The 60,429-nt window shown below is 43.1% G+C and overlaps 1 protein-coding gene across 2 annotated transcripts; it reads left to right on the top strand.

The window, feature by feature from the left end:
- The first annotated feature begins 12,318 nt into the window (after window positions 1-12,318).
- Window positions 12,319-58,351, top strand: LOC142365616 (ubiquilin-1-like). 2 transcript variants are annotated; one of them, XM_075446573.1, is made up of 11 exons: window positions 12,319-12,579; window positions 34,950-35,101; window positions 38,598-38,713; window positions 46,518-46,780; window positions 47,576-47,734; window positions 48,379-48,619; window positions 49,137-49,279; window positions 50,301-50,384; window positions 54,511-54,626; window positions 54,975-55,143; window positions 56,954-58,351. In XM_075446573.1, exons 1-11 carry the CDS (start codon window positions 12,421-12,423, stop codon window positions 57,104-57,106), a joined length of 1,755 nt encoding a protein of 584 aa, XP_075302688.1. In that variant the 5' UTR covers window positions 12,319-12,420; the 3' UTR covers window positions 57,107-58,351. The 2 variants fall into 2 exon arrangements, with proteins under 2 accessions (XP_075302688.1, XP_075302687.1); XM_075446572.1 differs by having other exon boundaries at window positions 56,951-58,350.
- The last annotated feature ends 2,078 nt before the right edge of the window (window positions 58,352-60,429 follow it).

The following is a 60,429-nucleotide window of genomic DNA, read 5'->3' as shown; positions in this document are numbered from 1 at the left end:
CAAAATGTAGGAAAGTTGTTTTAACACCCGCTTGCTCAGCCCTGCCGTTATCCCTGCCCCATGCTTGGGCGCCAATTTAATGTTCTGGTTTGGCTGCGGCCGGCAACAAAAGCGCCACGCGGCTGCCCCTCCCCCCGCTGGGGTGCAGAGGAGAATGGAAAGGAGACAGGCAGCAACTGGTGGGTCGGGATAAGGGCAGTTTGACAGAACAGCAAACAAAGGGAACAGGAACAACAACGATACAGATAAGGGGAATACACAGAACAAACCACACGACCCAGAGAGCCATTCTCCCGGACCGCACCGCCGCTGAGCCCTCCCGAGCCGCGAGAGAGTTCCTGCCGCGCCGCTCCCCCCCACCGGAACCCAGCATGATGGCACATGGTATGGAATACCCTGCTCTGTTTGGCCAGGTGGGGTCAGCCTGCCCCGGCTGTGCCCCTTCCTGGATTCCGGTGAAAATAAACCCTGTCCTGGCCAAACCCAGGACAGCCTCTGTATGGAAATGGTATGATTTATTTCGTGAGGCGCAAGCTCAGTGGTGGCCAGTTACCAGGGAGGAATGCAAAACATGTATATCCTCTTGTGAACAGTGTCATGTCCGTTTGAGCATACACCCCATGGAAAACAACCCCTTGCACTTGAGAGAAGGAAACGGTTTATGGGAGGCCTGGCATGTTGATTATTATTCCTTTGTTCTAACCCGAGAAGCGAGTTTGTTTCTGTTCTTATTTTCCAGGAAGGAGCAACCAGCCCGGATACACTCTCCCAGAGGAAGTAAAACGGACACAGATTGCGACTTAATCAGAATGCGCACGTTATTGTTGGTCATACTAGTTCGGGTATGCATCTATAGAAGCCATGGAAAACCACTTCCTCCACCTCCCACTGATCCCTATGATCCCTTTAAGGACAATGAGTTTGTATTGTTAGCCAAGGCTCTAAGTCGAACTTTTAATCTGAGTCACTGTTGGGTCTGTGGTGGACCCCTGGGGTTATCGAACTGGCCATGGACGTCTACACCCCTCACCCCAGCCGAGATTGTGAGCAATTACAGTGAGACCACAAATTGTACTTGGGGTGATAGTGGAACATGGCCAATTCAGTTTCCGGCTGTCGGGCAATATTGTTTAAACCGTGTCCAGGAGGGAGGGATCCATGTTGGGGAAAGCAAGTGCAAATGGACACTCACCCGTAAGTTAGTTGATAAAGCCACATATGGATGTGGCTTGATGAAGCCGGGCACAGTCGGGGATTTAAGGGATACTGGTCAAGCAAAAATGAAACCTTCCTCCAACGGTCCAATTATTACCCCTATAGTCAAGTGTGTGAGTGGAAAAATGATTCTGGCACCTGGTACTGCACTGGCCGCATAAACAACAACCCCACTGAGTTTTTTAGCCCTTTTGGCAACAAGGACACAACTCATTTTCAGTCTCCAAGGGAGACAGCTGGACCATTTGCTTATGGCACTAAGGCAAAAAGGGGTCATTATTGGATCTGCGGACATACTGCCTACAAACGTTTACCGGCAGAATGGTCAGGGACTTGTTACGTAGGGATTATCTGGCCCATGTTTTTCCTCCTCCCAGAGACAGGTGGACCTCGTTTGGGGATAAGACTATATGATGATCTGGGGGATAGAAGGACTGCCCGTAAAACACGATCTATTGAGGTTAACCTGGGTGGAACGCAAAAATGGGGGAGTGATGAGTGGCCTCCTGAGAGAATAATTCAGCATTACGGACCTGCCACCTGGAACCCCAATGAACCAATATCAGGGGCAAGGGAACCAATTTATAATCTAAATCGGATAATTCGATTGCAAGCGGCTCTAGAAATCATCACTAATAAAACTGCAGATGCCTTAGACCTTTCAACTCGACAGTCTCAATAGATGCGCACAGCAATCCTTCAACATCGCATGGTCCTGGATTACCTGTTAGCTGAAGGGGGGGGGTGTGTGGGAAACTAAATATTTCTAACTGTTGCTTGGAGATCGATGACGTGGGCGAAGTGGTCCTCCAATTGACCAAAGATATTAGGAGAATCGCTCACGTTCCAGCACAAACATGGAATGGTTGGACTGGTGATTTGTGGTCCTGGTTGCCAGGGACACGATGGGTAAAACAACTACTACTATTTTTGTTATGCGCGGTTGCTGCTTTAATGTTTTTACCATGTATTATTCCCTGTTTTGTTCAGTTAATCCGACATGTGATATCCAATATGCAATTCATACCCATCACGTCACCTGACGGCGTAAGACAGATCCATGTCATTCGTCAACCAAAACCGACCACTGTACCCATCATTTAGACCCTATAGAATTCACAGACTGTCAAAGGGAAGAATTGCATACCTATATCCATGTCACACCCACCCTGATGTTCTATGTTATCATGAAAAGACTACCTCATACTTACCTGATTCCTCAAACTTTTGTTCAGTAAGACATTGTTAAACTTAGCAGTGTTAGAAGAGACAGTGTTTACATTGTGTAATGTTTCAACCTGCCTACGATTGTGCATTTCTGTGCCATACCCCTTTTTTGGTCCTTCCTTCCCCTGCCGTGTCACCCATCCCCTCCATCCTGGTTTCTACCCCTATTTCTCTCTCTCTCTCTCTCTCTCTCTTTCTCTCTTTCTCTTTCTCTCTCTCTCTCATTTCTCGTTCCCTCTCGTTCTCTATCTCTAGACCACCACCACCTCCCACACCACCACAAAGGCAGCAATGTCGAGCCACGGGGTGGTGTAGAAGACCGCTACAAACTAGTTTTGTCTCGACATTGCCATTGTCATCTCTTGCTGGCCTCTGGAAAGAAACCGCCACAACAACCTGCAGGAAAGTGCTTGCGCACAGAGCAGCGCGTGGGCGGGCAAGAACAGACTTGTCTAAGCGGGCAGCACGCATGGCAGGAACTGCATGTGTGCGGACATGCTCTGCGCATGTGCAAATGCCCTTATAAAAGGGCAGCACATGCTCCTCGCCGCCCTCTTGCTCTCCTCCTCGCCGCCTCGCTGCTGGGCTCCGCCCTCGCCGGGGCCTCCACGCCTGCACAGAGACTGAGCCGACCGGACATCGCTGGACATCGTCGAATCCGTGGTGGTAGTAACTGATCCTCTCCCCCCGCACTTCTTTTCCTCGCCCCCTGGGGTTTTTCCGACTTTACTCTTTTTTTTTTTTTCTGTCTCGTCTTCTTCCCCCCCCCGCTGCCGTCCCTGCCAGACCTCCGATTCCCGGTTCACCGAAAATAAAGTTTACAAGGTTGCACGGCATATGACTGCATTTGCGTCTTAATCTCGTCTCCTGGGATCGCATCGAAACCTCCCTGATATCGGATTGGGACAGGTCATCCCCAAGTGGATATCTGCTCCACCATGGACATCCATGGGCTGCAGGGGGATAGCCTGCCTCACCATGGTCTTCATCACAGGCTGCCTGGATCACCTCCTCCCCCTCCTTCTTCCCTGACCTTGGTGTCTGCAGAGTTGTCTCTCACGTACTGTCACTCCTCTCTCTTCCGGCTGCTGTTATGCAGCAGTTTTTACCCCTTCTTAAATATGTTATCATAGAGGCATTACCACTGTCGCTGATTGGCTCAGCCTTAGCCAGCTGTGGGTCCCTCTTGGAGCCGGCTGGCATTGGCTCTATCAGACATGGGGGAAGCTTCTAGCAGCTTCTCACAGAAGCCACCCCTGCAGCCCCCCTGCTACCAAAACCTTGCCACGCAAACCCACAACATAACAGTAGACTAGTTAGTGTTAGAAGACATTAGGGACAACATAATTTCATATATTACTAGGGTGGGAAGTGGTGGGGGACTCAAATACTCTTAATGTGACTTTTTTTTTCTTTCTTGTTTTCCTTTGTAAATAGAGGGGTTTGGGGGTTGTAGTAAGCATGCACTTCTTGGGCAACTGAGTTCCTCTGTTCCCTGGGTATTAGCAAGGCACTGCTTGCCTTTCTTCATGGTACTGGCTTTTATTAAAATGAGCAAATGTTGAAAGAACGTGTTATGCTCATTTTTACACATTTATAACTCTTTCGTCTGTGTCCATAGAGCAGAGATTCCAAATTTTATGGAAGAAATTGATAGAGGCTGTAAAAGAAAGAAAATATTTTATTTTTTCTAAGAGTTTTTTAAAGGATATTTTAATCTAAATTTTACAATACTTATTAAATGCATTATTTCTGAAGAATCTGGATAGAGGAAAAAAATGAAAGTACAATGTTAGTATCTGAAGAAGAGGCAACTGGAAGGCATTCAAGTATACAGTAAGATATGTGCTAAAAAAGCCTAAATAGAATTTAAAAAAATAATGCATGTGCCAAAGATGTTGCCTTCCACTTTAACTGAAGCACATGCATATGGTATGCTGCTTTTAATTACATAGTCTGAAAGATCTGGAAAAAGATGCAAATATAGGGTTTGACCTAACATATAGTGTTTCATCTTTTCTTCTAATGCTTTAGTTTGTCTCTTTTTTTTAATGTGACTTTGAGATGAGAGATAATGCTGAAGAACTCTAGTATATTTCTCCCCACTTTTCACAATGCCTTGCTTTAATAGCAAGATGTACAAGATTTGAGCAACTTACTGTTGTCGCTTCTTTTTTTCTTATTCATTTTCAGATAATCTTCCTAAAAAACATGAGGTAACTCTCATTTTTTTTAAATTAAACTAGTTAGAATAACTCTGTTTAGAAAGTAGCTGTTGGTTTTTTACCTGGCAGCCAGCAACTAAGCACTAGATAGCTGCTCACTCACCCCTTCTCCCCCCCCAGCAGGATGGGGAAGAGAAATGGAAAAAAGGTAAAACTTGTGGATTGAGATAAAGACAGTTTAATAAGACAACAAAGGAAATACTAATACTAACATTAATAATAATAGTAATAACGAACATGCAAAACAAACTATACACAATACAATTTTCTCACCTCTCGATGACTGATTCACGGCCATTTCCTGAGCAGTGATCACTGAACCCAGAACATGCGGATTTCACGAATTTTGCAAAACTCCCAAAAAAGACCGAACTCACGGACCAGAGAGGATTTGAACTCACGGGAAAGAGAAAAACTCCTTGCCCCCCAGCCAACCCCTTTTAAAAACTGAGCATGATGTCTATGGTATGGAACATCTCCATTGTCCAGCTTGGGCTGGCTGCCTGGCTATGCTCCCTCCCAGCTCCTGCACACTTGCTCATTAGCTGAATATGGGGAACTGGAAAAAGTCCTTGATTTCCTAGCAACAATTAAAAACATCAGTGTTATCAACATTCTTCTCATACTAAATCCAAAACACAGCAGCTACTGGGAGGAAAATTAACTCTGTCCCAACCGAAACCAAGACAGTAGCTATTTCTGCAAAAGGTGTGGTCAGTCTCTGTAGCATCAATCATATATATACCAAAACTGACCGTTATGCATTTGGAAAATTTGTACAGACAGATGCAGATTTACTGGAGTTGTATGTCTGCAGTTCTAGTATCTGAGAACTTAGCAAAAGTTAACTCTAAGAAAGCCTTTAAGACTATTTGAAAGCTAAAGAAGTAAATTTTGCAATTTGCAGTCACAGTGTTCTCATGACACACAACATCAAAATATCTGGGTTTTGTGCTTTTCTGTGACAAGCTATATATATATATACTTTTATTTTTTCAGTATTAACTTATGTGTAAAGAGAAATAAGTTATATTTGTTTTTTAATTTTTGACAGGAACTGAACTCATCTCAGACTTGATTACATGATGGAGGGTTTTTCAGTAGGCTGGAAGATGATGTTCACAAAATATTTGAAAGAGAAAAAAGGAGAGACCAGCTCGCCAATTACAGTGGAATGGATAACTACATCTCATGAACGCAACCAGACATGTATGATGGGAGTCACTTTGAAGTGAAAAAGTTGCCTAATGAAACTTCTTTAATGATTAGAAGACAGCACCTGATTAGAAGATAACATGAATCAAAAGCATGATAATCTTAAAAGAACATTTTTTAAAAAATGTTTGTATTCTTTTACTGGAAGAAGTATTTAAATCAGTATTTATTTGTGGTTTTTTTTTTAAACAGAAAACGCTTGTGATTGATTGATTGATTGATTGAAATATTTTTTGCTCCATAGAACACGCCGATACTTTTTTTTGTAGCAAAGAAGTTTCCTTTCCCAAGAATAAAATTCACATGACTGAGTTATTAAGAAATGATACTTGCCTGTTTACTTAGACTTCATGACCTTTTTTGCCATGTATTCTTTCACATATTCTATATCTTATTTCTGTATGTAGTCAAGTCTTTGTAGGAGATTCAGAGCAAATTCTGTTGAAACGTGAGTGATAAGATCAGTGTCTTGCTGATTGTGCATATGCTGTTTTGTTCAACTTTTCTGCGAATGCATCTCATGTTAGGGAATTTCACTTAACTTTCATATAAATAGTATGATGCTTAAACTTCTGAGGACTTAGAGTGCAGTTATTTGGTTCCATGAGAATAAGGATTTATACTTGTGCATGGCTTATTTAACACACTTTTGTATTTTTCTTTTGTTGGCGTGGGTTATGGAAACGTTGTAACGATGTGACCCCAATATGAGTATGATCGTTCACCTTTATTAGTCAGCAAAAACAAGGTTTATATAGCAAAACCATTACAGCATCTGATTAGTCAAACCCCCAATCCATATATAGGCAAAACTACTGCAACTCGTTGTGATTGGTGCAGAGCTGCATCTTGAAGTGAAAACAGTGCTGTGGCAGGAAACGACAGCGTGGCAGGAAGGAAGTGACAGTGTGGCAGGAAACGGTGATGTTCCCCCTGCTCCAGTGTCCCGAGCTTGTCGCTCTACCTTCCCAGCAGGGTTCCGTGTCCGCCACTCCCAAGGCTCACCTCTGGATCGGAACCTGGGTTGCTCAACACACCAAGCTATGTCCCCTCTCGTCCAGCCAGGACTCCACATTCTTTGACTGTGACATTTTGCATAGGTTACAAGGAGATCCTATAGTTTATAATGGAAACTTTTCAGGTAGACCTGTAGTCTTTGGCAAGCAATTTTGTTTCAAGCTGTAACATGCTATTTGTGTTGGAATACTATAAATTCATGAAAGCTGACTCATTAAGCCATAATTACTCTTTCTGAAACAACAAAATCTTTTCTGATTACATCAAGTTCTTTGGCTAGCATTACATGGTGTTCTGTACTTAATCTAGTCTTTTTTTCTCTTGTCACTTTGTTGTCCCTTAATCCGGGAATAGGTTCGTGCCTGGTGCGCCAGAGCCAATGAGCACAGAGTTGAGATCCACTTTCTAACCTTTAATGCAGTTCTGTACAAAAAGGGGTGCTAGGCGATAATGTGCAAAAACTAGCACACCTCTTCAGAGAAGTTGTAGACTTTTATACAGGTTACAACAAAGAAGAAGTTGCATAATACTTGCTCATTGGTCAACTTTTAGTTGCATAACTGGTGTACTCCTGCGCATGTTCTGATTAGTGATTAGTTCATTATACAAAGGTGGTCCTACATCAACATGTAAGGTCTCCTCCCAGGGGTGTGATTTTTACCATGCTAATTAGTCTTAGGCTACCTTTGGGCAACCTTGTCTCTTTTTCCCACATCCCCCTGGTCACCTCTGATGATATTAGCTCATTCTTGTCATTCCTGTGTTATCTTGACATGATTTTCTCACCTTGAGGAGCACAACTTTACTACAAGTGAGCGAGCTCCTTTTTAAGATTGTCTTGCAGCAGTTCCCAAATATACGTTCTTGTTCAGTCCCTTACAGAAAAGCTGAGTGTTTATACCACTAATTTAAACTAAAATAAATCTACTGTTACTATCATTCATTCACATCTCTGTTCAGACTTACAACTTCAGTCTTTATGCCTTCCTCTGCTCTCCATAATTTTGCTAGTGTTTAGTATTTTTCTCTGTTAATAGAAAATTTTGAATAAGAAAAATAAATGTTTTGCAACTAATTGTAATAACAAATTAACAGAATAAAAGAATTGACAAAAAAAATGGTCTTTGTTTCATGCTTCATAATTACTACAGAATCATTCCCTCTCTTGCTCATTTTGCTCCCCCCTGTCTAATATGATGTTATCTTTACACATCTTTCTTTTTTGAAAATTCAGTCTCATCTACCTTGCAGGGTTCGCCATTACTGCTTTTATTATTCTCTCCTATAATCCTCCCAGGCTGTCCAGGATAACCCTTCTTATGCTACCGCTTTTCTTGTGGTGTTATCTTTAATAACATCAGATTTGCCTTCTTTACTGGAATACTGCTTTGAAATACTAGGAAGCCCTTTAAAAAAAAAACAACCAAAAGTGTGTGAGTGGGTTCAAAACAAAAAACAAGCAAAAAAAAAAAAAAAAGGCAAGCAACAAACCAATGTGGGTTTTATTCCCAGATGTTATCTCAGTTGTGTATCCTATAAGTGCCTTGACTATTAATTTATATATTGGTATCTGGTGTTCAGATGGGTTTGTGTCCCGTATAAATATACTTGTATAATTTTACAAAAGTATGCAGCTTAAACAAATCCTGAGTCTTTTTGTTGTTTATTTATACTACTTTAATATGGAAAATAACTACAGATATAAAGTGTCATGTCTAGTATATTAGCTAAACATTTTTTTTAATTCTCTCATAGGGTGGGAAAAAAGGAAAAAGGCATTCAGAATCTGACCAGTGCAGGTGATCTCCTCTGTCACCAAATTCAAAGCAAATAAAAAAAAACCCAACCAAACAAACCCCCCCCTGCTCAACTATGCAGTTTTTTGAAGAGAAATTAACAATTACTGGTTTGACTAACATTCTGAATAATTGATTTGTTGCACTTTCTGCTAAAGAAAAAATAGAAAACTAGTATTCTAGCAAAGCTTAAACTTTAATTGAAATGTGATAATTAGTTTTTCATCATTCCATAAAACTTACTCTTCCATTTGTATGTTTGAATTCTTGCTTTCTTAAAATTTCTCAATTAAGAATACTTCATTTGATGACTATCAAAATACAAATGCATTAGTATGCAAATGGTGAAAGTTTCACCAAATCAAAACCAAAAATGAGGCAGCTCATGTAAAGCCATCTCCCCATGGCTAAATCTGAATCTAATTAATGTCAACAGTCATTATTTCCTCTCCCTGTATAGCACATCTGTATCCTTTTATTTCCATTGTGTGTGTATATACATGAGTTTCAATTGCAAGATGCAGAATCTAGCACATGCAACTACAATGTAAAAAGAGCTTTTGTATCTTTTTGCTCTGAAAAATGCCCAGTCTTGCCTCAGAGCATGCTCAGTAGTAAACAGATAATCTTGTGCTAAGAGACAAAATTAAAACTTTTTTTTTTTGCCCCATGAGTACTGTCAGTGAATGTGATATATGGCTATGAAAATGCAGAATTGTTTGTGCAGCACTGAATTTAGTACTAAATCCTGGGATCTTACTTATATTGGGATAGTTGATGGAGTACTACAAATAGGAGCTGCCTGACTTAAATTGGGTTAGCAAAACCCTATTAGGTACCTGGGCAGTCAGAAGAGAACACAGAAGTTGGAAGGAAAGAACCAGAGAAAAGAATAAGGAGGAAACAAAGCAATATGGCTGTAGTTCTAAAAACAGAAAATTAGAAAAAAGAAAAAAAACCAACTTTTTTTTTATGCAGTGAAGCACTGAGGAATTTCCAAAGCAAGATATGTATGAAGATTGCACTTCATTGGGAGATAGGAAAGGAAAGCAGGAAAAAAGTCTTTATCAATTGATTTCTTGATATCATGAATCTGTTAAAATTTTATTTATCAGTGACTTCTGAAAATTAATAGCATGAAGGTGCTAACAGTGGAATAAAACTTCAAGAAAATAGAAATTGTAGCTAATAGTCCAAAATTATTTAAATTTTACAATAATACTGGAAGTCTTGCTGTAGCTTCACTGACTTATTTGTCCTAGATTGTTGTGGTTTTGTGGTTGTGTGTGTGTGTTTGTTTGTGTGGTGGTGGTGGTTGTTCTGACCAGCTCTTCAAAATTCACTTCCAAATACCACATCCTGGGGATTGACGACACTTTGGAATTGGTGTAAACTGCACTGATACTACTTTTCAGAACTATGTACTCTGTGACCAAATAGTAACTGCAGCATCTCGTCCTAATAGATAAAACATTACTAGGTGGATCAAAGTAAACTGTCTTTTTAATAGTCTAATTCACATTAAAAAACTCCAATTCTTTTTTTGGTTGCTTGTTTTTCATTATCTGCTGTTCCTTAAGAAATATTTCTTTTCCCCAAACAAGGCTTGTAATTTTATGATATACCTTATTTCAATATATTCATATTTGTGAGCAATTTTGAATTGGGAAATCCAGGATATAGCTTTTCCTGAAATCCAATCACTGTTTCAAGTCATCACTAAATTATTAAATTATATTTAGAGATAAGAATTCAAAGCTGTATTACTTCAGATGTCTCAAAGCCAAAAGCCAACAGATTGGCTTCCACTATTCTTTAAATTCGTCTTCCTGTAAATTTTAGATTACCCTTCTGTCCCTCCTTGACATAGATTTCCTCCCCCTCCCCGACCATCAGTAAAAGGTGTCTGTATGTCATCGTCCCCCCCAGCACTGTGGAACAGTATTTTTTGTTGTCTTATTGAGTTTGACATAAATGAAAATTAGCTTGTATAATGCTTGTTGATTAGCAGCAGAAGGAATTATATCAAAAGGAGAAAGAAGCTGTATTCTAAAAGTGCATGTTCATCTCCTCATAAAAAGCTTATTCTGTTTTTAAGTGCTAAAGAAATAGACACACTTCTGCTTCGGGCAATACTGAATACAGTTCTCATTGTTCAACAATTGATCTCAGTCCTCCTATCCCACTTCACCACTTGATATATTTGAAAATATGTTTCATTTGATATGAAAATTTGTAAATCTCCACTAAGTTAAAGAAGGTAGCATTTGTGCTATTTCAGTACTCCAAGTAATAATATCATACAGCAGTGTAAAGTTATACAGTCAGCATAAGCTAGCATATAAACTAAGAGCCATGGACGAGGAACACCTCCTTGTCCTTTGATCTGTTTCCTGCTTGAAATCACTATTTGATTACAGTGCAAAATGTTATTTCATAATGGCCCTCATTCTGCCAGTCAATAGGACAATATATCATTAGCATGTGTCAAAGTGCTCTGCTGGATCAGAATTCAACACTTTGTAGGGTCAAGTTCTAATGTGTGGAAAAGGAAACAGCATGACCAAGGAAAGGCTCAGTGGTTAAATACGCCTGAAATAATTTTTACTGTAACAAATTGAAGCTCTAGGACAGACAAAACTTGGGATAGGCTTTAGCCAGTTTTTGCTATTCCAGTTTTAAAACTTTTTAACATGTTTTTAATTGGTTTAGTAAAAATTTACTGAACCAATTTAAACAGTTTCTGAGAAATTATCCCAATAGTAGACCAAGTCAACAAATCACTTGATTAATCAGACTATTGTAGGAAAAGGTAATTCCAGGATAACTTAAGGATAAGGAAGAAAGGACATTTGACTCTAGAATTTGAAGCCATATGTATATTTAATACTAAAACAGGGATAGGAATCTAGAATTTCCTGTCTGATGGATAGGAAAATCACTAATGTTTTGGGAAAGGACCTAATTTGGTGATACTAAATTTGAGTATGGATTAAGGGGGGGTGGTATGGGGGGTGCATGGGGTGGGTGAGTGTCTTTTTTTGTCCAAGTTTGAGGAAAATCTGATTTCCAGCTATGGAATGCTTCCATAGTAATTCTATTTTTAAAGTAGTAAAAGGTTATTTGAGATATAAAGTTTTACCCTTAAGCTGATGCTAAACAAGTAACCTAGAAGCAAAAGGTATTTTTATGATCTCTCTTTACATAGGTTCAGAAGCTGTATATAATTTTTCTCCCTCTCATTTTAACATGAAAGTCATACAGGTCATGGTATAGCTTTGTTACTTCATACAATATCATTGTGCAGTATATTATATGCAAGTAATAGTGTAATAATATGTAAGACATCAACACTTTAATATTGTAAAACTCATAATAACATTTTTAATGTATTTACTTGGAACTTCAGAGTAATGAAGTCACCTGACTACATCGGAAAACAAATTTAAAACTTCCATATGGCAGTTTAAGGAATTATTTGTCACTGTCTCTTTTTAAGATTTAAAATCTTCAAACTACTGCCCCTAGCGCGCAAGCGCGCTGAAGGCAAATCCACACCCGAGGAGACAGCTCCCCCTTTCCAGTAACTTCCCCGGTTCGGGACGTCATCAGTGTGCGCCTGTGGGTGAGCCGAGTTGTTTCTGTCCGCCGCTTTGGGAGCGAGGTTGCGGCGCGGAAGACTCGCCTGGAACCGTGTGGTTGGAGCGAGTCAGGCCTCGTCCGCCATGTCGGAGAGCGCGGAGAGTTCCGCGGGGGCCCACAGTTCCTCTGAGTCCTCCGCTCAGGGCTTCACTGCTGCCGAGCCGCGGATCATCAAAATCACAGTGAAGACTCCCAAAGAGAAGGAAGAGTTCGCTGTGCCCGAGACCAGCAGTATCCAGCAGGTGAGAGGTTGGGGGTAGTGGGTGGGGAGCGCAGACGGGGGAAGATCCCTGGCCTGTGGTTTCTGCCTCCCACACTGGAGGATAAGGGCCCTTCGTGATGACAAAGCAGCTTCTGCTTATCCGAGCTGTTCTCGGCACTGTTGGGCGAGTATCGGGGCTGGTTCGGCCTTGTGGAGGGCCGCTGCTAACTGTGGCTATCGGGAGTGATGAAGAAACCTTCTGTGTCGTCTCCTCTACGGCTCCTCCCTGTTGCGATGCTTAGAGCCGGCCCGGGAGGTAGCTCGTTTCGTAATTCTGAGTTGCCCTGCCGAGCTGACTCAGCCTGACAGTAGGAGGCTCGCTGGCTAACTAGTGCAACTGTAGAAAACATATGCAGTCACCTACGTGGCAGTGATATAGTGCCAATAATTATCTTGATCTAAAATTGGCTTTAGAAACAGCAAGTAGACTATGGCAAAGATCTCTTAATTTTAGAAAAGCCACATCTTTAGATTGTATAAAACTTCTACTATAAATAAAGCACAGCTTCTGTTGTGCTTCAGTGTACTAGTGTCTGATAACTCTGAATTGTTAGGGTCTTTCTTCTAAGTTTTTATGAAAGTTAGTATCTCATTGTGCCTTTGGTTCAAGAGAAACAGTGGTACTTACTGAATCATTGACACTATTTCCTGCAGCACTTAAGTTTTTTGGAGGCCTTCCATGTGAATATTTACCAGGATTTAATTTGTTTAGATTAGGAGGCTACAAATCATAGGAAAGGTGTGGTCAAAGCATAAGGCAGATATCTATAAAGCTAGTCTCTCCTACTTGTGAAGGATGTAGATATTGTTGTGCTAAAATACTTGAAAAGGTGAAGTTCCCTGAAGGAGATTCAGAGCTTACTTCATTTTTCTATAAAATTTTTCTGAAATTCAGTGTATGCAAATTGATATCATTATTTTTTTGTGCAGTTGGTAACTGCAAGCCTCACCGAAAAAACGGTTACATATGTAAGAGTTTAAATCATTAGTTGCTGATGAGTCAGAAGACACATGGTTTTCAGAGGGGAAATGCAAAAAGTCAGTTAAAAAACTCTGAGTGTTCTAGCCAGGGTGCTGGCTCTATACATTTTACAGAGTCTTGCGTCACCTAATTGTAAAACTGTTTGTAGTTGCGTTTTGTTTTTTATAAAACATTCTGGTTCTAATTTAAGGCTCACATTTCTCCTGAAAAGCAGTTTGATTGCAATAATATTGGCAACTTCAGGAATTATAAAAAACTCATTTAAGATGTGAATTTGTAATATATCAAACTTCAGCAACATGATTTGAAATGTGAGTCCCAATGGGAGTATCAGGTTTTTCTACTAGATGGTTGTCTTAAAAACTGAAATAGTTATACAGGCTAACAAAACCATAAATTTTTTCTGAAAGCAATCATAAATTTTTAAGTGATTAATAGAACATATTGCTTTAAAATGTCTTAATTGTCTATAGATATCTTAAACTTTAAATATTGTCCTTTGAGCTGATATTAACAGATCTGCAGTTGAATCTTCCTGTGAACTAAGAATCTTCCTGTGAAGTAAGACTGCTGCTGCCCCTGTGGGTCTGCTATTTGCTTTGATTCCTGGACAAAGTTACAGCTAGAACAAAAAATATGCAGGACTGTAGTGTGACTAGTATTGGCTGTTTTTCTTAAACTGTCAAAATAAGTTGTTGTTAATAATAAGCATTATATAGCATAATAACAATATGTTAGCATAATAACAATAGATGTGATATTTCTAGAGCCAGCCCTGAAAATAGGTTAGCCTCAAATAAACAAATTGAGCATCTGTTCAAATGCATATGGGATCAGCAAGTGCGTTGTTCTGTTGGTACAGGCAAGCTGGCAATGTCTGCCAATATTTGGGGGGAAGGTCTAAACTTGTACAACTGAATAGCTTTTATTTTGCTGTGTGTTCCTGTAGTTAATATTGTGACTTGTTTTTGTTTACAGTCACTTCAGAATACAGCCAAAACAAAACCCTAAGAGTTTTAGACAAATATTTTGGGTTATTTGGGCTAAATTTAGGGCTACACAAAGTGTAATTTATGTTGCTCCATTGATGTAAGTCAGGTTTGCAACCCTTCAAAGTTGAGGAAGGTTTTCCTGTGTTGGAAGACTTCAGTTACATAGTTTGTTAATGCTGATCCTGCGTTGTGCCTCTAAGAATAGGAAGTATGTAGGTTAGAATGGAAAATAACCTTCAAGTACCAAACTGCTCTGGGAGGTCAGTTGATTGTAGGTGTTGGCCATCTGTCTTTATTTTCCATGAATTTTATTTGATTATGCTGAGCATGGCTTGGCTCAATATTAGAACAAGGACCAAATATTTGCTTTCTTGACTTGGTATGATATTGAACTTGCAGACCCATACACTGCTCTGTACAAGGACTTCTTTTCATGGTATATAAAGATAAATACCTATAAGCCTGCTGATTTGAAATGCCCAGTACACAGGAGACTTTAGCTCAGTTAGCTCTGTCTGTCATTTTTTTCCTTTGTTTTATTTTGTGGGTTCTGTGGGCTTGACTTAACAGTGTGTTTTGGTAAAACTCATAAACATAGAGAGTGAGCAGTCATGTTACAGACTACTTATGCATTACTGTCTCTTCTTAGTGAATGACTTGAATTCTTTGAGTGATGAGGTGTTGGAACCGGTACCATTAAAAGCAGTTTTACTTTCTGCATTTAGTCTCTTTACCCTGTAGGCATTCTTGGAATGCCAACATAACAACATTGGCAAAGTTCAAGATGTAATTGTAATTGATTCAGAGTTACTATCCACCAGAATGTATGCAGACTTTAAGATATCAAATTATGCATTTTGTGAACACTGTAACTCTTAGAGAATAACATAGATTGCTTCATATTTTTAATTATTAGGCGAACAGTTTGGATGTAGCAAATGTGTGCTATTAATTTTGAAGTCCTGCAGCTCTTGCAGAGAATTACTGTCAATCCTGTGATTATCTGAAAATTTCAGGGTAATGTCTGTTTCAAAGTTAGTGAAATCAAGTTTATTTAGTTCATATAACCATAGAAACCAGTTTATTTTTTTCTCTATTTAATGTCAACCTTTCTTCAGTGAGGAATATAGTTTTCAGTAGTAATAGATGATTATTATCAGTGTGTAATATATTTTAAAACTAATTATATACCTGAAAATTGTGCTCTCTGTACTACACTGAATTATAAACTCACCTACTGAACTATATGTGAAAATGTATACATTGTGTTGGGACTCTGTTCATTGACAAGTGGAGATCTGGTTAGAGTTGTATTCTCTGTTTAAAATTTGAATAAATATTATTGTTGAAACTTTAAATCCAGTGTTTCAGATTTGTGCCTGGTTTTCACAATCACAAGTTAGCCATGTTTGGCATATAAAGATTACATGTACTTGTTAAGGGGAGCATTGGACAATTTGACAGTGGAACATCTTTCCTAACTTCTGTATGCTTTTAATATTTCTTATAATACTTTATTTCATAAGGAGGGCTTAATTTCAGTTCTTTTAACATAACCAGGGATTTTTGAAGGGTATGACCAAAAGAGGTTGGAACTAATATAGTCCAATCTGTTCATCTTTCTCAGAAGATTCTCAGATTACGATTTAGCTTTCTGTTGACACTAAAGGAACTTGAGTGCATGAATTGTTTAGCACCAAAGTTAAAGCACTGGGTTTTTTTCACCATCTTATGTCTCAGTGCACTAAAGCACATCATTGTTACTTCTGTGTGACTGTTTATGGAGTCAACCTTGTAATATGCTATGATTGTTCACATTTCTTTGAAATAAAGAAACCCTGTTTGATTAACTATTCAGCACTTAAGTAATTTGATTTTTCTCAGAGTTGGGAAACTATTAAAAGTGATTTAGAACAATGGTAATTTGCTGTTTGATAGCATAGAAATCTTTAGAAGAAAGTATATTGACTTCCCTGACGGTTGACTTAACAAATCTAAAAAACACCTTCTCCCCACCCCTCCCTTCTTCCTGGGCTCAACTTCACTCCCGATTTTCTCTTCCTACTCCCCACCCGAGCAGCACAGGGGGACAGGGAATGGGGGTTGCGGTCAGTTCATCACACTTTGTCTCTGCCTTTCTTTTGTCCTCCTGTTCTTCCCCTGCTCCAGCATGGGGTGCCACCCATGGGAGACTGTCCTCCATGAACTTCTCCAATGTGGGCTGCAGTTCTTCACAAACTGCTCCAGCATGGGCCCTTTCCATGGGGCACAGTCCTTCAGGAACAGACTGCTTCAGTGTGGGTATCCCGTGGGGCCATAGGTCCTGCCAGAAAACCAGCTCCAGCGCGGGCTCTCTACAGGGTCACAGCCTCCTTTGGGCATCCCCCTGCTCCAGCATGGGGTCCTCCCCGGGCTGCAGATGGATATCTGCTCCACCGTGGCTTTCCATGGGCTGCAGGGACACAGCCTGCCTCACCATGGTCTTTTCCATGGGTTGCAGGGGAATCATTGCTCTGGTGCCTGGAGCACCTCCTCCCTCTCCTTCTTCCCTGACCTTGGTGTCTGCAGAGTTGTTTCTCTCACATAGTCTCACTCCTCTCTCTTCCGGCTGCTGTTGTGCAGCAGTTTTTACCCCTTCTTAAATATGTTATCACAGAGGCACTACCAACATCTCTGATTGGCTCAGCCTTAGCCAGCGGTGGGTCCGTCTTGGAGCCAGCTGGCACTGGCTCTATCAGACATGGGGGAAGCTTCTGCCACCTTCTCAGAGAAGTCACCCCTAAAGCCTCCCCCCACTACCAAAAGTTTGCCATACAAACCCAGTACAGTAGGTTATCAAATCACAGCTCTACTGCAAAAATCGCTATTTACACATAATCCTTTTTATATCCCTTTGCAGTCTAAGTGAGTTGTTCCACGTCAGGCTTGCTCTGTTTCCATCTGTAGGTTGTGAAGTGCTTTTACAGAGAAAGTAACTGTTGCTAATCCCTCTTCCTAAGTCAAAGTATAGAGGACTGGTTTGCTGAAAGTTATCTGGAAGGAATAGAACTGGCTAGAACATGAGTTCTCTTTCCACTCGATAGCACTACCTCAGTTTTCTTTTCTGGACTACTAGCTTTGTAAAGTCATCAAGAACTGAAATTTGTTTCTTAAAATATTTTTTTTTATAGGATTGGTTTGATTGTGGAGATTTGAGGAAACAATTTGGTTGTGTAACTAGCATGCATAATTGGCAAGGGCTGACTTCTAGGCACAGGAAGATTGTAACTCTCTGACAAGTCATGAAAGACTGAATGAAAAGGCTTCTATAGAAGCCTTATTTGGGTGAGCTTTCCAGCTATGCTTTATCTGCTGTAAACCATAGGCAGTGTCAAAAGTTCTATCCTGTGTTCAAAACAGAGTTTGGTTTGGGACGAGTCAGCAATTTTGTTGTTTGTTGTTTTTTTTTATTGTCATCTAGAGAATATTTTCAAAACAATCACAGTTTTAGGAGCCTGTTTTACATTGTTTTTCAGTGGGAGTTGGATGTTTAATTCCTTGAGGCCTCTTTTGGACTGTTAATGTAATTTATTTTTTTTTAATATATCATATTAAACCAAGGTTGAGAGGAATTGGGAAAGTATGTCTCATTTTTGTTTTCTTTCACAGCACTTTGTAATGTGAATGGGCATTAATGCTGCTACAGTTGCTGTTTTTGATGGCATACTTTGAGTCAGCAAAAAGCTTTTGAATCATTATATAGTGGTAACATATCAAAAGATGATAGTTTGAGTTTTTCTACTTTACCTAGGATAACTTTTTTTAATGGGACCTTCCTGGGCCAACTTATCAGATGTTAATAAGTTAACTAACTGGAAGGCATGTCCTATGAGGAGAGGCTAAGTTTGTCTAGTTTGGAGAAAAGGAGGCTGAGGGGCGACCTCATTGCTCTCTACAGCTTCCTGATGAGGGGAAGTGGAGAGGGAGGTGCTGAGCTCTTCTCCCTGGGATCCAGCGACAGGATGCATGGAAATGGTTCAAAGCTGCATCAGAGGAGGTTCAGACTTGACATTAGGAAGCTTTTCTTTACCGAGGGGGTGGTCAAACACTGGAACAGGCTTCCTAGAGAGGTGGTTGATGCCCCATGCCTGTCAGTGTTTAAGAGGCATTTGGACAATGCCCTTAATAATATGCTTGAACTTCTGGTCTGCCCTGAAGTGGTCAGGCACTTGGACTGGATGATTGTTTTAGGTCCCTTCCAACTGAATGATTCTATTCTAATGTTTAAAATATGGATCTAATCTGTGAAGTGACTGTGCAGAAGTGTCTCCTTTTTAGTCAGCTGTTCTACTTCATGTGTATACAAAGACATTGTCTTTGTTCAGTGACAAAATGTTTACTAGAATTAGCTCAGCTATGAGTGCAAGTTGGATTCTCTTTGCTTCCCCCCCAAACTGTGCATCAACAGACTACATCACCTACGCATGTCAAAAACCTTCAGAGGCAATCAAGTTGAGCAGGTGTAATAAGTTCTAACTTGACTTGTGGAACTTGTTCTCTTCTGTTACTGTAGAACAAAAGAGCGGAGTTCTATTGTTAAGAGTACTGGGTTTTAACATCATGTGAATTTAAGGATATTTGGTATGGAAATCATTGAGTGTGTAAACAAGAAGTGGTAGAGTGCTGCTAAAAACATTCTCAGGGTAAAAAAACCTATACTGTTCCTGTCCTTAAAAACAAAAGAAACAAACACACGCACCCCCCCTAAAAAAAAAAAAAAAGGAGGGGGGAGTTCTTTATAGAAAGAAGTTAACTTAAGGTGAAATGGTAATACAGGCAAGGCACTTCAAGACTAGCTTCAGATCTGCTCTAATTCATGTCAAATTGACAAGTTTTTATGCTTTTAGGAGGCTGTGACCCTGGATTAATCCACTTTAGTTAAGGCTTTAACAAATTGACTAAAACCATTGCTTGTAGTATCTACATATTAATAAAAAGGGAAGAGTTAGTACAGTAGGAGAATTAGATGGAAATGTTCATCATTTGCAACCAGCTGGCAAGACCTTGAACTTTACCTGCTTCTGGTTTCCTGAAGTGCCAAACTATTATAAAGCATTATCTCTGTTTTACTGATAGTGTTATATAGTTCAGTTGTACAAATTGAAGATTTAACTACTCCAAAGATTCTTTTCTTACAACTGCCTTAATATGTATGAATTCTCATTGTTGTCTACTTTCCCTTCTTCCATTTGCTGTCAATTGCATATGTTTAATTTGAGACACTGAGATGATGCGTACTGGATTGACACTTAAAGTTCTGTTTAGGGTAAAGAAAATTGAGCTAGTTGTCTTCACTACTCACATCTAACAGTTTCCAGAGTTTATGCTGTTTTCATTACCGTGGCACTGGGGCACCTCATTCCCTGAACTCTTTGTTGCCAGTAAGAGTGGTGGAGTCCTATGACAGCTACACAGGTAAGACCTATGGGAATAAGAATACAATTGCTTGTTATTACTCTTGTCCTTTCACTGTTTGAATTTAAAGAAACTTTTTTTTTTTTTTTTTGCTGTTTGCTATGGGGGAATGGCCTTGCAGTTTAGTTACGGTTAACAGTGAGAGGTGAAGAATAACGAAGAGAAATCTTTGCCCACAGAGGATGGTAAAAAGTCCTCTCTTCCACCCTCCCCAACTATATTTTGCAATACAACCAGTAGTGATTTGTGTCAAACTTAGCCTAGGGCTAATCTTTCAGTATTGGCAGAGGTTGGGTGATGCTGAAGACTGAATTGTATTAATCTTTTGATATTTTCTTTTTTCAGAAGCAATATATTAGATACTGTCAATTTAAGACAAAAAACCCCACACTTGTATTGAAAATGGTTTTCAGAATTCTTTTGGACAGATACATAAATGGTTCTCTAACCTCTGCCTCAGCAAAAAGTAAGGTGTACTGTAGATGTGCTAATCTGTTATTGATGGTATCTTTGTTAACAGTGATCAGGTGACTCATTTGCAGAATATCTTAGATGGTAACCTGGGTTTTGTACGGTCTTCTGTTGTGGATGAAACATCAAACAGAAGGGCTGGTTCTGTTCATACCTTCTCATTCAGAAGTCTCGGGGTTGTATTGAATGCAAGTGATGCTGATGAAGAGACCTGACACTTTTTTTGCAGCTCTGTTGGGCTCTTAATGTAGATATGCTTCAGTTAGAAAAAAGTGTGGCTCGATATTCATAATAGTCATCTTATGCTGGCTGGAAAGAGATCCCTTGCACATGTGGATCATCCACATTCATTATTGTAGGAGTTCTTTTGTGGTCCTGGTACACAGGCCATTATATTCATTTCTTACTGTAGTGCTGTTTTTACAGATCATCTAATTACCATGGCTGCATGTTAGTAGAGAAAGGGAAGTGTATATGGTTTGATACCTGCATACTGGCAATATTAGATACCGTGTGGTTAAGATCTATAAGTGTCTTGTTTCCTTAACCGCATGGATTAATAGCTGCTTCTAAAAATGTGTAGCAAGGTTTAGGATAAAGTAAACAATGTTGATTATACTGCTGCATCAGCATTCTGAAGACAACTAAGTTGTGGAATTCACTGTAACAACCTATTGTGGAAAATGTGATAGTAAATGAGTTTGGGTAAACATCATTACTCTCTGGTCTGGCACAGTATGGTAGTTCTTTATTCTTATGCATTTACTTTGTACCAAATTATGAGGATTTCTGCTGGTTTTATGTTGCAATGGAACGTATATTTGTACTGGTTTTGGCTGGGATAGAGTTAAATTTCTTCACAGTAGCTTGATGTGACTATGTTTTATATTTGTGATGAAAACAGTGTTGATAACAGGGATGTTTTAGCTATTGCTGATCAGTGCTTACATAGTGTCAAGGCCTTTTCTGCTTCTTCACCAGAAGTTGGGACAGCTGACCTCAACTGACTAAAGGGATATTCCATACCATATGACATCATACTCAGCAATAAAAGCTGTGGGAAGGAAGGGGGGAGGGTGGATATTTGGAGTTATGGTGTTTGTCTTCCTAAGTAACTGTTATGCATGATGGAGCCCTGCTTTCCTGGAGATGGCTAAACACATGCCTGTTGATGGGAAGTACTGAATTAATTCTTTGTTTTGCTTTGCTTGCGTGCACAGCTTTTGCTTTACCTGTTAAACTGTCTGTATCTGAACCCATGAGTTGTCTCACTTATACCCTTCTGATTCTTCCATCCCACTGTGGGGGAGTGAGTGAGCGGCTGTGTGGGGCTTAACTGCTGGCTGGGATTAAACCATGACAATATTCTTAAGAATAATTAACCAGAAAAATGCAGAGTGGGAAGCAACTGCCTACATAATTCCTCTGCAGAAAAGGGTCTAGAGGTTATAGCTGTTAAATAAGTCAGCACTGTTAAACTGTTATTTTCCCTGTATAGATTTTCTAACTTATAAATGGGATTATAGATTGCAAGATGTGGAATTTATCCTTTTGTTCTAAGTATGGATAAGAATTAATATGGAATATTGTGGCCAGTTTTGAGCTCTACACTTAAAGAAAGATATGGTTGGATTTGAACCTCCAGAGTGGTGGAAATTATTAGATTAGGAAACACAGTGCTCAAGGAAAGATTAGCTGTACTGCAACCCTTTATTCTGAGAAAAACAATCTATTTGCTGTGTCCATGGTGGACAGGACAATGAAGAATAGGATAGTGAAGCACTGAAATTTCTTAGAAGAAAGCTATGGAGTCTCTATCACTGCGGACCTCTGAGAACAGGATGGATAAACATGTCTGTATTGAGTTTGCATGGCAAGCTTTTGGTAGCAGGGGGGCTGCAGGGGTGGCTTCTCTGAGAAGGTGGCAGAAGCTTCCCCCATGTCTGATAGAGCCAGTGCCAGCTGGCTCCCAGACGGACCCACCGCTGGCTAAGGCTGAACCAATCAGAGATGTTGGTAGTGCCTCTGTGATAACATATTTAAGAAGGGGTAAAAACTGCTGCACAACAGCAGCCGGAAGAGAGAGGAGTGAGACTATGTGAGAGAAACAACTCTGCAGACACCAAGGTCAGGGAAGAAGGAGAGGGAGGAGGTGCTCCAGGCACCAGAGCAATGATTCCCCTGCAACCCATGGAAAAGACCATGGTGAGGCAGGCTGTGTCCCTGCAGCCCATGGAAAGCCACGGTGGAGCAGATATCCATCTGCAGCCCGGGGAGGACCCCATGCTGGAGCAGGGGGATGCCCAAAGGAGGCTGTGACCCTGTAGAGAGCCCGCGCTGGAGCTGGTTTTCTGGCAGGACCTATGGCCCCACGGGATACCCACACTGAAGCAGTCTGTTCCTGAAGGACTGTGCCCCATGGAAAGGGCCCATGCTGGAGCAGTTTGTGAAGAACTGCAGCCCACATTGGAGAAGTTCATGGAGGACAGTCTCCCATGGGTGGTACCCCATGCTGGAGCAGGGGAAGAACAGGAGGACAAAAGAAAGGCAGAGACAAAGTGTGATGAACTGACCGCAACCCCCATTCCCTGTCCCCCTGTGCTGCTCGGGTGGGGAGTAGGAAGAGAAAATCGGGAGTGAAGTTGAGCCCAGGAAGAAGGGAGGGGTGGGGAGAAGGTGTTTTTTAGCTTTGTTCTTATTTCTCATTATCCTACTGTGATTTGATTGGCAATAAATTAATTTCCTTAAGTCGAGTCTTTTTTGGCCTGTGATGGTAATTTGTTGAGTGATCTCCCTGTCCTTATCTTGATCCATGAGCCTTTCATCATATTTTCTGTCTTTCCCTGTCCAGCTGAGGAGGGGGAGTGATAGAGCAGTTTGGTGGGCACCTGGCAGCCAGCCAAGGTCAACCCACTGCAATGTCTGAATAATTTAGGTAAGTAATTCACTTCAGGCAGGAACGGATTAAATTACTTCGTAGAAAGCTTGCAAGTCTAAATATTACAGAATCACAGAATCACAGAATAGTAGGGGTTGGAAGGGACCTCTGTGGGTCATCTAGTCCAACCCCCTTGCCGAAGCAGGGTCACCTACAGCAGGCTGCACAGAACCTTGTCCAGGTGGGTTTTCAATATCTCCAGAGAAGGAGACTCCACAACCTCCCTGGGCAGCCTGTTCCAGTACTCCGTCACCCTCAGAGGGAAGAAGTTCTTCCTCATGTTCAGATGGAACTTCCTGTGCTTCAGTTTGTGCCCATTGCCCCTTGTCCTGTCACTGGGTACCACTGAAAACAGTCTGGCCCCATCCTCCTGACATCCACCCTTGAGATATTTATAAACATTTATTAGGTCCCCTCTCAGCCTTCTCTTCTTCAGGCTGAACAAGCCCAGCTCCCTCAGCCTCTCCTCGTAGGAGAGATGCTCCAGTCCCCTCACCATCCTCGTAGCCCTCTGCTGGACTCTCTCCAGTAGCTCCTCATCTTTCTTGAACTGGGGAGCCCAGAAGTGGACAGAGTACTCCAGATGAGGCCTCACTAGGGCAGTGTAGAGGGGGAGGAGAACCTTCCTCGACCTACTGGCCACACTCCTCCTAATGCACCCCAGGATCCCATTGGCCTTCTTGGCAACCAGGGCACACTGCTGGCTCATGGTTAACCTGTCATCCACCAGGACACCCAGGTCCCTCTCTGCAGAGCTGCTCATCAGCAGATCTGATACTGGTGCATGGGGTTGTTCCTCCCCAGGTGCAGGACCCTGCACTTGCCCTTGTTGAATTTCATCAGGTTCCTCTCTGCCCAACTCTCCAGCCTGTCCAGGTCTCACTGAATGGTAGCACAGCCTTCTGGTGTATCGACCACTCCTCCCAGTTTTCTGTCATCAGCAAACTTGCTGAGGGTACATTCTAACTCTTCCTCCAGGTCATTGATGAAGTTAAACAAGACTGGGCCCAGTACTGAGCCCTGGGGGACAGCACTAGTTACAGGCCTCCAACTAGACTCAGTGCCGCTGATGACAACTCTCTGAGTTCTGCCATTCAGCCAGTTCTCAATCCACTTCACCGACCACTCATCCAGCCCACACTTCCTGAGCTTCCCTAGGAGGATGTTATGGGAGACAGTGTCAAATGCCTTGCTGAAGTCTAGGTAGACAACATCCACGGCTCTCCCCTCATCTACCCAGCCAGTCATGCCATCATAGAAATCTATCAGATTGGTCAAGCATGATTTCCCCTTGGTGAATCCATGCTGACTACTCCTGATAATCTTTTTTTCCTTCACTTGCTTGTTGATGGCCTCCAGAATGAGCTGCTCCATCACCTTTCCCGGGATGGAGGTGAGGCTGACCGGCCTGTAGTTCCCTGGGTCCTCCTTCTTGCCCTTTTGGAAGATTGGAGTGACACTGGCTTTTCTCCAGTCCTCGGGCACCTCTCCTATCCTCCAGGACCTCTCAAAGATGATGGAGAGTGGCTCAGCAATGACATCTGCCAGCTCCCTCAGCACTCGTGGGTGCATTCCATTGGGGCCCATGGATTTGTGGGTGTCCAGATTGCTTAAGTGATCTCTGACGCAGTCTTCCTCGACCAAGGGAAGGTCATCCTTTCTGCACGCTTCCTCGCTTACCTCCAGGGCCTGGGATTCCTGAGGGTCGGCCTTGGCACTGGAGACTGAAGCAAAGAAGGCATTCAGTAACTCTGCCTTCTCTGCATCCTCCGTCACCAGGACACCCACCTCATTCAGCAGTGGCCCCACATTATCCCTAGTCTTCTGTTTGCTGCTGATGTAGTTGAAGAAGCCCTTCTTGTTGTCTTTGACATCCCTTGCCAGCTTCAATTCCAGGTGGCCCTTAGCCTTCCTCGTTGCATCCCTGCATGCTCTGACCACATTCCTGTACTCTTCCCAAGTGGCCTGTCCCTCTTTCTACATTCCATAGACCTTTCTCTTCCATCTGATCTCTGCTAGAAGCTCTTTACTCATCCGTGTGGGTCTGCTGACTCCTTTGCTATACTTCTTGCTCAGGGGGATGCACCGATCCTGAGCATGGAGGAAGTGATGTTTAAACAGTGACCAGCACTCTTAGACCCCCCTACCTTCTAGAGACCTGACCCATGGGATTCCTCCAAGTAGCTCCTTGAAGAGGCCAAAGTTAGCTCTCTTGAAGTCCAAGGTTTTGATCCTACTTATCGCCCTGCTTCCTCTACGCAGGATCCTGAATTCAACCATTTCATGGTCATCTTCGCATCCTCAATCAGTCCCTCTTTGTGAGTACAAGGTCCAGTAGAGCGCCTTTCCTTGTTGGTTTCTCCACCACTTGCATTAGAAAGTTATCATCAATGCTCTGCAGGAACCTCCAGGACTGCATGTGCCTGGCTGTATGGTCTTCCCAGCTGATGTCAGGGTGGTTGAAATCCCCCATGAGAACCAGGGCCTGTGACTATGAGGCTGCTTGCAGCTGCCTGTAGAAGGCCTCATCAACTTCCTCCTTCTGGTCAGGTGGCCTGTAGTACACACCCACATCAGTGTCACCCATATGAGGCTGTCCCTTAATTCTAACCCATAAGCTCTCAACTCATTCTTCATCCTCTCCCAGGCAAAGCGCAATACATTGCAGTTGCTCCCTCACATACAGAGAAACTCCACCACCTCTCCTTGTTGGCCTGTCTTTCCTAAAGAGTGTGTAGCCATCCATGACAGCATTCCAATCATGCAAGCTGTCCCACCATGTTTCTGTGATGGCGACCAAGTCATAGCTGTCCTGCTGTATAATGGCTTCCAGCTCCTCCTGTTTATTGCCCATGTTACGTGCATTGGTATAGACACACTTGAGCTGGGCTGTCAATCTCACCCCTGACCCTGGCATGCCACGCCTGGGCTCATCTCTAGTGAGCCAAGTGATGTCCCCTTCCCCCTTCGAACCTAGTTTAAAGCCCTCTCATTGAGCCCCACCAGTTTGTGGGCAAGAATCCTTTTTCCCCTTTGAGACAGCTGGACTCAATCTTTTGCCAGCAGGCCTGGTGCTGTGTACACCTCCCCATGATCAAAGAAATCAAAATTCCGCTGACTGCACCAGTCTCTGACTCACCTGTTAACCAGGTGAGTTTTCCTGCCCCTTTCAGTGCTGTTCCCTGCCACTGATGGGATGGAGGAAAACACCACCTGCACCCCTGATCCTTCAACCAGTCGCCCCAGTGCCCTGAAGTCCCTTTTGATGGCCTTGGGACTTGTCTCTGCTATCTCGTCCCTGCCAACCTGCATTACCAAGAGGGGGTAATAATCAGAGCGCTGCACCAGACCAGGGAGCTTCCTAGCAACATCCCTAACCCAGGCCCCAGGGAGGCAGCAGACTTCCCTGTGGGATGGGTCTGGTCAGCATATCGGGCCCTCTGTTCCCCTCAGAAGGGAATCGCCTATGACAGTTACCCTCCTTTTTTTCTTAACAGGGGCAGTGATAATACGTGGGGCTCACCAACTCATCCTAGGCAACTCCCTGGATGGACCTTCACCCACATCCTCATTTGCCTGGCCCTCACAGTAAAGAAATTTTTCCTAATATCTAGTCTAAACCTTCCTTGACGCAACCTGAGGCCATTGCCTCTCGTCATATCGCTAGTTACTTGGAAGAAGAGACCAACACCCACCTCACTACAACCTCCTTTCAGGTAATTGTAGAGAGCAATAAGGTCCCCCTACAGCCTCTTCTCCAGACTAAACAGCCCCAGCTCCCTCAGCCGCTCCTCATAAGACTTGTTCTCTCATTGCCCTTTTGTGGACACGCTCCAGCACCTCAATGTCTTTCTTGTAGTGAGGGGCCCAAAAGAGAACACAGTACTTGAGGTGCGGTATCACGAGGACCGAGTACAGGGGCACGATCACCTCCCTGCTCCTGCTGGCCCCACTATTCCTGATACAAGCCAGGATGCCGTTGGCCTTTTGGCCACCTGGGCACACTGCTGTCTTATGTTCAACCAGCTGTTGACCAACACCCCAAGGTCCTTTTCTGCTGGGCAGCTTTCCAGCCACTCCTCCCCAAGCCTGTAACATTGCATGGGGTTGTTGTGACCAAAGTGCAGGACCCGGCATTTGGCCTTGTTGAACCTCATACAGTTGGCCTTGGCCCATCGATCCAACCTGTCCAGATCACAGAATCACAGAATGGTAGGGGTTGGAAGGGACCTCTGTGGGTCATCTAGTCCAACCCTCCTGCCGAAACAGGGTCACTTACAGCAGGCTGCACAGGACGTTGTCCAGGCGGGTCTTGAATATCTCCAGAGAAGGAGACTCCACAACCTCCCTGGGCAGCCTGTTCCAGTGCTCTGTCACCCTCAGAGGGAAGAAGTTCTTCCTCATGTTCAGACGGAACTTCCTGTGCTTCAGTTTGTGCCCATTGCCCCTTGTCCTGTCACTGGGCACCACTGAAAACAGTCTGGCCCCATCCTCCTGACACCCACCCTTGAGATATTTGTAAGTATATATTAGGTCCCCTCGCAGCCTTCTCTTCTTCAGGCTGAACAAGCCCAGCTCCCTCAGCCTTTCCTCGTAGGAGAGATGCTCCAGTCCCCTCACCATCCTCGTAGCCCTCTGCTGGACTCTCTCCAGTAGCTCTTCATCTTTCTTGAAGTGGGGAGCCCAGAAGTGGACAGAGTACTCCAGATGAGGCCTCACCAGGGCAGTGTGGAGGGGAAGGAGAACCTTCCTCGACCTACTGGCCACACTCCTCCTAATGCACCCCAGGATCCCATAAGCTTTTATGGCAGCCAGGGCACACTGCTGGCTCATGGTCAACCTGTCATCCACCAGGACACCCAGGTCCCTCTCCGCAGAGCTGCTCTCCAGCAGGTCCACCCCAAGCCTGTACTGGTGCATGGGGTTGTTCCTCCCCAGGTGCAGGACCCTGCATTTGCCCTTGTTGAACCTCATCAGGTTCCTCTCTGCCCAACTCTCCAGCCTATCCAGGTCACGCTGAATGGCAGCACAGCCTTCTGACGTATCGACCACTCCTCCCAGTTTGGTGTCATCAGCAAACTTGCTGAGGGTACATTCTAACTCTTCCTCCAGGTCATTGATGAAGTTAAACAAGACTGGGCCCAGTACTGAGCCCTGGGGGACAGCACTAGTTACAGGCCTCCAACTAGACTCAGTGCCGCTGATGACAACTCTCTGAGTTCTGCCATTCAGCCAGTTCTCAGTCCACCTCACTGACCACTCATCCAGCCCACACTTCCTGAGCTTCCCTAGGAGGATGTTATGGGAGACAGTGTCAAATGCCTTGCTGAAGTCTAGGTAGACAACATCCACGGCTCTCCCCTCATCTACCCAGCCAGTCATGCCATCGTAGAAATCTATCAGATTGGTCAGGCGTGATTTCCCCTTGGTGAATCCGTGCTGACTACTCCTGATAACCTTCTTATCCTTCACTTGCTTGTTGATGGCCTCCAGAATAAGCTGCTCCATCACTTTTCCCGGGATGGAGGTGAGGCTGACCGGCCTGTAGTTCCCTGGGTCCTCCTTCTTGCCCTTTTGGAAGATTGGAGTGACAATGGCCTTTCTCCAGTCCTCGGGCACCTCTCCTGTCCTCCAGGACCTCTCAAAGATGATGGAGAGTGGCTCAGCAATGACATCCGCCAGCTCCCTCAGCACTCGTGGGTGCATTCCATCGGGGCCCATGGATTTGTGGACATCCAGATTGCTTAAGTGATCCCTCACACAGTCCTCCTCGACCAAGGGAAAGTCGTCCTCTCTGTAGGCTTCTTCTCTTACTTCCGGGGCCCGGGAATCCTGAGGGCCTGCCTTGGCACTGGAGACTGAAGCAAAGAAGGCATTCAGTAGCTCTGCCTTCTCTGCATCCTCCGTCACCAGGACACACACCTCATTCAGCAGTGGCCCCACATTATCCCTAGCCTTCCTTTTGCTGCTGATGATGTAGTTGAAGAAGCCCTTCTTGTTGTTTTTGACATCCCTTGCCAGCTTCAATTCCAGGTGGGCTTTGGCCTTCCTCGTCGCATCCTTGCACGCTCTAAATCCCTCTGCAGAGCCTTCCTACCCTCCAGAAGATGGACACTCCCACCCAACTTGGTGTCATCTGCAAACTTGCTGGGGGACCACTCAATCCCCTCATCCAGATCATTGATAAAGATGTTAAACAGGACCGGACCCAAAACTGAGCCCTGGGGAACACCAGTTGTGACTGGCCGCCAGCTGCATTTAACTTCATGCACCACCACTCTCTGTGCTCGACCATTCAGCCAGTTCTTTACCCAGCGAAGAGTACACTCATCCAAACCATGGCTAGCTAGATTCTCCAGGATGCTGTGGGGAACAGTGTCAAAGACCTTACTAAAGTCCAGGTAGACAACATCCACAGCCTTTCCCTCATCCACTAGGCGGGTCACCTGGTCATACTCCGAAGTCTTTGCCTTCTGGCCAGTCCATGATTACTTCCAGGATTTCTGGGAGACTGCGGTTTCCCATTCGGGCCTGCTGTATGATCAGCGCGACCCACTTACTCCACGTAGCATCGGTGGCATGACGCGTAGAGGGGACCCTCTCTTTGAACATCCAGCCCAGCACCAGCAATCGTGGTGCTAGGAGGAGCTGTGCTTCAGTGCCGACCACTTCTGAAGCAGCTCGAACGCCTTCATATGCTGCCAGAATCTCTTTTTCAGTGTGAATACAGCAGGACTTGGATCCTCTGTATCCCTGACTCCAAAACCCCAGGGGTCGACCTCGAGTCTCCCCTGGTGCTTTCTGCCAGAGACTCCAGGTTGGGCCATTCTCCCTGGCTGCAGTGTAGAGCATGTTTTTAACATCTTGCCCTGACCGGACTGGACCAAGGGCTACGGCATGAACTATCTCCCGTTTAATTTGTTCAAATGCCTGTCGTTGCTCAGGGCCCCATTCAAAATCATTCTTCTTCTGGGTCACTTGACAGAGGGGGCTCTCAATCTGGCTGTAATTTGGGATGTGCATCCTCCAAAAAGCCACAACACCCAGGAAGGCCTGTGCTTCCTTTTTGCTTGTTGGTGGAGACATAGCTGCTGTTTTGTTGATGCCATCCATTGGGATTTGACGGCGCCCATCCTGCCATTTTATTCCCAAAAACTGGATCTCTTGTGCAGGTCCCTTGACCTTATTTTGCTAATGGCGAAACTGGCTTTCAGAAGGATCTGAACTATTTTCTCCCCTTTCTCAAAAACTTCCTCCGCTGTGTCACCCCACAAAATGATGTCATCGATGTACTGCAGATGTTCTGGAGCTTCACCCTTTTCCAGGGCAGTCTGGATTAGGCCATGGCAAATGGTGGGACTGTGTTTCCACCCCTGGGGCAGTCGATTCCAGGTGTACTGGATGCCCCTCCAGGTGAAAGCAAACTGTGGCCTGCACTCTGCTGCCAAAGGGATGGAGAAGAATGCATTAGAGATGTCACTTGGCTGCCTTGGACTCCAGCTGATATTGAAGTTCTAGCATGTCTGGCACGGCAGCACTCAGCGGTGGTGTGACTTCATTCAGGCCACGGTAGTCTATTGTCAGTCTCCACTCTCCAGTAGATTTTCTCACTGGCCATATGGGACTATTAAAGGGTGAGCGAGTTTTGCTGATCACTCCTTGACTCTCCAGCTGGTGGATCAGCTGATGAATGCGGATAAGGGACTCGGTTGGTGCAGTATTGCCGCCGGTGCACCGTTGTGGTCGTGATTGGCACCTGTTGTTCTTTCACCCTCAGCAACCCCACAACGGAAGGATCCTCCGAGAGACGAGGCAAAGTAGACATCTGTTTAATTTCTTCCATCTCCAAAGCAGCTATGCCAAAAGGCCACCGATACCCCTTTAGGTCCTTGAAATACCCTCTCCTGAGATAGTCTACACCAAGGATGCATGGATCCTTGGGGCCAGTCACAATTGGGTGCTTCTGCCACTCCTGCTCAGTGAAGCTCACTTCAGCCTCCAATACACTCAGCTCTTGGGACCCTCCTGTCACTCTAGAAATACAAATGGACTCTGACATTTTGTAATATGATGGCATTGCAGTACACTGTGCACCAGTGTCCACTAGAGCTTTATACTCTTGTGGATCTGACATGCCAGGCCACCAAATCTACATCGTCCAATAAACGCGGTTGTCCCTTTCCTCCACCTGGCTGGAGGCAGAGCCCCTCTAATCCTGGTCAGAGAATTTGCTGCTCACCTGCTGTAAGAATGACTTGGAGGTCCCTTGCAGAGGATAGGAATCAAGATCAAACTGTCTACCTGGTCTGGAGAGCTGGCTGCTGGAAACTGGAGCGGCGTTTTTCCTAACAAAATCCCCTTTTGTGATCTTTTTTCCTTGCTTCTCACGCATTCGTGCCTCTAGGGTTGAGGAAGGTTTTCCATCCCCCTTCCTCATGTCTTTTCCATGGTCACTCATGTAAAACCACAGGGTGCCCCGTGGTGTGTAGCCTCTGTATCCTCTCTCTTGAGCAGAGAAATGCTTGCCCCTAACAGCTGAGATACTGGCCTGTACAAGTGGGTGTAGGACATATTCTCTTTGGTTTGATGGATTTCCGGGGACAATTTCTCCATGGCTAAAAAAAGGGAGGAAGAGAGACTTCCTTCATACTGCCGGAGTCAGCCAGCCACCTCATCCACTGTTGGTGCCTCTTCACCCTTCCAGTCTATTATTGCCAGTGAGTTGGCATATGAGGATGGTGCGCTCCATACAAACTTCCTCCACATGGGTGGTGTGCACTGGACTTCATCTGGGTCTGTGGGTAACTGCGCATTGTCTGGGTCGTATTAAACCAGCTCCCGCATGGCTAGTTCCCTCAGGTACTGGATACCCCTTTCCATATTGGTCCACTTGCCAGAATTACACACAACAGCCTCACTGAAGGGGTACCCTTCCCTCACACCTGAAAGAAGTCGCCTCCAGAGGCTGAGGGCTTGTGCCTTTTTTCCAATGGCCTTTTCAATGCCCCCTTCCCTGGCCAGGGATCCCATCTGCTTGGCTTCCTTGCCCTCTAATTCCAAGCTGCTGGCCCCATTATCCCAGCATCAGAGCAGCCAGGTGACAATGTGCTCGCCTGGGTGGCGGCTGAAATCTTTCCGCATATCTCACCGCTTGCTCAGGGACAGGGACCGGGTGATGATCTCTGTCTCTGCCTCCTTCTCCTGCTCTTGTGATGGCCCTGGCTCATTGTCATGCCTCACGGCACGACATGATTTCTTCGTGTATTTCTTTTTCTCTATAGGGGCCATTGATACCGGCACGAGTTGGTTTTTGGGCTCAGCTGTGGTCCCTACCGCTGAGGCTGGAGCAGTCGCTGTGCCCGCCAGGGAAGCTGGGGCAGCCCCAGTGGTTGCGGCGGTGGCATCTCTATTGCCGTTGGGGGGGGGGGGCTGGGACTGCCTCCTGGGCTGGTGCGGCTGCAGAGCCGGCTGGGGGGGCAGCGCCAGTCTCGGCGCCTGTCGCTTCGTTTCCCCCCCCTTCCCCTTTAGAGCACTGAATCATATTGAACATGGCTCGGTAGGCGTGGGCCAGACCCCAGCACGTTGCAGTGATTCGTGTCTCCCTGGAATTCCCAGGGTGGCAGCACACTTTTTGCAGATATTTTACTAGTTTGTCCAGATTCTGTACTTGTTCAGGGGTGAGTTTCAAAAACACCGGGGGTGCCCACTGTCCTAGATACTTGCCCATGCTATCCCACACATCCAGCCACTCCTCATAGCTATCCAGCCCTGGCACAGATTTCTGGGCCACGTTTTTAACTAGTTGTTTAACCCTAAACAAGACCTGAAACCCATTCAGGAGGCATAACAATAGGAGCGTGCTGGCCTGAGCATCCCACGGGTACTCGAAATTCTCAAAAGCTGTTAGGACTAGCCTGAAGGAGAGAGGGGAGGTGAAAGAGTGGGGGAAAGCATCCCCTCCGGTTTTCCCCACACAGTGGGTTCGATTATTAATAAATTCTGAGAGATAGCACCCGAGGTATGGAAATGACCGCAGTGCCGCATGCAAATACAAGCCTAACTTCATGCCCAGTGATGTTATCATGTCATAAGTCGATATCATACAGCACAGCAAAATCGTCATCCTGATCCTTTTCCCAGAGGTGATGAACATCACCGCAGTGAACACATACAGCAGGTACGGGTTTACATACCAGAGCCACTTGATCAAAGTCAGCAACATTTTGACTGGCGACTATTTAACTAATACAATAAATTCTAAGAAAGTTGTTTTAACATACTCTGCTCAGCCCTGCCGTTATATCTGCCCCACATTTGGGCACCAAATTAAATCTTGCAGTTTGGCCATGGATGGCAACAAAGGGCCACGCGGCCGCTCTGCCGCCCCTCCCCCCGCTGGGGTGGGGAGGAGAATGGAACGAAAAAGGCAAAAACTCCTGGGTCAGGATAAGGGCAGTTTAACAGAACAGCAAACAAAGGGAACAGGAACAACAACAATACTGATAAGGAGAATATACAAAACAAAACAGTGAAATGCACAGAACAACTCTCACCACCCAATGCCCTGTGTGAGCCGCGACTGCCTTCCCCCCGGCCAGCTCCCCCCACCAGAACCCAGCATGGCGGCACATGGTATGGAATACCCTGCTCTGTTTGGCCAGGTTGGGTCAGCCCGCCCGGCTGTGTCCCCTCCTGGCTTCTGGTGAAAATGAACCCTGTCCTGGCCGAACCCAGGGCAGTGAACTAATTGCTTTTTCTGCGAGAGTACTTTTCTATAGAATGATGAATCTCAGTCACAAGTCAGTCAAAGCATAACATGATTGTTATTGGTTAAGAAGACAGGAAGAAATACAATTGCTTTTCAAGGTGCAGTTGTTTTAATGAAGGTATGATTTCACGGTCAGCTGAGATCTTTGACTCTTCACCATGCCCTGGGCTGGAAGCACATTTCATGTAGCTGTCATGAGTTGAATGAGAGAGCAGAGGCACCGATGAAATAATTTTTGACTGTATGGAAAGATTGCTGTTTTTGACATTTGAAAAGTAGCAGTAATGTGTCCAAGAAGAAAGGATACTGCTCCTTTCAGTGCCTGCACAAATGCGGACTGAAGTAACATAACATGTTGTTGCACCCTCAGCATGTTAGCAACAGATGATTTCAGTGGCATGTATACTACTATATATTTATTGCATCATGGGTACATGTCTGACTGAAATGACAATATAGTCTTTAAGTGGAAGCCAATTTTGTTATTGCCAACTATATACTTAGTGATCTAGATATGAAACACTTCAATGGTACAGAAAAAGAATGACTTGATTTCCCATCTTCCTTTGGATAAAAAGAAAGTTGAGATAACTTAGTGAAGTGTTTCTAGGTTGTATAAAGCAAAACATATTGTGCAAGTGGATTAATATAATAAATGTGAGCAAAATAATTCTTCCTTAAATTATTAACAAAATAATAATTCAGTATTCAATTACATAACTATATAATATTAACTTCTGTTTAGTTCAAGGAAGAAATCTCTAAGCATTTCAAGTCCCACACTGATCAGCTTGTATTGATATTTGCTGGAAAAATTTTAAAAGATCAAGATACTTTGATTCAGCATGGGATTCATGATGGACTCACTGTTCACCTGGTCATCAAAACGCAAAACAGGTAACCTGACTGATGAGCAATCTTCTTTTTACCTCTAAGCAGTAAAAATATTCTTCCTAGTGTGATAGCTTTCTGTTGGACAAAACTAGGTTTGACTAAAATGCATTCAAAAGCAGTATAAATACTCCTGCTATTGAACAAGAGAAGCAACCCAAATTCTGTAAGGTTGTGTCCCTAGATATCATACATATGCCTTTTGAAAGTTAATGTTATCTTCTAAACTGAGCCATTACTATTAAATCACTTGAATCAGCTCCTTAGTTACAGTTGGTGTAGAATAACAGTCTGAAGACAATCTGAACAGTCCTAGATCTGTTTCACTGTATGGTAACACTCATGCTTGTGAGCATATGAATTGGGCAAGCAGCCTTTAGTGCTTGTGCTACTTTATGATGGCATTAACTTTGTGTAACTACATTGTTACCATGCTCTTATAGTCTTAAAGAATATTGAAATTCTGATATTAGTCTTGTGATGAAATAAGACTTTAACTTAATTTGACGTTCAGTGGCACATCCTACTAAAGGTGTGGTATGGAATAAATCCTGTATTATAGATCTTGCTAGCCTTCTCTTCTTTAAGCCCCGGACATGGAGTTAGTACTATTTGAGGGGGTAGGAGTACATCAGCATCCCTAAAGCAAGGTAAGGACTGAGGAAGCAATTCATTGGCAGGCATTCCAGGGATAGGATGAAAAGGTGGGAATGGTTGCAGTGATGCCCATCCATTTTCTTAATGTTAGAAACTACTGTTCTGAATAAGTGCTGAGATTATAGATGTCTGAGAATCACAGACTGGTTGAGGTTGGAAGGGACTTCTGGAGGTCATCTGGTCCAACACCCCTGCTCCAGCAGGGCCACCTAGAGCCAGTTGCCCAGGACCATGTCCAGACAGCTTTTGAACATCTCCAAGGAGGGAGACTCCACAACCTCCCTGGGCAACCTGTTCCAGAGCTCAGTCACCCTCATAGTAAAAAAGTCTTTCCTTATGATCACACAAGAACCTCCTGTGTTTCAATTTGCGCCAGTTGCCTCTGGTCCTGTCACTGGGCACCGCTGACAAGAGCCTGGCTCCATCTTCTTTGCACCCTCCCTTCAGGTATTTATATACATTGATGAGATCTCCCGTGACCCTTCTCTTCTTCAGGCTAAACAGTCCCAGTTGTCTCAGCCTTTCCTCATAGGAGAGATGTTCCAGTCCTTTCTTCATCTTTGTGGCCCTTCGTTGGAGTCCTTCCAGTATGTCCATGTCTTACTTGTACTAGGCACGCCGGAACTGGACACAGGACTCCAGGTGTGGCCTCACCAGTTTTGAGTAGAGGGGAAGGCTCACCTCCCTCGACCTGCTGGCAACACTCCTCCCAATGCAGCCCAGAATACCATTAGCCTTCTTTGCTGCAAGGGCACATTGCTGGCTCATGTTCAACCTGGTATCCACCAGGACTCCCAGGTCCTTTTCTACCAAGTTGCTTTCCAGCTGGGTGGCTCCCATCCTATATTGGTGCCTGGGATTATTCCTTTCCAGGTGCAGGACATTGCACCACTTCTCCTTGTTGAACTTCATGAGGTTCCTGTCAGCCCATTTATGCAGCCTGTCAAGTTCCCTCTGGATGGCAGCACAGTTCTCTGGCATATCAGCTACTCCTCCCAGTTCTGAGTCATCAGCAAGCTTGCTGAGGGTACACTCTGCCCCATCATCCAGATCATTAATGAAGATGCTAAACAGGATTGGACCCAATATTGACCCCTGGGGTACACTGCTAGCTCCTTGGCCTCCAAGTAGACTTTGTTCCACTGATCACCACTCTCTGGATCTGGCCGTTCAGCCAGCTTTCAATCCTCTTCACTGTCTGTTTATCCAGCCCATATATAACAACTGTTTTTCTATGGGGATCTTTTGAGAGACAGTGTCAAAGGTCTTCCTGAAGTCCAGGTAGAAATTATCCACTGCTCTCCCCTCATCTACAGGGCCAGTCATTTCATCACAGAAGGTTATCAAGTTGGTCAAGCATGACTTCCCCTTGGTGAATCCATGCTGACTACTCCTGATGGCTTTCTTGTCCTTCCTGTGCCTGGAAATGGTTTCCAGGATTAGCTGCTCCATTACCTTCCCAGGGATCGAGGTGAGGCTGACTGGCCTGTAGTTCCCCGGGTCCTCCTCCTTGCCCTTCTTGAAGATAGGAGTGACATTTGCTTTCCTCCAGTCTTCAGACAATTCTCCCAGTCTCCATGATGGATCAAAGATTATCGAGAGTGGCCTTGCAATGACATCTGCCAGCTCCCTCAGCACTCGTGGGTGCATCCCACCAGGGCCCAAGGACTTAATGTATATCCAGTTTGCTTAAGTATTCCCTGACCTGATCCTCTTCCACCAAGGGTACATCTTACTTGCTCCAGCCTTTCCCCCGGTCTCAGGGGCCTGGTATTCCTGAAGGCCAGTTTTTCTAGTGAAGACTGAGGCACAGAAGGCATTCAGTACCTCAGCCTTTTCCGTGTCCTGTGTAACCAGATCCCCTGTCTCATTAAGCAAGCAGCAGTCCCACATATTTCCTAGTCTTCTTTTTGTCTCCTATGCACTTACAGAAGCCCTTCTTGTTGTCTTTGACATCCCTTGCCAAATTCAGTTCCATTTGGGCTTTGTCTTTCCTAACTCTGTATAAGAAAGAGATACTTGGAGAATGTCTTTGTATTCCTCCCAGGTTACCCATCCTTGCTTCCACCTTCTGTATACTTCCTGAGTTTGACCAGGAAGACATCTAGATCTAGTTTATTTTTTATTTTTTTGGTTGTTTTTAGAAATAATAAAAATGTAAATTAAGCTTCTCAAGTATGGTACTGTTCCTGTATTAAATGTCATTATTACATTATATTAAATGCCAGACCTTGTGTACTGGGTCTGGCTCAGATGGAGTTTTACTTTCTTCGTAGCAGCCTGTGTCGTGCGGTTTTTTTGGATTTTTACCTAACAGTGTTGATAACACACTGATGTTTAAATTACTGCTGAACTTGCTTGCACAGCATCAAGGCCTTCCTTCTCTGTTTTTTGCTCTGTGCCTGCTCCCCACCCAGTGAGTAGGCTAGGGCTGGGAAGGGGACACAGCTGGGACAGTTGAACCAAGCTGATCAAAGATATTGCATACCATATAATGTCATGCTAAGCAATAAAACCGTGGAGGGACAGGAGGGGACAGACTTTTCCAAAGTAGCTGTTGCTCAGAGACTTGCTGGACATGGGTCTGCTGGTGGGAGGTTGTGAGCAATTGCCTTTGCATCACTTTTCTGTTTGTTTTTTTTGTTTTGTTTTGTTTTTTTCTTTGCTTATTAAACTGTCTTTATCTCAACCCATGAGTTTTTCTCACTTTTGCCCTTCTGATTCTCTCCCACATCCTGCCTGGGGTGGGGGGAAAATGATGTTGTAACTGAGTGAGGATTTAACTGGCTGGGGTCAAACTACCATACCTTGTTCAACTTGTGATTTTCTAACTTGCTTTTCATAGATCACAAGACCATCCAGGTCAAGAAACACACACCACTGGCAGTATTGCTACCACATCAATATCAAGCAGTAATACCTCAACACCAACTTCAACAAATAGCAACTCTTTTGGCTTGGGTAAGAATATTTGTTAGGTAACATGGTGGGTACCTTGGTTTCAGGTAAGTATCCCTGGAGCTTTATTCTAATGTAAATGGGACTTAAAAAAAATTATAAAATTACTGATGACAAAAATCTGTTGTTTTGGTTATTTCTGATAAGTTTCTGGTCAGTAAGTTGTCAGAGGTAAGTCATTTCCTTAATTTTTATGTACAGAACTTCAGGCTTTTGCTGTTTCATCTTCAGCAGTAAGGTGCCACTGATCTCGTATTCTAGCACTATATATATATATATAAAATATACATATGTATGATATATATTGTTCTGGTTTCGGCTGCAGCCAGCAACAGAAGTGCCACGCGACCAGCCCTCCCCCCGCCGGGGTGCGGAGGAGAATGGAAAGAAACAGGCAGAAACTGGTGGGTCGGGATAAGGGCAGTTTAACAGAACAGCAAACAAAGGGAACAGGAACAACAACGATACAGATAAGGGGATTATACAGAACAAACCCGCAGAACAGAGCCCGCAGAACAGAACCGCTCTCTCAGACTGCACCGCTGTGCCCTCCCGAGCTGCGAGAGATTTTCCACCCCCAGCTCCCCCCCACCAGAACCCAGCATGACGGCACATGGTATGGAATACCCTGCTCTGTTTGGCCAGGTGGGGTCAGCCCGCCCGGCTGTGCCCCTTCCTGGAGTCCGGTGAAAAGTAACCCTGCCCTGGCCGAACCAAGGACATTATCCACTCCTTATTCCATACAATCTACGTCGTGCCCAGGTCCCCCATTGTCCAGTTGATCACCACCACTTCTCCTGTCTCCAGATATCATTCCCTTAGTCTATGGATCATCACTCTAAAGTGTCCATTGAGTTCATTTAATCCATGACTTTGGGCTTCATCTGCCGTAATGGTCTTCCGTGGCAGGAGAGGTGATGTGTGGTGATGGGCGGTCACTTGCTGCATCCGGAGCCCACGGCTGATGTATCTGGTGTGGCCCGTGCCCACAGTCTGCAGGAGATGTTGATCTTGATGAAGTTGCTGGGTGCCAGTTGTTGAAAACCAGGTCCAGTCCCATCATCGCTGTGCTCTGCTAGGTTTTCATCAAAAAGTCCATCCTTTTTTAATCTGGACGATTCTTACTACGATGCTACTGGTACAACACATAACAATTATAACAGACAGTGACAGGGTTATTTAACAATTAACTTTATACAATTTATTTATTTATGGACTATTCTCCCCCAAAATCAAATCCCCATGAGGTACACATCGGACTTCCCCATCCTTCCGCATTACCCACCAGGTACACCCAGGTCCTTGAGCAAAAGCAATCCCGTGGACAGGCTTGCCTTTGCCTGAGGCAGGACTAACCCAGACTGTCTTCCCTAACATGTTCCGCATGTGCACTACAGGGACTTTATCCCCTTCTACGGGGCGCTGAGGTTTTGACTGGGCAGGACCAGCCCGATTGGTGGACCCTCTGGTGTTAACCAACCAGGTGGCCTTTGCTAAATGGGTATCCCAATTTTTGAAAGTCCCACCCCACATTGCTCTCAAAGTGGTTTTTAGCAGCCCAATGTACCGCTCGATCTTTCCAGAGGCTGGTGCATGGTAGGGGATGTGATACACCCACTCGATACCGTGTTCTTTGGCCCAGGTGTCTATGCGGCTGTTGCGAAAGTGAGTCCCGTTGTCCAACTCAATTCTTCCAGGGGTGCCATGTCGCCACAGGACTTGTTTTTCCAGGCCCAGGATGGTATTCCGGGTGGTGGCATGGGGCACAGGGTAGGTTTCCAGCCATCCGGTGGTGGCCTCCACCATTGTGAGCACATAGCGCTTGCCTTGGCGGGTTTGTGGCAGTGTGATGTAGTCAATCTGCCAAGCCTCCCCATATTTATATTTTAGCCATTGTCCTCCATACCACTGAGGCTTTACCCGCTTGGCTTGCTTGATTGCAGCGCATGTTTCACATTCATGGATAACCTGTGCGATGGTGTCCATGCTCAAGTCCACCCCTCGATCACGAGCCCATCTGTATGTCACGTCTCTTCCTTGGTGGCCCGAGGTGTCATGGGCCCACCGAGCTATAAAGAGCTCACCCTTATGTTGCCAGTCCAGATCCACCTGAGCCACTTCAATCTTGGCAGCCTGATCCACCTGGTGGTTGTTTTGATGTTCTTCAGTAGCCCGACTCCTAGGGACGTGATGGACTTTTACAACCAACTGTTCCAGACGGGCAGCAATATCTTGCCACAATGGGGCAGCCCAGATGGGCTTGCCTCTGTGCTGCCAGTTGTTCTTCTTCCATTGCTGCAGCCACCCCCACAAGGCATTGGCCACCATCCAGGAGTCGGTGTAAAGGTAGAGCACTGGCCACTTCTCTCGATGGGCAATGTCTAAAGCCAGCTGGATGGCTTTCCCCTCTGCAAACTGGCTCGACTCACCTTCTCCCTCGGCCGTTTCTGCGACTTGTCGTGTAGGGCTCCATACAGCAGCCTTCCACCTCCGCTGCTTCCCCACAATGCGACAGGACCCATCCGTGAACAGGGCATACTGTTTCTTATCTTCTGGCAGCTGGTTATACAGTGGGGCCTCTTCAGCACGTGTCACCTCCTCCTCTGGTGATACTCCAAAATCTTTGCCTTCTGGCCAGTCCATGATTACCTCCAGAATTCCTGGGCGACTGGGGTTTCCCATTCGGGCGCGCTGGGTGATCAGCGTGACCCACTTACTCCACGTAGCATCGGTGGCATGATGCATAGAGGGGACCCTCTCTTTGAACATCCAGCCCAGGACCGGCAATTGCGGTGCTAGGAGGAGCTGTGCTTCAGTGCCGACCACTTCTGAAGCAGCTCCAATGCCTTCATATGCTGCCAGAATCTCTTTTTCAGTGGGAGTATAGCGGGCCTTGGATCCTTTGTATGCCCGGCTCCAAAACCCCAGGGGTCGACCTCGAGTCTCCCCTGGTGCTTTCTGCCAGAGACTCCAGGTTGGGCCATTCTCCCCAGCTGCGGTGTAGAGCACGTTTTTAACATCTTGCCCTGACCGGACTGGACCAAGGGCTACGGCATGAACTATCTCCCGTTTAATTTGTTCAAATGCCTGTCGTTGCTCAGGGCCCCATTCTAAATCATTCTTCTTCTGGGTCACGTGGTACAGAGGACTTACAATCTGGCTGTAATTTGGGATGTGCATCCTCCAAAAAGCCACAACACCCAGGAAGGCCTGTGCTTCCTTTTTGCTGGTTGGTGGAGACATAGCTGCTATTTTGTTGATGCCATCCATTGGGATTTGACGGCGCCCATCCTGCCATTTTATTCCCAAAAACTGGATCTCTTGCGCAGGTCCCTTGACTTTACTTTGCTTAATGGCGAAACCAGCTTTCAGAAGGATCTGAACTCTTTTCTCCCCTTTCTCAAAAACTTCCTCCGCGGTGTCACCCCATACAATGATGTCATCGATGTACTGCAGATGTTCTGGAGATTCACCCTTTTCCAGGGCAGTCTCGATTAGGCCATGGCAAATGGTGGGACTGTGTTTCCACCCCTGGGGCAGTCGATTCCAGGTGTACTGGATGCCCCTCCAGGTGAAAGCAAACTGTGGCCTGCACTCTGCTGCCAAAGGGATGGAGAAGAATACATTAGCGATTTCAGTTGTCCCATACCACTTGGCTGCCTTTGACTCCAGCTGATATTGAAGTTCTAGCATGTCTGGCACAGCAGCACTCAGCGGTGGTGTGACTTCATTCAGGCCACGGTAGTCTATTGTCAGTCTCCACTCTCCAGTAGATTTTCTCACTGGCCATATGGGACTATTAAAGGGTGAGCGAGTTTTGCTGATCACTCCTTGACTCTCCAGCTGGTGGATCAGCTGATGAATGGGGATAAGGGAGTCTTGGTTAGTGTGATATTGTCGCCGGTGCACCGTTGTGGTCGTGATTGGCACCTGTTGTTCTTCAACCCTCAGCAACCCCACAACGGAAGGATCCTCCGAGAGACCAGGCAAAATGGACAGCTGTTTAATTTCTTCCATCTCCAAAGCAGCTATGCCAAAAGCCCACCGATACCCCCTTTGGGTCCTTGAAATACCCTCTCCTGAGATAGTCTATACCAAGGATGCATGGAGCCTCGGGGCCAGTTACAATGGGGTGCTTCTGCCACTCCTGCCCAGTGAGGCTCACTTCAGCCTCCAATACACTCAGCTCTTGCGACCCCCCTGTCACTCCAGAAATGCAAATGGACTCTGACCCTTTGAAATCTGATGGCATTAAAGTACACTGTGCACCAGTGTCCACTAGAGCTTTATACTCTTGTGGATCTGACGTGCCAGGCCACCGAATCCACACCGTCCAATAAACGCGGTTGTCCCTTTCCTCCACCTGGCTGGAGGCAGGGCCCCTCTGATCCTGGTCAGAGAATTTGCTGCTCACCTGCTGTAAGAATGACTTGGAGGTCCCTTGCAGAGGATCGGAGTCAAGATCAAACTGCCTACCTGGTCTGGAGAGCTGGCTGCTGGAAACTGGAGCAGCATTTTTCCTAATAGAATCCCCTTTTGTGATTGTTTTACCTCGCAACTCACGCACTTGTGCCTCTAGACTTGAGGTGGGTTTTCCATCCCACTTCCTCATGTCCTCTCCGTGGTCACGCAGGTAGAACCACAGGGTGCCCCGTGGTGTATAGCCTCTGTATTCCCTCTCCTGAGCAGAGAAACGCCTGCCCCTAATAGCTGAGACACTGGCCTGTACAGGTGGGGTGTAGGACATATTCTTTTCTAGTCACTTGACCAGTTTCTCCACAGCTGAGACAAGGGAGGAAGAGAGACTTCCTTCATACTGCCGGAGTCGGACAGCCACCTCATCCACTGTTGGTGCCTTTTCACCTTTCCAGTCTACTACTGCCAGTGATTTGGCATATGAGGATGGTGCGCTCCGCACAAACTTCCTTCACATGGATTGTGAGCACTGGACTTCATCTGGGTCTGTGGGTACCTGCTCATCGTCTGTGTCACAGTAAACCAGCTCCCACACAGCTAATTCCCTCAAGTACTGAATACCCCTTTCCATATTGGTCCACTTTCCAGGATGACATACAAAATCGTCACTGAAGGGGTACCCTTCCCTCACACCTGACAGAAGTCTCCTCCAGAGGCTGAGGACTTGTTCCTTTTTCCCAATGGCCTTGTCAATGCCCCCTTCCCTGGCCAGGGATCCCAGCTGCTTGGCTTCCTTGTCCTCTAATTCCAAGCTGCTGGCCCCGTTATCCCAGCACCGCAGCAGCCAGGTGACAATGTGCTCACCTCGGTGGCAGCTGAAATCTTTCCGCATGTCTCACAGCTCGCTCAGGGACAGGGACCGGGTGATGATCTCTGTCTCTATTTCCCTTGATGACCCTGGCTCAGTGTCATCCCTCCCGGAGCGATCTGCTCTCTTTGCGTCTTTCTTTAGTTTTACAGGGGCGACTGCTACTGGCACAGGTTGGTCATTGGGCTCAGCCGCGATGCCTGCAGCTGGAGCTGGGGCTGGAGCAGGTGCTGTGCCCGCTGGGGAAACTGGGGCCGCCCCTGCGGCTGTGGCAGCGGCAGCCGTGGTGCCGGTCTTGACTGCCTGCTGGGCTGGAGGGGCTGCAGGGCTGGCTGGGGGGGCAGCGCCAGTCGCAGTGCCTGCCGCTTTGCTTCCCCCCCTTTCCCCTTTAGGGCACTGAACAGTGCTGAACAGGGAAGCTCGGTAGGCGTGGGCCAGACCCCAGCACATTGCGGTGATTTGTGTCTCTCTGGAGTTCCCAGGGTGGCAGCACACTTTTTGCGGATATTTTACTAGTTTGTCCGGATTCTGCACTTGTTCAGGGGTGAGTTTCAAAGACACCGGGGGTGCCCACTGCCCTAGACACCTGCCCATGCTGTCCCACACACCCAGCCACTCAGAGCTATCCAGCCCCGGGGCAGGTCTCTGCACGATGTTCTTAACTACTTGTTTAACCCTAAACAAAACCTGCAACCCATTCAGGAGGCAGAACAGTAGGAGCATGCTGGCCTGAACATCCCACGGGTACTCAATATTCTCAAAAGCCGTTTGACCAGCCTGAAGGCCGGAGGGGGGGCGAAACAGTGGGGGAAGTTATCTCCTCCGGTTTTCCCCACAGGCTGGGTTCGATTATTAATAAATTCTAAGACATAGGATCCGAGGTATGGAAATGACTGCAGTGCTGCATGCAAATACAAGCCTAATTTCATGCACAGTGATGTTATCATATCATAAGTCGATGTCATACAGTACAGCAAAATCATCATCTTGATCCTTTTCCCCGCGATGATGAACAGCACTACAGGGAAAACATAGTGCAAGTAAGGATTCAAAAAACACAGCCATCTGATCAAAGACAGAAACATTTTTACCGGCGACTATTTAACTAACACAGTAAATGCATATAATAAATTTTAACAAAATCTAAGAAAGCTGTTTTAACACACTCTGCTTAGCCCTGCCGTTATCCCCGCCCCATGCTTGGACGCCAATTTAATGTTCTGGTTTCGGCTGCAGCCGGCAACAAAAGTGCCACGCGGCCGCCCCTCCCCCTGCCGGGGTGCGGAGGAGAATGGAAAGAAACAGGCAGAAACTGGTGGGTCGGGATAAGGGCAGTTTAACAGAACAGCAAACAAAGGGAACAGGAACAACAACGATACAGATAAGGGGATTATACAGAACAAACCCGCAGAACAGAGCCCGCAGAACAGAACCGCTCTCTCGGACCGCACTGCTGCGCGCTCCCGAGCCGCGAGAGAGTTTCCGCCCCCAGCTCCCCCCCACCAGAACCCAGCATGACGGCACATGGTATGGAATACCCTGCTCTGTTTGGCCAGGTGGGGTCAGCCCACCCAGCTGTGCCCCTTCCTGCATTCTGGTGAAAATTAACCCTGCCCTGGCCGAACCCAGGACATATACATATATATTTACGGGTATCGGGTAATTAAACTCCTTCCAGTCTCCTCCTCCTCCTTAACAGTTCATTTGAATTGACCTGAAGAGAATATTAAAGTTTGACTCATAACGTCATGACTTGCAACAGAAGTAACAAAGCCACTCCTATCCTGCAAACCAGTACTTCTCAGGTTCTGAGTCTGATTACATTATCAGTCTTCTCTTTCAGGAATAGAGACAGAAGTCTATTGATTTAAAAATATTATCTCTTTCTGTAGTTACTGAGTTTTGTTATTCATGCTCTTTCATTGTTTGCTTTCTTTTTAAAAAACAAAACAAAAAAAAAAAGGAAAAAACTATGTTAATCAATTGCTTTCTTTTTAGTTGTAAACAGTTCTCCAGACTGACTAGTACCTTCTAAAAATGTGAAACTTCTGTGTTTGCTGAACTCTGCAAAGGAGGAGAATTTAAAGCATTATTAGTTCTTGTTGCATCAGCAAAAAGAAGAGCTCTACTTTTTGTTTAGAATAGGGAGTATGCATCATATTAAGAGATTCCTTGTGGTGGTGGTCTGTCTATAAATGATTATTATAAATGTATTGGAAAGTGTTGGGAGTTAATCTGAGGCCCCAAAATTCAAACATCCCTTGTAACTCAGCTATAGTAAAGTAGAAGTAATATAACAAGTTATATTTCAGATGTGGTTTGGATTTCTAGGTGTCTCATTATGTAAAGAAGCAAACTCTTGGTGAATGACTCCTTAACAGCCTTGCAAAGGTAGAATTTCCATTGAGTTTCATTATTTTGAAGTGTGGGTTATATTTATGTGTTTTCTGCTTAGAAAGAACCTGGATGTGTTTAGAAATATACTAGAAGCTGAAAGTTTTTTTTTTTTCTTTCCTCTTAAAGGTGGCCTTGGAGGTTTGACAGGCCTGAGTAGCCTGGGTTTAAACACATCAAACTTTTCAGAGTTACAAAGTCAGATGCAACGACAACTTATGTCCAACCCCGAAATGATGGTTCAGATAATGGAAAATCCATTTGTTCAGAGCATGCTTTCAAATCCTGATCTGATGAGGCAGTTAATTATGGCTAACCCTCAAATGCAGCAACTGATACAGAGAAATCCAGAAATCAGTCACATGCTGAATAATCCAGATATAATGAGACAGGTATGTAGAAAGATCTCTAAGTTCATGACCTTTGATTATACTGTAAATGTGAACAAAAGAGCAAGAATTGGACATGCTTAGATGAGTGCCAAAATATTGTTGAGGAGTTTAGGCTTGTTAGACAATCTGTAAAAGGTCACTATAGGAAACTGATGTTTTTATTTCTAGCTGCTGGTGTCTGAAATAAGCTGATAATTAAAAAAAAATACAGCATAGTTTTGAAACATCTTCTGAGTTTAGAGTTGGATGCTGCTTGAAATCATCTGTTGTCTAGTCAACAGTGAGTTTACTATAAAGTAATAATTTTCCAAAATACTGCTTATAGTTTATGTAACTGTGGGTACTTCTGATTGCTTCTAAAGTTATGTGTTATGTAATGTATGCCTTATGTGGCAGAAGGCATCAACAAACAAATGGAGGCTTTGGAAAATTAAGGTATTTATTTTTCAAGTTCATGTTATAAGCTGCATCATGTACTGATGTTAGAAATGGTAGAAATATATTGTGTTGAGAAGAGACAAGAAAGAACAGGATGGTACATTCAAGGGTTTTTTTCTTCTGTTTACTCAATGCTTTCTGACTCAGCCAGCATACTGACAGTTGTGGCAGAATGTTGGCTAGATATCAAATTCTATTCACTCCCCTGCCACTAAGATGACATCTTGATTTGGCTTTAATCCTAATTTCAAATGGAGGTAGACATTAGTAACTGAGATACTGTTAAATGCTGATGTTTTCACTTTAAAATGGATTTTTTTTTATTATTCATACAAATTAAATGTTCTACTTCATTAGACACTAGAACTTGCTAGAAACCCTGCAATGATGCAGGAAATGATGCGAAACCAAGACCGAGCCTTGAGCAACCTTGAAAGTATACCAGGTGGCTACAATGCCTTGCGACGTATGTACACAGATATTCAGGAGCCAATGTTGAATGCAGCACAGGAACAGGTGAGAAATGATTGTAGGGGCCACCAAAAGTAAATGTTTCTGTTTGTTTCAAAAATGAAAGAAGATAAATAATGTAACTTTTCAAATGTGTACTTGACAAAACTTAATTTGTTGAAGCTTGAAGTCAATGTGTGGCTTGTTCCTATGCTCTTTTAAACTTGAAGGAATAAAGATTGTTTTGTGAGTTTGATAAGCTATTTTAATGTTCATAAATTTTTTGTTATATATATTCTACATTTATTTATTATTAGTTCTTAGACTTATAAAATTCCTGAGGTCCAGGAAAAATTAAGTGTGTTTAGTAACTTAGAACCTAAGGTGGGAAGAAAAAAGACTTTGAAATTTTTCTAAGTTGGAAACCACTATGCAAGATATAATCTTACTGTGATCAAAGTACTAGTGTAGTAGCAAATGCTGCATTTAAAATGAAGTGTGATTACCTTTTTTTTTGAGATAATATCTCTTTCAATGTTGGTGTCTTTTCAGAATATTTACAATGGCTTATTTCAGGATGGTGATTATAATTGATTAAGAGCCATCAACATTTGTCTTCATGTGTAATTTTGGAAAGGTAACTTGCCATTTCTAGCAGACTTTAAAATAGTTGACTAATAGATGATATGTGTTTGTTTCTCCTTCCGTAGTTTGGAGGTAACCCATTTGCTTCCTTAGTAAGCAATGCATCATCAGGAGGGGACAGTCAGCCATCTCGTACAGAAAATAGAGATCCTTTACCAAATCCCTGGGCTCCTCAGTCCAGCTCTCAGAATTCCACAAGTACCAGCACCAGTAGTGAGAGCAGTGGCAGTAGTAATGTTGGAAATAGCACCTCTGCTAGTATGGAACAGAGCTCAACTATACCAAATTTGGGACCTGGACTAGGAGGTGTGTCTGTTATTACAATTGCATATATCTGCAAATATTTAGGAGTTTGCTGAAATGTTTCTGTTATTAGAAAGAGATGTTTTGACTCAAAGTTTGTATTGCTGTTTATTTCCATAGAACATTTGACTAGTATCGAAGTCCTCTGTAGAAAAACAAACATGAAAAGTAAACCCAGAGTACTAACAATACTTCTATACTGCCTTAAAATAACAAAAGTAGGGAATCTGTAGATGAATGATAATTTTCTTTTCTGTTTGGAGACAAACAGGAAAACAGCTAATAATGTAGGTACTTAGCGGGACTGCTTGTTTGATATGACCTCTGGCTTAACTTGTTTCTAGGGCAGATGTATCTGTGTAAGCAAAACCACGTTGAGATGTATTTAAGGGGCTAAAGCTCATTTAAAAAAAACCAAAAAAACACAAAACCTCACACAGTTGTATCCCAGTTCTAGACAATCTAATTAATTTGATTATAGTCAAGATTTTTACTAAAGCGACTTTTTTTTTTTTTAAAGTTGGTATGTTCAGCACGCCAGGAATGCAGAGCTTGTTACAACAGATAACAGAAAATCCACAACTTATGCAAAATATGTTGTCTGCACCCTATATGAGAAGCATGATGCAATCATTGAGCCAGAACCCTGATCTTGCAGTACAGGTAAATGCTTTTGGTGTAGCAATATGTTGTGTGCACTGAAGTGAAAAAAAGGAGCTGAATTTATGATACAGTTATATTTTCAATACAGAGTAACTGAGCTGACTTCTCAATGATAACTTGCCTGTTGTGAACGGTCTAGTTTTTAAAGGATGTTAATGCCTGACTTATTTACCTAGTTACCTTTAGCAATCTGTTGCAGGCAGTTTCTTCAATTTGTAGTTGGACATCATGTCTTGCATTCTCTTGTAACAACTTGTAAATTTGTGTATATTTCATACAGCCTTATAATTTTGTGGCCTAGCATAAGAACCAGTTAAACAAAATAAATGCTTTAATTATAAATTAAGGTAGATCTGCTAGTAAATAAATACCCACCCTAGCTTGGGAGGACAGAAGTGGAGGGGAAGGAGTTGGTGCTGTTATTCTGGTTTTCATTTCTCATCTGTGATCCTTGCTCACAATGAAAGTGCTGATACTTACTGCTGTTTTATGAATGGTATTGTAGAAACGCTTTCCAATTTTACAGCAATAATACCCAAAGTCAAATCTTGAACTGAGATAATATTATCTTTTGTATTTTTGTATATTAAACACTTAACTGTAAAATATCCCAGGCTTTTAGCAGACGATGTTTACAGGGAAACCATCACATCTGTAGTGGAGGCTGACCAGAAAAGGCTTTTCTTGTTACATAAATGAGGTTGCTTTGGCAAGGATCTGGCAAGGATTCACTTCAAAATTTTAACACCCCACCCCCAACAAAAACCGCACCCAAAAATACCAAACAAAAAAACCCAAAACAACTCCACACCACCAATGATTTCTGTCAACTCTCAGGCTGGTGGTTCATTGTTTCAGAACAAGTTTTGGCCAAAGGAGAAGTGGGAGATAATGACTCTGAGGTTATCATAGACTATTATCTTGTTATCTGATTCGTATGTGGTATGTCTTGAAATCCACTCTAGTATTTACTTTTTGATCTACTGCTTGATCTTTGATGTTAAATGTTTTTATCCCATAGATGATGTTGAATAATCCTTTATTTGCTGGAAATCCTCAGCTTCAGGAGCAAATGAGACAACAGCTTCCTACTTTCCTTCAACAAGTATGTTGAGATACTAAGTGTTGTTAATAAATGTCTGAAATTCAGTGAGCAATTTTTGCAATAAACTGGTGCCTTTCCTTAATATCACTTAAAGCTAGATTCTGTTATGTGTATTCTCACTAGCTTTAGATGCTGAGTTGCATTATCCCTTGATAATTGCTTGATTTATCTCTCCATCCCTTTCAAAAGTTAAATCTGGCTTTTAGTGGATGTTTTTGTCTGTGACAACTGCTTTGATTTGCTGTTGTGTCTTTGCTTAGAAGAAATTACTTGTTCTTACTGCACACCAGCCAGAGAAAACCTGTTTCCTTCATGATTTCTTTTGCAAATTAAAGAAAAAAGGTTATTACTTTTCCTGCTACTAAGATAAGCTTTTATGGTACTTTTCTCATACCCCCTCCACCCTGCCCTGATTATTTGGGATAAAGAGACCTTACAGCATGCTTTAAAAGAGGCAGGTCGTAAGCTAATTCAAAAGAAGTGGAATGAGTTCTGAAGATATTTGCCTGTAAAGATTGCCTTACACCAGCTTTCCCTCTTACACCATTGTGATTGCGGCCCCGGTATTTGCTTTGTCTTAACTGTCACAGTGTATACTAGAACTGTGTCCTTTAAATAGGACTAAGAAAATTTTTTAGGAATTAAAAATTAAATCCAGGGCTTGAGTTTCATCATTAGGCAGTCCTTGAAAATCAAAGTAAATGTGTGTTGCCAGGATCTCATTGCATGTAGGCAGTGTTATGAGTAAAATAAATAACAACATGAATTTCATGCCATTAATGATTGCCCAGTGCTTCAATCTATCTAGATCCCTCTGCAAGGCTTCTTGTCCCTCGTGAGAGTTGCCAGCACCTCCCAGTTTAGTATCATCAGCAAACTTGCTAATGGTGCATTCAACTCCTGCATCCAGATCGTTGATTAAAATATTGAACAGAACTGTCCCTAGAATTGAGCCCTGAGGAACACCGCTGGTGCCTGGTCACCAGCCAGATTGTAGCCCCATTCACTACAACCCTTTGAGCCCTACCGTTCAGTCAGTTCTTCACCCAGCGCACTGTGAACCTGCTCATCTCACAGTTGGACAACTTGTCCGGAAGGATGCTGTGAGGGACAGTATCAAAAGCCTTCCTAAAATCCAGAAAAACTACATCCACTGCCTTCCCTTTGTCCACTAGGCAGGTGACCTTATCACAGAAAGATATCAAATTAGTTAAACAGGCCTTTTCCTTTGTGAATCCATATTGACCGTGCCTGATGATTGCATTGTTCTTTGAATGCTTTTCAATAGCACCCAGTATGATCTTCTCCATAATTTTTCCAGGTACTGATGTTAGACTAACAGGTCTGCAGTTTCCTGGGTCTTCCCTCATGCCCTTCTTCCAGATTGGAATAACTTTGATTAGCTTCCAGTTAGCAGGGACCTCCCAAGACCTTTGGTAGATGATGGAGAGGGGTCCTGCTGTAACATCCGCTAGCTCTTCAGTACTCTTGGATGAATCCTATCAGGCCCCATGGACTTGTGAACATTCAGCTGATAAATCTGGTCCCTTACAATGTCAGTGTCCACAAATGGAAAGTTGCTTTTCTCGCAGTCGTGGTCCTTCAACTCAGAGGACTGGGCAGCCCAAGGTCTATCAGTATTATTAAAGACTGAGGCAAAAAAAGCATTGAATGCCTCCACTTTTTCTTCATCACTATTAGTCAGTGACTGTCTTCAACAAGTATGGGTTCCAACGTTTTCTTTAGACCTTCTCTTGCTATTAACTTACTTTAAAAAGCCGTTCTTGTTATGTGAAACAACACTGGCCAGTTTCAACTCTAGTTGAGCTTTGGCCTTTCGTGTCTTCTCCCTGCATATACGAATCACAGCTCTGTAATCTTCGTGCAAAGCCTGACCTTGCTTCCAGAGATCATACAACATTTCTTTTTCCTCCTGACTTCCATGAGGAGTTCCTTGCCCATCCAAGCTGGTCTTCTGTCCTGTTTGCTTGACTTATGACACAATGGGATTGCCTGCACCTGTGCTTCTAAAAGGTGGTTCTTAAAAACTGGCTAGCACTCAATAGACTCCTAAGCCTCAGCACAACTAGGAAAACACATCTGTGATCTACTCTTTCTATTCCTTTTACATAAGTTTTACCTAGAATTGCTGCTACTCTGCAACTGGAATTAAAAACATTAATAGAGATCCTAGTCACCTAAGTGTTCAGAGGATCATTGGGTCAGTTTTCTGTAAAAACAATTAAATATCAGACAGTAAGTCATGGTGTAAAGGTTATTTTCTTAAACGAAATAATCACAGCAGCTTACTTCAATGAATCTAAAATGCTTTCCTCCTTTAAAGATTTGGAATAACTTCACCAGCTATACATTTAGTTATTCTTCTCTGACTTTTAGCTATCATGATGATACAAATCTAAGAGACAAATGGAGAGTATTTAAAAACTTGCTGTGCTCAAGTCTCATTACACACCCATATTTCAGGACAGAATCAGCATTTGATCTTTGTGCCCTATTCTGCTCTTCTGTTTTGCACCGGAGGAAACTTAACCATAATTTGTGCAGTTCTTTGAATCAAAAAATGTTTTTGCGGCAGAAGGAAGTGAAGGCTGCTGAGACTAAACAGCCTGCCTGCTATTTGAAGCAGGTCTGGCTACCAAGACTTCTAACTGAAACAAATAACTTGACACATGTGGCATCTATAAACAGAGGTGAACATAAGCCATTAGTTTTGGTTTTGTATCTATAGTAGTGTGGTTTTTAGATGTTCAGTTTCAGAAATCAAAAGTATGTCTTTTATCTGTGGATGCAAAAGCCAGTTTTTAGTTGAATTTGCAGTAGAATGAGGGTCCTTGAATATTATATGTTTGCTAGTATGTTTTGCAGAGTATTTGTGTGTCTGTAGGTGTTGTTGGCACTACAGATATGAACACATGCAAGGACACCTTCCACCAGACCAGATTGCTCAGAGCTCCATCCAACCTGGCCTGGAACACTGCCAGGGAGGGGGCAGCCACAGCTTCTCTGGGAAACCTGTGCCAGTGCCTCACCACCCACATAGTAAAGAATTTCTTCCTTATATCTAATCTAAATCTACCATCTTTCAGTTTAAAGCCATTACCCCTTGTCCTATCACTACATGCCCTTGTAAAAAGTCCCTCTCCAGCTTTCTTGTAGGCCCCCTTCAGGTACTGAAAGGCTGCTATAAGGTCTCCCCAGAGCCTTCTTTTCTCCAGGCTGAACAGCCCCAACTCTCTCAGCCTGTCCTCGTAGGAGAGGTGTTCCTGCCCTCTGACTGTTTTTGTGGCCCTCCTCTGGACCTGCTCCAACATGTCCATGTCTTTCCTGTGCTGAGGGCTCCAGAGCTGGACGTAGGACCCCAGATGGGGTCTCACCAGAGCAGAGTAGCAGAATCACCTCCCTTGACCTGCTGGCCATGCTTCTTTTGATGCAGCCCAGGATTCCTTTGCTGTCTGTGACTTGGGCGGTGTGGCTGGAGCACTTGCTGGTGAAGACTGAGGCAAAAAAAGTCGTTGAGTACCTCAGCCTTCTCCATATCCCGGGTGACCAGGTCTCCTGTTTCCTTCCAGAGAGGGTCTATATTTTCCCTAGTCTTCCTTTTATCAGACATACCTATAGAAGCTTTTCTTGTTGCCCTTGATGTCCCTGGCCAGATTTAATTCTATTAGGGCTTTAGCTTTCCTAACCTGATCCCTGGCTGCTCGGACAATTTCTCTATATTCCTCCCAGGCTACCTGTCCTTGCTTCCACCCTCTGTAGGCTCTGTAGTATGATATAGGAGACTAATGTAGATTAGTTACATTGAACTAATACACTCCTATGGCTTTGGAAGATGATAAAGTCTACTAGAAGATGTAATGAGAAGTACTTTTTCTTATGTTCTCCTTATTTCAAAGGAGTCTAGAGAGCTCGTTGATCATCTCCTGTGAGAGTTTTCTCAAAAAAAATAAAACAAAACCTTGAAGGATTTAATGTAAACATTCAATACAAAGTTGAGAAACTGCAAGTTCTGAAAGGATATCAGATTCTATAAAACATCTAGTGATAAAGATCAACTTTGAATGTCTGTATATTATTCAATTATGAGTTTCTCTCCTCTCTTTAGATGCAGAATCCTGACACATTATCAGCTATGTCAAACCCTAGAGCAATGCAGGCTTTGCTACAGATTCAGCAGGGCTTGCAGACACTAGCAACGGAAGCACCGGGACTTATACCAGGGTAAGAATTGGTCATACAAATTTATACAATAATTTTTCTCTTGTGTTTGAGTTTTTTTCAGCTTTTTGTCTTTCTTTTTAACACATAGAGGTTTATCCAGTTTTTACAGACTGTTCCTCTTGCATTTTTTAGTTTCACTAAACTTGTTTTAGAATCTGTCACACTTTTGTCTGCAGCATTCTTTTAAGCAATGATGGATATGGTCTTTGTTTTGGTGCATTACTTAAGTTGTCATCCATTTTTTTATTTGACAGAATTTTTACTTAGTAATTGCATATAATGGGAAGAGACATTACAACTAAGCCATTTTCTGTGTTAGTGTTGTATTTCTCTTTGTCATTTGTGCAGATTCAATCCTGGTTTAGGTGGACTGGGAAGCACTGGAGCTCCTACAGGGTCCACTGTACCTAGTTCTGTTCCCAGTGAAAATACAAGTCCAACATCAGGGACTACTGAACCTGGTCACCAGCAGTTTGTCCAACAAATGTTGCAGGCACTTGCTGGTGCAAATGGTCAGGTAAAGTAGATCACTGTATTCTAGGGGGGTGGGATGGTTGTTGATTTTGGGTGGTTGGTGGGGTTTGTTTGGGTTTTTTTAATATTCAGGCCCTCCCCCTCAGTGTAAACCAACAGTATTTTTCTGGTCAAAGGAGAGCAGAGGAAGCTTAAAAGTGATGTTCTAGCTGTGCAAATAAATGCTGTAAAAGCATCATATTTGAGTAAAAGTGTCCTCTGAATAGTTGATTGTTGGACACCTATCTTCACACCCTTGAGTTTCTGAAATGCCTGGAAAGAAGCAGATTAAGGTGTTAAAGGGAAGACTGGTTCCCTGGCAAGTGAAATATGGGCTCAGACAAGAAAAAAACTTAAGCTTACTGAACATCATTATCTCTGTATTTTATATCTGTGTTGCTGGTTGTTACTCTGTAGCTGCAACAGCCTCTGTTTCATGCTTCACAATCGTCACATTCAGGTTATTTGGGGCCTGAATTTGTAGCATGCTTCCCTGACATCCTGCAGGTCCAGACTGCACAGTATACATTATATTAACATAGCAAGTGGGATTCAGGCTTTCTGGAGAGCTCCAGAAGTCAAGCAAAGGTGGCAGCTTTGCAGATAGATGTAAGGTGGTGAGCAAGACTGTCTTTAAAGGGGGCACACCCATAACAGTGGAGAGGTATCTCAAGAGCACTGTGTGAAACAGCACCATTACAGAGTTACATATCCAGTGTAATGGCAAACTGCTGGTAAAAGGGAGAGTCCTTCTCTGTTTCCACAGAATAAGGCAGTTTAGCTTGCTGATCTGACAGAAAAAAGTTATTTTATGTAACCATGAGAAAGTGGTGGTAGGCATAGCTATAGGGAACCATGTTCCCATAGATATTTTTATCCTGCTAGATCTTATGCTACCAATTCAGTATTCTGTTTGGTTTTGCTTGGGGGAAGCAGGTGGGGGGGGAGGAATGTTTAAATTTCAGTCAGTATATTTGCATTTTATTGGTTTGGAAGTATATGCAGTTTTAAAATACTGGTAGGAATTTCTCAATAGATGAAACTTTAAGCAGAACAAAAAGAAAATTAGCAGTAGCTGCAAAAATCTTGTGTTAATACGTAAACTCTCTCACTCATTTCAAAAAGTCGGTTCTCAATATTACTTTGATCCTATATACCTAAAGCATATTATTTTCATATGATTGTTCTGTTTCAATAATGCCTCTGAGTCGAAGATCATACAAGTGAAATTATTGAGAATTTTGCCATTAGTTTATGAGCAGTTTATTTGAGCAAGATCAACTCATAAAGCACAGCTGTCACTTTGCCTTAGGCTGAAGTTTTTCTAACTAGAATTTTGGTAAATTTAGTCAACAAATATTTGGAGCATTAAAGAGGTAACTCTTATGCCAAGAAAAAAAAAAAAAGCCTACCACATTCACTGTTGCCAACAGTGAAATTCTCAAAATCCTGCTGTCCCACGTTACTAGATTAGACTCTTTAATTTAAAAAAAAAAGGTATGTATGCACATCTTTAAGAAACTGTTCTTGGGACACATCAGATTTAACTGTTCCTTTTTTATCAAACATGCAGCTGCTCTTGTAGTTCAAAAATGTCACATAAGTGAAGATACTCTTAAAATTTGAGGCTGACTTGTTTGATCAATAATTCAATTGTGAATGAAATTTGTCATAGTCTAGTTTGGGGAACTTGAAAAAGGTGCGTTCAGAAATTAGTAAAGACAAGAAGTGGTTCAGAACCAACTATGTTTAAATCATGTACTTTGCCAAATGTGTATTATGCTTTTATAGCTTGAGATTTTTCTTCTTAGCAGTTACAAAATCCAGAAGTTAGATTTCGGCAACAACTGGAACAGCTGAGCGCAATGGGCTTTTTGAACCATGAAGCGAACTTACAAGCTCTAATAGCAACAGGAGGAGACATCAATGAAGCTATTGAAAGGCTGCTTGGTGCTCAGCCTTCATAGCAGTGTTTCTTTAACTTGAAAAAATGTAATTTATTTTTGATAACAGCTCTTAAATCTTTAAAATAGTTGCTTTATTTCATTCTGACTCTTGGGATTGTCTTGTTATAATTAAATCAGTCATGCATTTTAAGGTCAAGTGCGATAGTTTTCTTCAAATGGGGAATTGATGCATTTTCACTCAGTTGTTTTATGCATCACCTGTTTTTCATTATTTCTTAATTTTTTTGAAACAATATCAGCTTTCACAGTTGGTTGAGCAGGCTTTGTCTGACTTGGAACTGTCCAATTTATTTACTCCTAAACCATTAGCCTTCAGTAGTAATTTATGTAGGATACAAATTAAAAAGGAAACAATTGAAGGCTATAATTTGTGGGTACCAGTTATGCTTATGGTGATTTCAGCATGTATTTTTTTTCTTGCAAAATGCTGTAAGATTTATACCACTTGAGTAGTCTACCATTTTTGTTTTTATTTGTATGAAGTATAAACAAAACATACACAATGGAGACAGCTCATTTCTAGAAATTTGCATATTACAATAGAATCAAATTATAGGTAACCAAAAAAGGCCAGAGAAAAAAAAAACTAGTAGTAAGACATGGTTTTTAGTGTAGAATCTTCCAGCATCTTTGGTAAACATCTCAGAAAAAAATGTTTAGGCAAGTTCATTTAAAATATACTAGAATTGCTGTTCTAGTTAATCTTCATATCTAGCCATAAAGAAATTTGCACTGTAACATTGTTTCATTGCAAGATTGTTACAGATTAATTGTAAATTACCTTTGTGCAAATAAAAGGAGTACTGCCTTGTGCTCTGAAACTGTTTGTAAGGCTTTTTGGCTTGTTCCACTGAGATTCTAACATGCATTATGATTTGTAATTGGAAACATTACTTTCAGCCATTGTCATGTGATATTCTAATTACTTTTAACCACCATGTAAAAAAAATTACTGTATATGTCTTGAGTTTTTATTGGTAGTTACCTCTTGTGCACAGGTAATAAATGAATTTAAAAGTATTTAAGTATCTTGTTTCAGTGTGTTTGCAATTGGTGATTATCCAGCATTCAAGATGACTAACCTTTCAGTGTTAACTCTGGGACTATTTACATACTTTGGGCTAAGATTAGCAAACAATACTTGGAGCATAAAGTGGAGGACACAGTGGAAGGGTCATATGAAACTGAAGACTGTTTAGATAAAGTGAAAGTAGTGAAATAAAGCATTCCGCTGTGTGTTACTGAATAGTATTTGCTTTTTATTGGTCTTTGGTATCAGTGTAATTGTGAACATTCTGAATTAATTCCTGTATTGCATTAAACACTTCATCTGAACAATTTTTTCTTTTGGTACAAATATAAAGCCAGTTTGCTCTAAAAAACATTGCTTGCAAATGATTTAAACTTACTGGCCTTGACTCAAAATTGTTAATAAGTTAAACAAATTTATAATGGGATATAAGGGAGAGTGTTGAGCGCACTTTCTTTTACATACAATGAAATTAATAAAACTCTTGTCAAAGCCAAGCATGCAGATTTTACAGGGAGTAACTGTGTTGTAGTCTTCTCTCGGAAGTTTTTGCTGTCCAATAATCTTGTCTCTTCAGCAGTAAGTAAATAGATCAAATACTGGTGATGTACAGTAATGGGTAAAGTACAAGAAAATCTCTTGTTTGGCAGGCCTCTGTCGCTGGATTAAAGCCTCATAGATACAGCAACATAGAGCATTAAACAAACAAATCAAAATAGAATCTCCTGGTGATTTGAGTTTTGTATGATCGAAGCCTTTTAAAATACTTAAAGTTTGGGTAGGAAATTATTATTACTTTTGTTTCCTAGCCAATGATAGTAAACCTGCAAGGGACTGAACCTTCATGGTGCCTTCTGTTTGGGTAAGTAGCTTCCACTGCACTGAGTAAGAGACTGTGATAGGGAAGTGATAGCAAGTAGTATCTGTAGAATAATCACTACTTTTTCGTAATTACTTTCACAATTACTCTTAGGATCTTCAAAGTAACTAATCTGACTTGACCTTATAGTATGCCTTATAAGAACTTTGCTTTAAAAAAGTGAGATCTCCAGTCATTTAGAAGGTATATCCTTCTAAGAACACAATCCATAACTTGCAAAAAGGCCACTGTCAAATGGAAAGGACAATGCTGAAGAAGGGAGGGGAGTGATTTTTGCCAAGCTTTACTAAGATACTAAAGCACTGAATCTGAACTCCATGAATGTTCTTTTGAGACAAGATACAGTTCACCTATGTAAGTAAAACAGAGATGCAGTATTTGAAGTCAAATTCTATTAGAATTTAAGAAAAAGTAGACTTTAACCTAAACTATACAATGAACCATTGAGCTAAGTTTACTACTTGAGGTATAATTAATTTAACTATGTATCTATTGTCAATTAGTAATAACAATTAGTAACTGAGTTAGTGGTAAAACACAGACATCTTTAGTGTAGGAGGAATTTTGGTTTTGTTAGCAAAGACCTTAATTGTTAAAAGTGGCAGTAGGTGGAACAAGGTTTGTAGTAGGGGTAAAAATTTATTTGCTTTAATAATAAAAGATACATCACACTGGTTTAATGGCATAATAGAATCTTTGTTTGCATACTCTCTCTCTCACCACTGTCTCTCTAGCCTTTTAGGCACTCATTTTTGAAAATGTCCAATTTCTTTTTGGTTATAAAGGTTTGAAATTTAATATTACTGCTTGGAAATATGTCATGCAGCTGCTTTCCTGTCACTGTGTGGTTTCCTGAATTATTTAGTTTTATTGTGTCTGAAAAAAAGTAAGCATAAATCTACATTTAACAGTGAGTCTATTAGAAAAGCTCTTTGCTTGTGAAATGATATACTGGGAAAACATGAAGACTTCATGAAAAGCAAAGGTACCACAAGAGGGTGCCATTTCTTTAATTTTCATAGTGACTAAATTTGCATGGCAACGTTAAATGATAATCCATGGGCAATTGTATATGGGGATGATTCTATTCAGGTCTGACTTGTAGAATCTTACAGAAACCATATGCAGATTTTTCATGAAGTTAAGCTAAAGAGGCATCTCTTGTGTAACAAGGACTTTAAAAAAAAACATTTTGGCAATTGAAAAGAGGATTTTAACCTTAAATTCTGTGAGTTACGTAACTGACTATATTCAGAATTTTCTGATCACAAAAAAGTTGAAATATGTTTTTAAAGTTTTTTGATCTTAGGTTTTAAAACAGCTGTATGAAAACCTATCCATAAGTGTATATTGGACTGGGTATAGGCTGAGATGGAAGAGTAAAGAAAGCCAGAAAAGGGAAGTAAAGGAGAA

The sequence above is a fragment of the Opisthocomus hoazin genome, chromosome W (assembly GCF_030867145.1).
Source record: "Opisthocomus hoazin isolate bOpiHoa1 chromosome W, bOpiHoa1.hap1, whole genome shotgun sequence".
Taxonomy (NCBI): Eukaryota; Metazoa; Chordata; class Aves; order Opisthocomiformes; family Opisthocomidae; genus Opisthocomus; species Opisthocomus hoazin.
The sequence above is the reverse complement of the archived record's forward strand: the minus strand, read 5'-3'. Positions and strand labels throughout refer to the sequence as shown.

Excerpts from the sequence above, each read along its gene's own strand:
- LOC142365616 (XM_075446572.1), top strand. The coding sequence starts at position 12,421 with ATGTCGGAGAGCGCGGAGAGTTCCGCGGGGGCCCACAGTTCCTCTGAG. Across the intron at positions 46,781-47,575 it reads ATCCAGATATAATGAGACAG|ACACTAGAACTTGCTAGAAA; the intron begins GTATGTAGAAAG and ends CTACTTCATTAG. Across the intron at positions 54,627-54,974 it reads GCACCGGGACTTATACCAGG|ATTCAATCCTGGTTTAGGTG; the intron begins GTAAGAATTGGT and ends TCATTTGTGCAG.